General features: G+C 55.7%; 1 protein-coding gene and 2 long non-coding RNA genes across 53 annotated transcripts; 2 read left to right on the forward strand and 1 right to left on the reverse strand.

The window, feature by feature from the left end:
- The first annotated feature begins 19,596 nt into the window (after positions 1–19,596).
- TTC34 (tetratricopeptide repeat domain 34) lies at positions 19,597–56,325 on the forward strand. Of its 2 annotated transcripts, XM_054557146.2 has the most exons (8): positions 19,597–20,380; positions 29,011–29,842; positions 31,586–31,811; positions 33,146–33,350; positions 35,354–35,520; positions 51,867–52,137; positions 52,950–53,164; positions 55,556–56,325. In XM_054557146.2, the coding sequence occupies exons 1-8, from the start codon at positions 19,597–19,599 to the stop codon at positions 56,081–56,083; spliced, it is 3,228 nt and encodes a 1,075-aa protein (XP_054413121.1). In that variant the 3' UTR covers positions 56,084–56,325. The 2 variants fall into 2 exon arrangements, 1 of the variants encoding a protein (XP_054413121.1); XR_008525933.2 differs by lacking the exons at positions 19,597–20,380; positions 29,011–29,842; positions 31,586–31,811; ... (2 more) ...; positions 51,867–52,137; positions 52,950–53,164 and adding an exon at positions 54,139–54,850.
- LOC129059862 (uncharacterized) lies at positions 34,398–54,142 on the reverse strand. 50 transcript variants are annotated; one of them, XR_008526031.1, is made up of 22 exons: positions 52,107–54,142; positions 50,503–50,563; positions 49,785–49,971; positions 47,613–48,295; positions 46,475–47,531; positions 46,353–46,393; positions 46,231–46,271; positions 45,828–46,150; positions 45,705–45,745; positions 45,538–45,622; positions 45,336–45,414; positions 44,848–45,214; positions 44,685–44,771; positions 43,833–44,603; positions 43,506–43,750; positions 43,268–43,409; positions 42,773–42,853; positions 42,368–42,650; positions 42,207–42,247; positions 42,008–42,087; positions 41,722–41,923; positions 40,361–41,598 (listed from the first exon to the last, which is right to left on the reverse strand). It is a non-coding gene; the product is annotated as an uncharacterized LOC129059862 (long non-coding RNA). The 50 variants fall into 50 exon arrangements; XR_008526026.1 differs by having other exon boundaries at positions 45,828–45,990; positions 46,113–46,150; positions 46,353–47,531; XR_008525975.1 differs by lacking the exon at positions 49,785–49,971 and having other exon boundaries at positions 45,828–47,173; positions 47,328–47,409; positions 47,491–47,531; positions 47,613–47,776; positions 47,909–48,156.
- A 745-nt stretch (positions 56,326–57,070) lies between the features above and the next one.
- On the forward strand, positions 57,071–59,266 carry LOC134760184 (uncharacterized). The gene is made up of 2 exons (XR_010137107.1): positions 57,071–57,394; positions 57,660–59,266. It is a non-coding gene; the product is annotated as an uncharacterized LOC134760184 (long non-coding RNA).
- The last annotated feature ends 1,429 nt before the right edge of the window (positions 59,267–60,695 follow it).

Consider the following 60,695-nt stretch of genomic DNA (forward strand, 5'->3'; position numbering starts at 1 on the left):
GAGCAGCAGTGATTCCAGCTTCAGTCCAAAGGCCTTCTTCCAAAACAGTGAAATGTGTGCCTGATGGTAGAGGGACTGATACAGTCATAAACGCATCGGAACCTCTGTGCAGATGGAAGAAGCCTCAGGACGAAGACAACAGGAGATGCCTCTGAACAGTGATAGCTTGCTGTCAAGAGGAAAAGAGCAGGACCTTCAAGAAGATTTAATTTTCCTGTTTAGAAAAAAGAAAGTGCAGCTTGCTAGCAGCATTTATTTAATTTTACATCAACACGCTCTTTGAGGCTGAAACAAATCTGACTGATTTTCAACATGGAAATAAAATATAAAAACTGTTCTTGGAGTTATTCTAAACAGAACTGACATCAGAATTGTCTGAATTATCAGAAACGTCTATTTCAGAAAAATCGGATTCATCAAACGAATCTTCGGCCAACAAGTGTTTGAGAACAATGTCACCATCACGCTCAGGAATGGCATGGTTTTTTGCAGCGATCGAAAATTACTATATTTTGTAAATGGAAATACCATGACTAAAAACAGAATAATACAAATAGAATGATGGCTTTTGTTTCCAAAGTCGATATTCCAGAGCGATGGGAAAATAATAATAAAAGCGAGATATTTTGGGGCAAATCTATCTCAATAAATGCTGCAGCCGCAGGCACTGCTGGTGAGTATTCTCAGAGCAAACGGGAAAAGGGTTAAAAGAATGTCTCAGAGTCCAAAGAACAGTGGCACCGTGCAGCGGCTGACTCTCCATCCTTCCCGTCGTGGCATCGTTGGCAAGGTGGGGTGGCTACTTTTCCCACAGGAGATGCAGACTGACCCCACCTGCTTTGAATCCAGGCTGACCTCTGGGGTACGTGAATGTGGCAGCAGACAAGTTCACAGTGGCCCTGGGGCTTCCTCAATCCATCTCTTCCCCACCCCCAAAAAAACCTGCTTCTGCCGTGAGGACAAGCTCAAGCTAGTTATTGGTGGATGACAGGCCACACAGAGGAGACTTGAGGTGCCTCAGCCCACAGCCAGCCCAGCCCTCAACCATGGAGAGAGCCAGCCTGGACCTGCAGGGTCACCCTACCCCATCCTCTGCTGACCAAAAACACAAGAACAATGATTGATGTGGATTGTTCCAAGCCACTGACTGTTGGGGTGATTTGTTAAGCAGCGATCAACGAGCCATATCTACCGCCCAGCCTGGCATGCAGGGGCATCATCATGGCTCCCTGCAGCTTTGACCTCCTCTTGGGCTCAAGCAGTCCTCCATATTAGCCTCCTGATTCGCTGGGACTACAGGTGCAAGCCACCACTCCCAAATAATTTTTGTATTTTTTGTAGAGACAAGGTTTCTCCATATTGCCCAGGCTGGTCTTGAACTCCTGGGCTCAAGCAATCTGCCCACCTCAACCTCCCACAGTGCTGGGATTACAGGTATGAGCCACCACATCCAGCCCCTCCAGCTTTTCCTTTATTACATGATGTTTGATTTTTTATAACGTACTTTGCTTTAATTCATTTATCTGCTAAAACCTTCTTTTAAAATAATAGTAAATGTTTGATGTCTATAGTTTTATAAACATATATTTTTGCTTGATGTTGTAATATACTTAAGAACTTTTACATCTCAAACATAGCAAATATTTAGTTTATTTGATTTTTTAAATGAGATTTGAATACTTTAAAAATAATATGCTTTTTCAATATCATGAGGATAAACAGCAGAAGAACAGAACCATGTTCGGCTCTACAACCACCACTGCCAAAGCCTGGGCAACACTCAAGAATGCAAACAAATCCCAGGTCGGCACTGCCTGATCCAGACCCTGGGGTCCTCAATCTCCTTTCCAGCATGGGGTGCTGGCTGTGCTGAGGCTGCAGCCAGGACTACAGGGACTGAACTGTGTGATTAGGTGTGTTCCCAGATGACCTCTGGGCACAGGCTGCAGCTCCAAACAGGAGGGCCAGGGAGAGGCCAGCCTCACCCTTCAGACCAGAGAGCCAGGGAGCAACCTGGCCTCAGGTGGAGACGCCTGCCTCCTTCCCCCAGGGTCCTCGCCCAGCCTGGCCCTCCTGCTCCCTTCCCCCAAGCCCTGGCTGCCACCCCATAGGGGTCTTAAAAAGTTAAAAACCCAATTCTTCCTGAGCTCCTGAGTTGCAAACAGAAATCTTACTATTCTTTTTTTAATTTTAAAATTGCAATCATCATTTGCAGGCCAGGTGCAGTGGCTCATGCCTGTGATCCCAGCACTTTGGGAGGCCAAGGCAGGTGGATTACTTGAGCCCAGGAGTTTCAGATCGGCCTGGGCAACATAGTGAAACCCCATCTCCACAAAAAAGACAAGAATTAGCCAGGTGTGGTGGTGTGTGCCTGTGATCCCAGCTACTTAGGAGGCTGAGGTGGGAGAATCACTTGAGCCCAGGAGGCAGATTGCAGGGAGCCGAGATTGCACCACTTTGCCCATTACCCTGGGCGACAGAGTAAGACCCTATCTCAAAAAATAAAAAATTAATTTAATTATATTAAATTAAATCATTTTTAATGGGGGAATAGCTAAAATTAAAAATGCCATTTTAGAAGGATCTAAGTTTAAATTGAATACCGTTCAATTTTTTTAAGTACTTCCATCATCTCATAAACAAACCTTCTCGGGTACTTATTAAATACCTCTTGGAATTTTAGTAAATTAAATCGATACACATAAAAGAATCTTTAAATTCCCTTAAAATTCCAAAACTATTTACAAACTTAGTAAAGTTATTCTATACCATTCAACTTAAAATTACAAACCTGAGTCAATTACTCTATTACAAATCTTAGAATCCGAAGGCCAACCTATTGGATAACATAACATGCCACATTCTCTTAAACATGGCAAGTGCTAAAATACCAAATAGACATTGTTTCTAAATTTATCCACAAGATCTGAACACGATCGTTTGGCCTCCCTGTGCCAGTTCTGTGCTTGCACCTATTCTCCAAGGGAGAGAGGTGGTGGCTCACCAGTCAGATGATGACTTGGGTCCAAGCTGCCTTTCTCACAATCCACACGGTGAGGCTTTTCAAAACCACTGTGAAATGGCTCCAGAACTAAACAGGGTTGGTCTCACAGCCCAAGCCTGTGGGGGTTTAAATCCGGTCATCACCCAGTGCCCCAGGGGAGTCTGCCACCCTCGCACGGGGCTGGCCTCGTTCCCTGGCACCAAACTGATTTGAATCAAGACTAGATGAGCCCCGCAGAGCCTGGCAGGCTGCAGTCAACCAGCAGTCCTCATAGAATGCAATCCATAAACAGTCATCGTAAGGCACCAAGATAGAGTATATTAGTCCATTCTCACACTGCTAGGAAGAAATACCTGAGACTGGGTAATTTATGAAGGAAAGAGGTTTAATTGACTCACAGTTCCACATGGCTGGGGAGGCCTCAGGAAACTTACAGTCATGGCTGAAGGGGAAGCAAACCTGTCCTTCTTCACACGGCGGCAGGAAGGAGAAGTGCAGAGCAAGTGGGGGGAAACCCCTTATAAAACCGTCAGATCTTGTGAGAACTCACTCACTATCATGAGAACAGCATAGGAGAACTGCCCCCATGATCTAATCGCTTCCCACAATCTTCCTCCCCCAACATGTGGGGATTACAATTCAGATTATAATTCAAGATGAGACTTCAGTGGGGACACAGAGCCAGACCATATCACAAAGCTTGTTTGTTACTGCAGCAAAAGCTGACAGATGTACTTTTGTTGCTTCTCTTAAAACATAAAAATGTCTTCTCAGCTGGCTTTGCAGACACTTGAATGCCACCTGCCACATCCTTCAGCCCCTCTGTAACTCCTACTGAACTCCACTGAACTTGGATTATTTTCCTCTGCCCTTGTAGAGTAGGACAACTCCCTTGGGTGACCAAATGGCTTCCAATCGAATTCTGCCTGTCTCTTTCTGCTTGAAATCATGCCACACACAGCTGTCCAAAATATGTAGGTATAATCCTGTTAGTCACTAAGCACGCAATTCCAAAAATCCCACACCTCCCCACCTGGGTGTGAGAACAGCACCTCCCCACCTGGCACTGTAACATGTGTGTGGGTTCTCTGGGGCAGGGGAGTGCCTCCTGAGTAAAGGCATTTGGTCGAGGTTGTGTGTTAGAGTCCCATTCAGGGACATCACAACACACTAGCCTATTAAAGGCTCTGAGAAGTCCTGCTGTGGGGAAACACATTTCATTGCATTTGACCCTGTGTTTCTCCAAACACGTCACATGGCAGAGCTGATTTCCCAGGCCCTGGTGAAGGGTATGTTATTTGCTCACTGTGGTCTGTTTCCTCCCCCACCTTGCCAAGCCTCCCTGTGGGCAGAGCTTTCCTCTGCTGACCCTGCTTGGCCGCCTCCCTTGCTTCAGCAGATGGTGTGGGAGTGAGCATGCTGTCTGTCAGACCCGCTGTGGCTTGGCTCTGCCCTTCTTGCCCCTGCCCTCACTATCAGCAGTCCCCATGGAAGAAGACCAAGGAGTGAACTCTTGCAAGCCACCAAGACACTGGGCCCATTTGTTACTGCAGCAAAAGCTGACCAGTACAGGAAAAACCGTATCACAACCAGAAGCAGGGGTCAGCCACAGCATCAGCAGCACCTGTGTGCCACCGGCTTCAGTGGCAAAAAAAACCTGCAGGAGGATGAAAGCACCACCAAGTGGCCGTGAAGTTCAGGCAGCAGCTGCCCAGGGGAACCGGGAAGGCAGACTCTGCGCCTGATGACCTGTGGCTGTGCAGCTTCTGAGACAGGTCCAGGCAGGACGCATTGGCTTTCTTTAGCTGCCTTCAATAGGAGGCTCTGCAAGGAGGGGGCCTTCCAGAATCGCTGGTCTACTTACAAGCGGGGATGAAAAGGGGGAAGGTGCCCAGAGATGCTGGGACTGCACAGTCAAGAGAGGCAACTCATTCTCAGGGATAGCAGCAAGATGTCCCAAGTAAGACACAGCCTGAGACAGAGGCCAAATCAGGGCCAGGGCTCTGTGTCCTCTGTAAGGCCCCTGGTGGGGCTAGGGCAGCTCCTCCTAGGCACCTGTGATGAAGAAGTCAAACAGAGAAGTAGGTCTGGAAAGAACTGTGAGAGTGGCTTTGGAACATGGAGCTGGATGGAATCAAATACCTTAATTCTAAAAAGATCTCCAGAAAATCATACTGACCAGAGAGCATCCAGCCTGGCTTAACACAGACGACGACCGCTCAAGGTGAAACGCAGCCCTTGGCCCCAGCTTCCCATGGGCAGGGAGCCAGCCGAGCCCCTCACAGGTGTTCCCCAAGGCTCTGCAGATGCGGCCCAGGAGAATGCAGGAAAAGGAGGACAGCCCAGTGTCTGGGGCCCCTAGCAGGGTGAAGAACCGGCATTCCTACCCCAGCACATACTGACGCTGCAGCCAGTCCTGGGGGCATTTTAGAATCCCCAGGGACCGGTGACTGCTTTGGGTCCCATGATTCTCCTTCTAGTTGGGCATGTTTACTGAGACGAGACTGTCCCCGGCTCAGTGCTGTGTGGGGCCCCGCAGGGCCGGTCACTCGTCATCTTAGTGCACAAGGCTCCAGGTTGAGAGGAGCCACGGGAGTCAGCACCAGAAGCCGGCTGCCGTGCTCGACGCCATGACTGGCTGAGGCTTTCGGGGGTTAGGTGTTTTGTATGCATCAGTGAAGAGGCATTTGTGACCCACTATTGGGGCAGGTGGTTTCACTTTCTCACCACTGTGTCCGGAACTGGTGGGGTCTTGGTCTCACTGACTTCACAAATGAAGCCGTGGACCCTCATGGTGAGTGTTACAGTTCTTAAAGATAGTGTGTCTGGAGTTTGTTCCTTTTAATGTTCAGATGTGTTCAGAGTTTCTTCCTTCTGGTGGGTTCGTGGTCTTGCTGGCTTCAGGAGTGAAGCTGCACAGCTTGGCGGTTGAGTGTTACAGCTCTTAAGGCGGCACATCTGGAGTTCTTCGTTCCTGCCATCCAGAGTTGTACCATTCCTCCCAGTGGGTTCGTGCTCTCACTGGCCTCGGAAGTGAAGCTGCAGACCTTTGTGGTGAGTGTTACAGCTCATAAAAGCAGTGCGGACCCAAACAGTGAGCAGCAACAAGATTTACTACAAACAGCAAAAGAACAAAGCTTCTACAGCATGGAAAGGGACCTGAGCAGGTTGCCGCTGCTGGCTCCAGCAGCCTGCTTTTATTCCTTTATCTGACCCCACCCACATCCTGCTGATTGGTCCATTTTACAGAGAGTTGATTGGTCCATTTTGACAGGGTGCTGATTGGTGCATTTACAAACCTTGAGCTAGACACAGAGTGCTGATTGGTGCATTTACAATCCTCCAGCTAGATATAAAAGTTTTCCAAGTCCCCACCAGATTAGCTAGACACAGAGCACTGATTGGTGTGTTTACAAACATTTAGCTAGACACAGAGTGCTAATTGGTGTATTTACAATCCTCTAGCTAGACCTAAAAGTTCTCCAAGTCCCCACCCAAATCAGGAGCCCAGCTGGCTTTACCTAGTGGATCCACCTCTGGGGCCAGGAGGGCAGCCCGCCAGTCCCGCGCCACGCACCCACACCCCTCAGCCCTTGGGCGGTCGATGGGACTGGGCACGGCGGAGCAGAGGGCGGCGCCTGTCTGGGAGGCTCGGGCCCCACAGGAGCCCACAGTGGGAGGGAGGCTCGGGCATGGCAGGCTGCAGGTCCCGAGCCCTGCCCCGCAGGGAGGCAGCTGAGGCCTGGTGAGAATTCGAGTGTGGCGCAGGCAGGCCGGCAGTGCTGGGGGACCTGGTGCACCCTCTGCAGCTGCTGGCTGGCGTGCTAAGCCCCTCACTGCCCAGGGCCAGTGGTGCCGGCTGACCGACCGCTCCGAGTGCAGGGCCCACCAAGCCCACGCCCACCCGGAACTCACGCTGGCCTGTGAGCACCACGTGCAGCCCCTGTTGCCGCCCGTGCCTCTCCCTCCACACCTCCCTGCAAGCAGAGAGAGCTGGCTCTGGCCTCGGCCAACCCAGAGAGGGGCTCCCACAGTGCAGCAGCAGGCTGAAGGGCTCCTCAAGCGTGGCCAGAGTGGGCGCCAAGGCCGAGGAGGCTCCGAGAGTGAGCGAGGGCTGCCAGCACGCTCTCACCTCTCACCATCACTGGTTCCCCTGCCGCCTCCCTGGAGGAGGGTGTGTTCCTGGTGCCATTGGCTTTGTGCCTGGCCATGTGACACATCTTGACTCATGGAACGTGGGCACAGGTGAGGTGCGGCCCTGTCAGATCCACGGAAAATGCACTTGCAGGGGTTGGCCGAACCCCTCTTGCTCCTTCCCCCTTCTGTTAGTTTCCTATCAAAGCTACAACAAAAACAACAGAAATTTACTACCGTTCTGGAGGTCAGACACCTCCAATGGGTCCCACTGGGCTAAAATCAAGGTGTGAGCAGGGCTGCCTTCCTCCTAGAGGCTCCACAGAAGAATCCGTTTCTCACCTTCTCAGCCTCTAGATGCTGTGGAATCCCTGACTCACGGCTCCTTCCTCCACTGTCGCAGTTGGCAGCACAGCTGACCCCAGCCTCCACCCTCACTGTCACTCTGCTCTTTGGCTCCCACGCTCCTGCCACCCCTTGTGAATATTCAGGTGCCAGGGCCCTCTCCATCTCAGCATCTCTACTCACCCTGCAAAGCCCCTTCAGCCACAGGAGGTCACACATCCACAGATTCCGGGGACTAGGGTGTGGACATTTTGGGGGGGCCATGATGCTGCCTCCCACACCTCCATACGAACATATCACAGCCCAGACAGATTCTCCTGCAGCCTGCAGCCTGGAATGCAAAGGCCAGTGGGGCCAAATCAGCTGAGCTGAGCTGAGCCAGCAGAGCCGCATGCAGCAGCCGCCCGGTGAGCAGCTGGGAACCGCTGAGAAATGGAGATGTTTGTCACAGCAGCAGCAGCTGGCAGATACTTGCCATCCACATACCCTGGGCACACATGGGCACCAAGGCTGGGGGAAACAGGAGGGTTTTCTTTTCTTTGTAGAAATGGAGGCTGCCTATGTTGCCCAGGCTGGTCTCCACCTTCTGACCTCAAGCTATCCTCCTGCCTTGGCCTCCCAAAATGCTGAGATTACAGGCATGAGCCACTGTGCCCGGCCATTATTTTTAAATATATTTAAACTATTTTAAAATAATCAAAAAAGCTGCTTTTTTTTTTTTTCATCTGAAACCTAAAATATTTTTCTCACTTCACTTCCTAGAACTTTACACCCTGGGGTTCTCTCCTGACAGCCAAGAAGGGGGTTTTCCCTTCTACCACCAAGAACATCCCCCAAGGCCTCCCCACATCTAATAATCAGGAAAATAACGTGGTCATCAACAATGAAAGCTGCCCAGGCAGGCGCCTGCACACGCCTCAGACCAGAAGGTCATTCAGGCACAGCAAATGGACCGGCCCTCCCCAGGGACGACAGCTTCCCCAGGGCTGTGGAGCCACAGCAAAGCCCCCAGGCCCACAAGGCAATCGCAGGAGACCGAAGCCCCCGCTCCGCCCTGTCCCCAAGGCACTGCCGGCCAGGCTGCCTTCAGCAGCCACACAGCCAAACCTGTCTCTTCTCAGTTCCTATTTCAGCCCGAGCCTGAAACTGCCACCACACAGGCCCCTCTGTGGATGGCCCTCCACACACCTCACACCCCTCCACACACCTCACACCCCACTACACACCTCACACCCCTCCACACACCTCACGCCCCACTACACACCTCACACCCCTCCACACACCTCACGCCCCACTACACACCTCACGCCCCTCTACACACCTCACACCCCTCCACACACCTCACACCCCTCCACACACCTCACGCCCCACTATGGCTTCAGCCCCCGGGGATCCCCTGTGCCGCTCTCAGGGGGCTCCTCCTCTCTCTTCCTTGGCCTTAGAGCTGGAGTCGGCCCCGTGCTAGCTGCTGGGGCTGGCCTGGAGGCCCCTGTGACAGAGACCTTAATGCCCTGCAGGGCCAGCGACGCTCAGCCAGAGCTGCCCCCATGGCTGTTCCCCACTGGCCTGTGACCCCTGGGGCCCACCCCCACCCTGCCTGCCTAGAACCAACAAACCAGGTCATTCTGCCCTGCAGAGCCCACTGGGCTGGGTGCTAAGGAAGGCAGGGAGAATGCAGCTCTTGGGCCCGAGGAATTCATGGCCCACTGGGCCAATCGAGGCCACATCCTTACAGGACAGGGGTCACTCTGCTCGCAGTAGGAAAAGGGTGAAATGTTCAACGGAGAGAAGAAGACTGAGGTGCTGCAGATTCGGAGCTAGGGCCTGGGCAGTCCAGGAGGGCTGCCTGGAGGTGGCTGCCCAGAGGTGGCGGCCTGGTATCCTGACCTGGGCCCCAGGGAATCCCATGAGTGGGAGGAAAGAGGGAGCTGAGGGTCCAGACGTCTGGACAGCATCCCTGAGTCCCCGTGATTTCCTCACAGGGAGAGTCTTACTCTGCCTCCTCTCAGAGCATAAGCCAGGCCCCCATGTCCAGTCAAGCCCCACGGGGTTGCTGGGAGGAACAGGAAGGACCTGTGCAGTGCTGAGTCCAGGGCCCAACACCAAGGAAGTGGTCAGCAAATGTGCCGTGTCCTAAACACACTGCTGTGCAGCCGTTGTCTCCCCAGGGTCCCCCACCACAGTGGCACCTCCAGGAATTGTGCAGACCCCACCCAGTCCCCAGCAGTCCCTGGTGTGAGGGAATGAGGGGCAGGTCCCCAGGCCCTGCACAGGGGCGCAGGGAGAGGGTGACCCTGGCGCTGGGAGGGTGGCACTGGGTGACTCTGATGTTCACACCTAGCAACGCCTGCAGCTCATCCCATGCTGAGAGGGCTTTGGGGTCCCCGGTCCCGCTGCTGTCCTCACCACAAGAAGCCTGGCCGAGCTAGCAGGGGCACCGAGAGTGATGGAGAAGAGTGCGGCTTCCCCAGGAGGACTGTTCCTCAGTCAGGGGGCGATGGGGACGGCTAGCAAGTCCCTGCAGCTGGCAGGAGGGAGTTCAGCTGAGCTCGGGGAACCGACAACCCTCAGTCGTGTGCACAGCAGGGACTGGACACGTGGTCCTCGCCTCGAGGGTGCTGATGAAGTTACAGTAGCAGCGTTCAGTCCAGGGGCACGTGCACCCCCTCAGCTGGTCTCAGGCCTGGAACTGCATGGGCACGGCTAGGGGAGGGCGGGGGCTGCAGGCTGCCAGACCAAGGGGCACATGGAGCAGGGGCCAGGGCTCAGGAGGGCTCAGGGGGTCCTGGGAGGGCCAAGTGTCTGAGCAGAGTCCAGGGAACCAGGAAGAAGGTTCTAGAAAAGGAAACTGACCAGGCAGAGGCTGGTGCCAGGAAGGACACAGTATGTCCCGTAATGCTGCACTGTGGCCTGCTGGGCCTTCTGTGACCAAGGAGCAGTGGGAGGTGAAGGTGGTGGAACCCAGGCCATCTGCTCAGCTGGGGCCACGGCCTCGCCAGGGAGTCCACACGCTTCTCAGAGCGAATCCTCCACGTGCTGCTCTGGACTTCCAGGAGGCTCTCGCTCAGGCAGATCCAGGCCGGATCTAAGGAATCGGACTCACTTGCCATGGGGCCGGGCAACTACATCACTCGAGGCCTCTCAGGGTGAGGCCCTAGGCCCAAGAGGGCGAGAACCACCCCACCCTACCTGCCGGCGGAGCCTTGGGCCAGGCCCACACATGACTGTGCTCAGCAGGCCCACACTCCCTTCCCATGTGGCACTTCCCAGGCCAAGGCCACAGGTCCCTTGAGGCACAGGGCAGGTGGCTTTGCCCCATGTCCCCTCCCTTCTCTGGGTTTGTGTCCTCACTCTTAATAAGGCCGCCTCCCCCTGTGCCAGGAGTGGCCTGTGCCAGTTGCTGGTGCTTGCCCACCCCCAGGGCCATCAGGTGTGTTTCTGCTTCCCCATGGGAGACCCGAGGGCAGGGATGGTGGCAGTCTCAGCCGGGGCTGCACTGTCACTCCCCAGGTTGCCCCAGGATGGGAAGGCATGAGCAGCCGGCCACAGGCACCTGAGTCCAGGCTGAGCTGGCCAGGTCCAGCCCTGGGAACCCAAGCAGGACATGGTCAGTGGCCGAGCTGGGCGCTGTTTGCTGCTGCTGGTTCTAGTGCAGGGAGGGCGGGGCACCGCCCCGTGTCCCCTAATTCTGCTGCAAGGCATATGTCCCATGCCCAGGGACACTGCCAGGTCCTTTCCCAGGAGGACCAGCCCCCCCTCAATAAGTGGGTGCAGGGAACTAAGGGAAGAGCTGCAGCTCCCATGATAGTGCGGACACGGCCTCTGCCGCCAAGCTCGCCTTTCCTGTGTGGGTGGCGACACGCGGCGCCAGCTGCCACCTGCACAGAGCCCTGGAGCCAGGCCCACAGCAGCCCCGCCCACCCCAACCACACCTGCGAGGCCGGCAGCCCCAGCTCCTCCACAGCCCCAGACCTTCCTCCTTGCATCCCCACCAAGCTCCTCCTGTCACCGTGGCCCAGTGAGGCCAGGGCACCATAAGGCTGCCTGGCAGGGTCCTCACCGCCCCCCCTTCCCACCAGCACCAGGGCCCTGTGGCCCTCAGGCCAGTGAGTGACCCAGCTCCAAAATCCCACGCTAAGGGTCTGCTTTCCAAGACCACCTTGACCTGGGCTCCCCAGAAAGCACAGCCTAATGGGGGTTGAGGGGGGGCCTTGGGGCCATTATCCTAACAGGAAGAACAATCCCCGGACCGGTGGTACCAATAGGAGAGGGAAGCCATAGGAGGTGGCCCCGAGGAAGACAAGTCCCTAGGTGTCCCCCGCACCTGGCCCGGGGGACCCCACGCAGCAACCTGCGCCCAGGGCCTTCTTTTGTGCAGCAGAAAAGGAGAGGCGCTCACACTCCCCGCTCCTCCAGGCCCCCGGGTGTTGACTGCGCTGCAGGCTCTGGGCACGGCCCTGTGGCTGCGTCCTCAGGAACCCGGGCAGGAGGCAAGAGTCAGCCCTACTGTGTTGGGTGGTGCCTGTCTGAAATCACTCAGAGCCCACATCAAACGGAGAGGAGGCCAGCGAGGCCCAGAGGGTCTGAAATGGAGCGTGGTGGGTGTCTGAGGCGGCAGGTAGCCGGCCAGGTATCTGGTTTGAGGATGCCAACGTCGGATGCTGCGGGCGCAGGGCTGGCCCGTGTGTCTGCATGCTGTCCACGGCTGCTTTTGTGCTGCCACGGTTGAGTGGAATGTAAACTTTGCTATCGGAACCCTTTCCAAAAAACATTTTCAGCCCCCACTCTGGAGTGATTCACGGCCAGACGAGTCCCCCTCCACAGTGCTGGGAAGCCTGCTGCAGGTCGAGCTGATCTAGGCACTGGGGAGCGTGGCATCAATGGGAGGTGTCCTGCCCCCGCAAGCCGGCACTCTTGCCAGGGACACAGACAGGAAAACGCCGACACTAGGCAAGCGCCTGAGCAAGAATACCATGGGAAAGAAGGACGGGATGGAGGCTGAATGGCGCAGTCAGTGTGGACGCCAGCATGCGCAGGGCTCTTTGTGATGAAAAGACCGTGGAGCAGGAACTGCCCGGCGTGTCCAGGGGCAGCAGCGAGGCTGCGGCGTCAGGGCCTGGTGCTCACCAGCTGCTGGGACTGCAGGCCTGGGGCAGGTTCCCGTCTCTCTGTGCCTGGGCTTCCTGCTTGCTGAAACAGGGTGATAACCTCACCCCCACAGGGCTGTTCTGCAGGTGGGGGAGGGTGGGGCACACACGTCTGGTTGGTTAAATGGTGTCTCTTGGGAGGAGCAAAGCCCCTAGTTGGTCGAGAGGCTCAGGGTCCGGGAGAGGGGCCAGGCACAAAAGCAGAGGACCTGGACTTTGGGATGGGAAAGTCCGGATGGGCTGCTGAGTGCTCTTCTCAGCTCAGCGTCACCTGGGCCCTGCTTCAGCCTGTGGGGTCCAGCTGTTGCAAGAATCAGGCTAAGGCAGTTTCGAGCCAATCCCCGCCCTGGATATGGGATCACTCCGCCTTGAGCAAGAATCGATGAAGTGGGTTTGCAAGAATCCCTCTGCCCTAGGGTCCCCGCTTTGTAATCTCCCATCCACCAAGCCCCTACCCTGCTCCTGGGCTGTGAACCCCGACTTGTCCTGGCATCCAGGGTCGAACCCTGTCTCTCTTCCGCAACAGTCTTGAATGAAGTCTTCCTTACGAAGGGTCCGGATAATTTCCCTTTACCAGGGCCCCCCCTTTCCTGGTCTCATCCAGCCCAAGCCGCGAGGAGAAGAGGGAAGCCCAAGCCCCCGCCATTCAGGGGCCGCCTGAGGCCACCCAGGCCACCGCACTGAGGCCACCCCACCCCCACCCCGCAGGAGGGGCGGCCTCGCCTGACTTCATTAATCTCACACTGGTTCACGTGTCAAAGTGCGCGCGATCTCTTGTAAAAATGATCTGGCTGCTAATTAGGCTGTTTATAACTTGTTTCCCTGGTCGCTAATGATAATTAACATGCAAATTAGCTCAGGGAGGGGAGGCTCTGGGGCCCCCGGTTCATTACCACGTTAATTACTGTTTGCATACTTAAGTATCACAGATATAAATGGCGGCATTTAGTGTAACGGGCAAGACGATAATTATACCAATGGCATTTTGAAAAGTCATTTTGCTGTGTTATTTTTCTGCATGATTAATGATTCTGGGTTGCCTGGTTAATAAACTTCGTTAGTTCAAACCCATACAGGCTGTGTACACAACCTGGCTCCCAGCTCCCGCACCACGTTCATCAATCTCTCCCCAGTGCCCGTTGGTTGGGAAGTTTCAGGGAAAGGAAAAGACAAAGGGGGACGTGGAGCAGCACCGGGCCGAGGAGCTTCTCAAAATTCTCAGTTTGACAGGAACAGAACCCTGCCCTGCCCGGCTAAGTCCAGGGAGACCTGTGGCTCGTGGCTGACCTCCTCCCTGGGAAGCTGGGCTCTCCCCTGCCCAGTGTAACACAGAGGTGGGAGAAGACATCTCCGCACGTCCTCCCTCCCTTTCCTTCCTTCACACCTTCCTTTGCTTCTCTTCTACCTGCCAGGCCCTGTCCCTGCCCTGCTCACCTACACACCAAGGCGGAAACACCACCAATACAAACAAGAGCACATGTCAGTGTTGGGTGGCGAAGGGGTGGGGGCAGGGAGGAGCAGCAGTGGGGCTGCGTGAGATGAGGAGGTCGGCCAAGGTCTGTTGAAGGAAGAAGGATTGAGCCCAGACCTGCCGGCTGTGGGGGTAACAGCCGGCAGTGCAAAGGCCCTGGGGCAAGAACAGACTGTAGGGAACAGGGTGGGGTCCAGCCCAGGAAGGGGCCGGCGTGGCTGGGCTGAGTGGCCAGGCACTGGGAGATGAGGGTACAGATCCCGAGGGTGAGAGCGGACAGGACCGCGGTGGGCAGCCTTGGGTGGGGCGGCCTCGCAGTGGTGGGAGATAAGAAGCCATCACGCCCAGGATATGCCTTGGCCGGGAAGCTGGGGACCTGCAGATGGGCCAAGTGTGGGTGTGAGGACAGACGAGGTCTTGGAGGGGCCGCTGGCTTGTGGCCCCTTCCTTGCCCTGCCCTGTCTCCTGGGGCTGGGTGGTCAGACTCCCTGCAGGCCAGGCAGGATGCTGCGGGGTTGAGTATCCCCTGCAGGCCTCAGAAACCAGTCACACGGGGCTCGGCAAAGCTCCTCCCCACCTGGAGTGCTAGCCCCCGAGAGCCTCCTCCCCCAGCGTCCCCCAAAGGCAATAAGAAGTCCATGGCTGAACTGTGGGTCCAAGGGAACCCCCGAACCTCCGTGGTGCCAGGACACAAATATGGCAAACCTGCTCCTCCCTAAACAGGCATCTGACCTTCGGCCTTACCCACAGTAGCCCCCAGAATGCAAAGGGGCCCTCAGAAACCACCCCTGCAACTGAGATCGCAACACAGCGGGAGCAGCTGGCGGGTGGGGGCCGGGAGGGGTGGGGGCTCCTCCCCCCACTGCATTATTGATCAAGGATGGAACAGGATCCCGGGGAACAAGAGGAGCTCGGGGGCAGGGGTGGGCCCTGCCCCGCCTGCCCCGCCTGCCCCGCCTGCCGGCTGCCAGGCCTGCGAGAAGTTTAGCTGGGGGAGGGAGGGCGTGGAGTGGAGAGGCCTGGCGGACCCCAGGCTCCACTAGGGAGGGCTGTGCGCTTCTCTGCTTGGCTGTCCACCTGCAGGTCCTGCCTGTGTGGCTCAGGGTCAAGAGGCGAAAATTTCATCTGGTGATGGCTGGGCCCCCCGGCCCCACCCTGGTCCTGTGAAGCTGCCCAGGTCTCCTGAACGATACCCCAGGTAAACCCCAGGGCCCAAGGGGCTCCCCTGAGCTGAGGTGCTCCGAGTCTTGGGGGAGTGTCCTAAGCTTTGGCAGCCGGGGCTCTGAGGGGCTCACATACCCTGGGAAGGCACTCAGGGACACATGGGATGGAGGCGCCCCTTGGGTGGGGTGGACACCGAGGCCAGAGAAATGGCCAGAGCTGCACCTGTTCCCGGGTCAGGAGGGCGGCGGAGCACCCCTGAGAGAGCCCAGGGCCACCCTTTTGAGGTTTGGGGCGCAGCCTCGAGCTGTTGCTAAGGCTTCCTCTCTCTAACTGGGGCTGGCTTAGCCCACAGTAATCTGCTTCCCCAGGTGAGCACCTGCCGGGGGAAGAGGGGCAGGCAGGTGGGGAGGCTGTGGCCCTGGGGAAGCTGTAGGGAGGCAGCATCACTGCCAAAGGCAGTGCAGGCCTGGGCCCCAGGCCTAGGCTGTGGGGATCCCTCCCTTTGTGCTGTGATGGTAGGGGACAAGGACACGCGCCCACCACCCCGAGGTCACCAAGGGCCCCAAATTGTTGCCACACTGGCAGCCCCCATTGGCAGGAGGGTGCAGACCTCCCTCCCAGCTGGGGAGGAACAGCCTCAGGGCTGCTGGTGCTGGTGGGGCCTCGGCGGGGCCTGCAGGCAGGTGCTTGGCGGCAGCAGCAGTTCACGGCCAGGCCCCGCCTCCCAGTTGCATGCCTGTCCTTTGAGGGCACTCAAGTGTCTGGAGGGCAGGGGGTTCCACTGACTAGGGTGAAGGAAGCGCGCCTGTTTGTATAAAGACAACGTGCACCCTGGATTCCTCCTGCCCATTCCTCTCGAGGAGGCTCTGAAGAGGCCCTGGGAAGGGTTCCTAAAGATTCCCTTGCCCAATAGGCACAGCCATGTCCACTCTGGGGGAGCAGAGAAGGAGCTCCAAACGGGCTGGAGAGCCTGGTCCCAGGGCAGGCACCTCGCTGCTCTGTGCCACCTGCAGAAAGGGCAGAGTGAGCCCCGCCTGCAGCCATGCCTGCTGCAGCAGCCCATGCACGGCCCTGTGAGCCACGAGCACATGAGGCCAGCCTCAAGGCTGTCCCCGGCTCCCACCAAGTCAACTGCTTTCACTGCCGGCTTCAAGAACATTCTGGTGACAGGGCTCAGAGCTCTTCCCAGAGGGTGGTGTCTTTATCCCAGGCCTTCGATGTGACTGGGACGGGTCCTGCCAGCTGTGGGCTCTCCTGAGGGCATCTCTGGTGGGGACCATGTGCTCCTGCTCGGCCCCGGCGTGGGAACCAGGCCCTTTTATTTCTGCAAGTCTGAGTGCGGGGAGTGAGGGGGTCCTTGCTGGGGGCTGACATGGAGTCCTGCCCCTCTCTCCACCCAGCCAGGTCTGACCATGTAAACGGGGGCAGCCAAGCAGGCTCAGAGCAGGAGGAGCGGCTCCCAGGGCGTCGGAAGCAGCTCCTGGGCCCTTCGCAGGGGTCTGTAAGGACAAGTGGTTGTTGTGAGTCCAGTCAGGGCTGAATGCTTCCGTCACCCTCAAACCCTGTTTCCCCCTGAAGCGTCGGATGAGCCGGCTCCCTCCACTGTCAGTGCGTTAATGGTCTTGAATGGGAAAGTGTGCAGAGAGCAAATGAGCAGTGTCCCCCGCCCCCGGCTAGCCTCGAGTTGGAAATGTTGGAAATCCTTTTGACTCACAAACTAAAGCAGCACAAACCCGAACACGAGACCCTGAAACTACCAGGCACCGGCCTTGGCCTCCCTGTCCGGCTCAGCTGCCCGCTTTTGTCTGCGAGAATCAGAGACAAGAGTGCGGAGTGGGAGTTGGCATGGAGGCGGCCCTGGGGTTACCTGCATCCAGGCGCACTGCTCTCAGGCAGGGGCTGTGATCATAGCTCGGGACCCTCTGAGACTTCCAGGCTCATCTGGCCAGTGCCTGTGGGCCCCAGGCAGGGCACCGTGCACAGGGCAGAGATGCAGGGGGCCTATCGGCGCTGCTGTGATGGCAACTGTCACGCAGACCTGCCACCTCTGTGCCCTGGGCTCTTCTACAGCCCTGGTGACAGCCCCACTCCATTACAGCTCTCACCTAATTAGGGCAATTAAAATGAAAGTAATCAACACTGAGTAATGGGAAATCTCTTAATAAACTGCCCCCACTGCATTACCCGCACAAGCCTTGGGCCCTGGTGAATGTCATGGAGCTGAAGAACTGGGCCAGGCAGCCCCAGCCCTGCTGACCCCCCCTGCCCTGCACCCACAGACTGACCCTGACTGCTCTGCCCACGCTGCAGGGGCTCCACACCCTCCCCAAAGGGCCTGCGGGGCACATCTCAGGAGACCCAGCCATCGAGGGGATCAGGGATGACACCCCGACTCCCAAGGCCCCCTCCCCCAAAGGGCACCCCCAAACCCGCTTCCCTGAGCCCCACAGAGGAGCCAGCATTGGCCTGGTGTCTGGGCACCTTGGCATCCTGAATTGGGAGGGACCTCTCTCAGGGACGCACCACCCCCATTCCCCCCACTCATGCCTGCCCTCCAGGGCAGCTGCTGGTGCTGCAGTCTCAGCTTCAGGGGTGTGAGCCTGCCTCCAGCCACCCCACTCAGTCTTTCTGCTCCTGCGGCATGGGCTGGGGGTGGCCACGGGCTGGGGGTGGCCACGGGCTGAGGGTGGCCACGGGCTGAGGGTGATGTTTCCTAAAATAGTCCCTATGCTGCCACCCCTTCCCCAGCAACAATCAGGGTGTCCCTGGGCAGTAGGCTCAGGTCATGGCTCCCAGAACTGCCTCTGGGCCTCAACCCGGTGATGGGGGAGGGGTGTGCCCTCGGCTAATGTGCCCTGCCCTCCCCAGGGCACAGCTGGCTCAGCTGGCGCAGGCGGGACAGGGCTGCCTAGGCCTCTCAGAGGGAGGAAGGCCAACGGAAACGGGCTGGCTGTGCACGGAAGGTCCAGTCCCAGCTGCCGGCACAGGGAACAGCCTGTGGGGAGGGGCCCCAGGACCGGGTGACAGGGCCCTGCCAGAAAAGGAGTGAGGCTGGGCGGTGAGGGACCCGCATAGCAGCCCAGGCGGAGTTCTGGGGGACAAACCCAGAGCCTGAGTGCACTGGGTGGGCAGGCGGCCCCCACCTGCCTCCAGGAAGCGCCCTCCTCATCTATGGGGAGAGGAGGCTGGGGGCACACTGGCAGAGCAGGCAGGGTGGAGGCTGGCCCCGGGCGTGGGGGGCTCTACCCCACAGGCCCCTTCTCCCCCAACACCCCCGTGAACTCAGGGTTCTCTGCTCTGAGGCAGCCCATTGGAGCCTGGCTGGGGCAGTGCGGGTGGGACCTCAGCCTGATCGTCTCTGGCCACAGCGGGGCGCTGCGGGACAGCCAGGAGACCCAAGGGTGTTGACGCTCTCCCGGGAAACCGCGGGCTGTGCCTTCCCCAACCCACACGGGGCGGTCACAGGAGCCCCACCCAGGCCTGGGCCCTCCAGCCGGCCACATCCCTCCGTCCCCCACCACCCACGAGGGAATCTGGGTCCCCAGGGCACAGCCGGCTCAGCCTCCAAGCTGCAGGCGAGTGAGTGTGTCTGTGTGTGTCTGAGAGGGGATGCTGGGGGCTCCCTGTTTGATGAGGGAAGAAAGGGCTGTGCGGAGCTAGTTCGTCAGGTCAAGTAGCTTGGGGACCAGGAAGAAGGGAGTACCAGGGGCTGTCCCTGGAACCTCAACCTCAAAACTGAACCCCCCGACCCATGGTCTAGGGTGGCTCCCCTGACCCAAGGGCCTGGCAGGTGCTCTTGGCGCCCCCCTCGAATGGCCCAGGTGGGAGGGGGTGGGCAAGGGTGTGGTCCTACGTCCCACTGAGAGGGCTGCCTGGACTGACGGGGGGTGTGCCTTACTGAGGGGCTCAGGGGGGTTGGGAGGGACAGAGGGTGGGTCTGGGGGTCCTATCGCTGGGCCCTGACCCCTCAGGCCGCCGTAACCCTCCCGACATGGGCACTCAGGGGTCAGATGTTTTTAGAGGGAACTGAGCTGGGTGAGGTCACTGTCCCATTCTGCAGAGGAGGAAGCTGAAGCCCCAGAGGTGAACAGTGGGCTGGAAGTCGGCCTGGGACACCTGGTAGGCCCCATGCCACCAGCCCAGGATCCCCCCAGTTTTCACCCAGTGGGGTCTGCACTGACCCTGGGGTCAATGGGAAGGGGTGGAGGTGGCTTGAGGCTGCCCACGGGTGGCCACAGGGCAGGTGAACTGGCCGCCCTCTGTGCACTCACCACACTCCCCCACCCCCAGGTACTCTGAGGACCAGACATGGGCCCGTCGGGGTCCCAGACATGATGTCGGCCCAGGAGCTCGTGGCCTGCCTCTGCCGGGAGGGGGAGAAGCACTTGGCGCTGGGGGAGCCGCCCCTGGCCACCGCCTTCTACCTGGCTGCATTTAGCTGCCACGCCCCCTCGGCCCTGCAGAGCGTGCGCACTGCCCTGGCCCAGGCTCGAGGGACGGTGGTGGTGGCCACCCTGGAGTCCTGGTGCCGCGGGGACAGCCAGATCCCCGCCATCCACTGGGACGGCATGGCAGTGGTCTCCCTGACAGGGTCTCTGGCCTCTGCCTTCCTCGGCGCCCTCTGCCCGGACCACCCCGCCGCCATCCTGCACCTGCTGGCAGGTCTGCTGGCCCGCGGGCGCCACGAGGAAGTGGTGCAACGCTGCAGTGCCCTGCTGGACTCTCACACACAGCAAGTCCTGGAGCTGCAGCTGACCCGCGCCCTGGCCTGGGTCCTGTCCGGGGTGCAGGCAGCGGATGGTGTGGCCGCCTATCTCCAGGCCTTCGCCTCCAGCGCCGACCGGACTGTAGCTTTCATTCGCACCCACCAGCAGCCCTACCTCCCCACGCTGCTCAGCGCCCTCCAGGACTACCTCTCGGGGCACCCGAAGGCTGAGCACAGTGCCGGCCAGCAGGAGACCGGTGGCCAGCGACTCCTGGCGGCTCTGGACCCCAGGGGCACCCGGAGTGACACCCTGTCACCTGAAGCTCTGCTCCACAGCGGCAGGTATGAGGACTGCCTGGCAGCATGCAGCCGGGCCCTCGAGGCCCATCCCACCGGCAGCGGACCCCAAGGTAGGAGGATGGCATGGCCCCTGCAGAGCCAGCGTGAAAGCTGCCCCCGCCACTCCCTCCCCACATGGTTATGTCCTGCCGTGATGGGGTGAGGCTGTGCTGGGGCTGGGGTGCCTCAGTGACAAGAAAGTCAAGCCCTGCCCCTTTGGAGCACCCAAAGACACAAACAAAATGCATGCTTTAAGAAATGGGACGGGCAAGGTACTGCTCCAGCCGGTAATCAGGGAAAGCTTCTCAGGAGAGGGGTCATTTAGGCTGAGACTGAGGGTTCCAGGCAGCAGAAGCGAATGTGCCAAGTCCTTAGGGGAGCAAGAGCTTGGGCTGCCCCTGCCACTGAGGGGGCCGGGGCGACTGTTGGAGGGAAGAGGAAAAGGGATGGGAGACTGAAGATGGCAGTTGTGGGGCTAGATCCTGCTGGCCTCCCAAGGCCCTTGGATGTTACCCTCAGTGCGTGAGGCTGAGCTGTGGAGTGAGGTGCTCTGAGCTGCATTTTTTTTTTTTTTTTTTTGAGACGGAGTTTCATTCTTGTTGCCCAGGCTGGAGTGCAGTGGCACGATCTCGGCTCACTGCAACCTCCACCCACTGGGTTCAAGAGATTCTCTTGCTTCAGCCTCTTGTGTAGCTGGGATTACAGGCACCCACCACCATGCATGGCTAATTTTTGTATTTTTAGTAGAGACGGAGTTTCACCATGTTGGCCAGGCTGGTCTTGAATTCCTAACCTCAGGTGATCCACCCGCCTCAGCCTCCCAAAGTGCTGGAATTACAGGCATGAACCACCGTGCCCGGCGTCTGATCTGCATTTTTAAACTTTCCTCTGGCTGCTGTGTGCAGAATGTGCCAGAGGAGCCAGAATAAGGACAGGACCTGCTGGAAGGCTGGGAGGTTGGGAGGCTGGGAGGCTGGGAGGTTTGGAGGCTTGGAGGCTTGGAGGCTGAGAGGCTGGGAAGCTGAGAGGCTGGGAGGCTTGGACAATGGTTTAGGAGAGAGATGATGGAATTCAGATCAGGGAGAAAGGGTTGCAGAGAAACCATGTGTCTGAGAGTTAGAAGTGACGAGATTGTGGGGAGATTTAATGGTGGAGAGACAGGCACAGAGAAGGAGGGTCAGGAACGTTTTCTGAGTTCATCTTGAGCAATTGAACTGCGGAGGGAAGCGCGGATGGGAAAAGGGGTGTCAGAGGTTTAGAGATTCCCCGTTTGAGACACTGCTCCTGCCTGGTCCCTTCACTGCCTCTTCCTTCTGGAGGAGCACCAGGGGCCACAGCCCAGCCTACTGCCAGCACCCTGCCACCCTCGGATCCACGAGTGCCTGAGACGAGGCTGCATCCCCACCCCAAAGGCTGCTGTTTGGATTCAGTGAACATGCATAGCAAACCCTCAGAATAATGTCACCTACTTAGTGCTTTACACACTGTCCTTTGAGCCCATCAAGCCTCATGTCATTAGGCAGCCGGACAGGTGAGCCCTGAGGTGAGAGGAGCTCAGTTTGAAAGGGAGATTTAGAGTCAGCACGAATAAGAGATTGAAAGTCAAGGCTCCTGATAGAGGCAGGAAGTGGGGCCACGAGGCGTCCTGGAGCAGACAGGACCTCCCTGGCTTGAGTGTCCTGCAAGGCCCTGCCCTTTCCTTGTGCCCCACGCCCCCAGCCCCCATCCCAGGCCAGCAGACATCTGGAGGTGAGGATGGCAGTATTAGCTGCCATTTACTGAACAGCTTGTGGGTGGGCCCCATTTGATGGGTTTGATATGCATAATCATGGAACCTGCAGAGCAGCCACCATCCCCACGTGACACGGGGCTGCCAAGGGCACACGGAGTGGAGGCGGCTGGGACTTGGCCCCTGGGGTGCTCCTAAGCGCCCTCCATACTGTGCTTCCGGGGAGGAGCAGCCCAGGAAGGCAGGAAGAAGGAAGAAAATTCGGAGCCCGTGGGGTGACGGATCAGGGCCAGAAGAGGAGGGTGTTTGCAAGATAAAGACAGGTGGACAGCACTGAGAGTGGCCACAACGTCCATAAGGAGAGGACAAGGAGCATGCGTTGGGCATGTGGTGCCAAGGTTCTTGGTGACCCCAATGAGAGGGTGGGGCAGGAACCAGTTAGAGAGAGCTGCAAAGTGAGCGGGAAAATTTGTTTCTGGAAATATGCTCAAATATGTTGAGCATTACCAGAAAATGATCAACAAAGTCACACCGAATTCTGAGCTTCTGAGGAAGGAGGGGACCCTGGGTGCCCAGAGCACAAGCACTCAGGGGCCGGTGAGTGGGGATCGTGCCCACAGCAAGGGGGCCCCAGGAGGGAGGGGGCCTTCCACTTTAATGATCATGCAGGGGCAGGGCACGAATTAAGGGTGTGGGTGGGGGTCACACTAAAGCTCCCTGCAGAAATCCAGAACCCCCCAAGGGTTGCAGCCTTGGGGAATGTGAGGGAAGACCCAGCTCCTCCAGGAAGGCCACCAGAAGCTCATCTGTGTCTGCCATGGCTCTGGCATGTACAGGGAACACCTGCCCTAAGAATTGTGCATCCATTAGACCCAAGTCACTTAGGTCAAGGGACTCCCCACGTCACCACCACCAGCACAAGCATGGCTTATGATGAGAAGAGAAGAAATGAATTTTCCTATAACAGACTTTTTACAAATGTAGTTTCCTGCAACAAATGACCTTCCATCTGGAGGTTACTTTCCAAAGTCCTTGGAAACATTGCACAAACCAGTCGCTCCATTTGTACTGCTGTGACAGAATGCCATGGGCTGGGTGATCCATAATGAGTAGAAATGAATGAGCTCCAGTTCTGGATGCTGGAAACCCAAGACCAAGGCCCCAAGAGGCTTGGGGATTCGGATTCCAAGATGGCGCCTTGAATGCTGCATCCTCACTTGGCACAAGACAGAAGAGCAAAGAGGCGAAAGGGGCTGAACTTGCATTAATCCCACCCAGAAGAGCAGAGCCCTCCTGGCCTAATCATCTTCAAAGATCTGACCTGTCAATACCATTACAATGACAGTTAAGTTTCAGCATGAGTTTTGGAGGGGACAAACATTCAAACTGTAGCAAAACCCTTCTATAATCTGGGAACTTTCTTTGCCCTCTTTAGTAAGTAGACATGCAGGGACACACTATGTATGAGGACAAGATACAGAATAAATACCACTTTCACTCAAGGTAGCTGCTAAGTAAGCATCCAGGTACCATAGCTCCCTACATGCTTGTCTTCCCAAAGGACTGGGACGACCACTTTTGACTTGTTCAAGGTTCTTCATTAAGAGCTGCTAGGAAAGGTGACAAAGCATAGCTGTGATTCCTGCATTCCTCCCAGCAAGACGCAGGGTCTGTTCTCCACACAGAATCTGACATGGCCTTTGCCTTGCTGGGACCAGTAGAATATGGTGGAACTGATGGCTTGTGCTTCTGGAGCCCAAGCCTCAGAGGCCCCACAGCTTCCACCTTCACCTTGGAATGCTCCCAGGGCCATGTAAGGAAGCTGGAATCATGACCAGTGAGAGAACACACAGACAGAGGCTCAGCTGACATCCATCACCAAGGCCCCGGACACATGAGTGAGGCCACCTTAGATTCTCTTGTCCGGTAAAGCCACTAAATGGCTGCAGCCACCTGAGTGACCCCTGGTAAGACCAACAGAAGAACTGTCCAGCTTAGCCCAGCCCAAACTGAGGAATAATTATGGGCAAATATAAATGGTTGGATTTTCCTTTTTGAGACAGGGTCTCGCTCTGTCTCCCAGGCTGAAGTGCAGTGGTGCAATCATGGCTCACTGCACTCAATCTCCCAGGCTCAAGCAGTCCTCCTGCCTCAGCCTCCCAAGTAGCTGGGACTATAGGTACATACCACCACAACTGGCTAATTTTTTTTTTTTTTGTAGAGATGGGGTCTCGCTATGTTGCCCAGGCTTGACTGTTGTTTTAAGCCACTAAGTTTTACAGTGGATGGTTATGCAGCAATAGTTAGCTGAAATAACTGCTGACTAGGTCAAAACATCAGTTTTGATGCATTTTAGGCAACATTTGGTCAAATATTATAATATAGAATTTAAAATTTTATGTTTCCAGAATTAGATAATTCACTACATTAATAATTAATGGAATAAAGAAGAACATATTATCATTGCAGTAGATTCAGAAAAACTGTTTTATAATATTTAACATTCCCAGAATTTTAACAATCAAGAAACAGAAGAAAACTTACTTAATTGAAAAAGATAATATCTATCCTAAACCCACCATAAATATCATACTCGATGGTGACAATTCAGAAGCCTTCCATTTAAAATCAATTATGAGGAGGCTGTGCACTCTCCCAGTTACTCATCATTGTGCTAGAGATCCTAGCCAATGCAATAAGGTAAGAAAACAAGACAGAACATGTAAGACCAGAAAGGAAGTCACAAAGTTATCATTATTCCAGGCAATATGATTAGCTATGTATATAGAAATTCCAAAAGAAGCAACAAAAAGGTATTAGACATAGTAGCAAAATTTAACAAAATATGCAAAACATTATTTATATTTATAAATACCAGCAACAAATAGATGCTCTGTGGTTTTAAAATATACCATTTACCACAGGGACAGAAAATGATTAAGTTCTAAGAGTCACATGACTTTATGGAAAAAGTATAAAACTTTATTAAAAGATAATAAAGAATACCTATAGCCATGCCTCAGTGGCTCATTCCTGTAATCCCAGCACTTTTGGAGGCTGAAACAGGAGGATCCCTTAAGCTCAGAAGTCTGACACCAGCCTGGGCAACATAGTGGGAACTGGTCTCTACAAAAAATTTTAAAAATACAAAAAAACTTATCCGGGCAAGTGGTGCAAACCTGTGATCCCAGCTACTTAGCAGACTGACATGGGAGGATCTCTTAAGCTTGGGAGATGAAGGCTGCAGTGAGCTATAATCACACCACTGCATGCCAGCCTGGGCAACAGCAAGACATTGTATCAGAAAAGAAAGAATATCTATATAAATGGAGAGATATTCACTGTCCACAGAAGAAGAAGGAGGAGGAGGAGGGGAAGGGAGAGGTAGGGGAGTGGGAAGGTGGGAAGGGGGAGAAGAGGAGAAGGAGAAGCAGAAGATGGAGAAAGAAGAGGTGGCAGTAGGAGGATTTGCTCTACCAGTTAATACGAAGCTATACTAATCAATATGGAAGTTTATTGACTTCAGGGATAGATAGAAAGACCAATAAAATGAATTAGAGAGCTCAGAAGTGGACCCACATCGATCTAAAACTTAACAGGTGACAGATGAGTGTTGCAAATCTATAGGGAAAGAAAAGGAGCATTATTCAATGGAGGGTACTGATTTCCTACCTCTCACCTTGCAAAAAAGTGAATCCCAGGTGGAAACTGCTGCATTTTACAGTTTCTAAAAGAAAATATCTGAGAATGTCATTAAGATTTCTATGTACAGGTGGGCTTCTTAAGATACAAAACAGGGAATCAATAAAGAAAAATTTAATACATCCGATTAAACTAAAATTTAAAACCTCTATTTTGCCCATAACTATAGAAAATAAAAAGACGATCCACAAAAGGAGAAAAATGCTTGCAAAATATACAATGAGCAAATAAATTAGTATGCAGAGTATTTGAAGAACTCCTACATATCAATAAGAAAAAAAAATTCAATACAAGACTTGGCAAAAGCATTCCCCAAAAGAGGAAACACAGATGGCTAATAAAACATGTGAACAATATTCAGCATCATAGTAATGAGACAAATGCAAAATTAAAACAATGAGAAACCATTTTCCACCCACCAGATTGGGGAAAAAAATTAATAAGTAAACCTCACTAGTCATCAGGAAAATAGAAATTAAAACAATAATGTGATAGCATTTACATTCCTCTCAGCCAGTCAAAAATTGTCTATCTAACAATAGAAGATCTGGCTGCAAGTTGGCTTCGAGTCGCTGTGGAATAGCTTGCCTACATGTCCCACAGATAACGATTATAAAAGCTGGACAAAATATAAAAAGTGACTATTTGAAGGCATGGATTAGTAACCACATGCAGGCAGAAACTAGTAGTTGACCCTTGAACAATGGTATTGTGTGAGGTGAGATGTGCACCCTGCAGCTCTTCACCTAAGGGGGCTCCTCAATCTATGAGTCATTGTTCAGCAGATGCTGAAGTTCTCCTGGCTTGAGGTAGCATAGGACAGTTCCGGGCTGAGAAAAATGGATGGAAAGTTAGATGAAGAATCTTGAAAAGGAGGGAGCCACAGAGGGGGTGCAGCCCCAAATCTGTGTATTAAATCTACTGAAATCTCCAGCCTACAGAACTGCACATACAGAGGTAAAGGCTAGCTGGGCTGAAAGAACAGGCACTGGAAGCTGCATAAGCTAAATGGAGACTTCAGCTCTGTCCACCAAAAAGCAATAGAATTTGGAGTTTAAACCCAGCCAATTTCACTGCTACTAAAACAAAACTCAGCTCTCTTTAGAGGAATGTAACTGAATCCAGAGTCTCCACAAAGTGTCCATCATGCCTGGTGTGTGGGAAGAAACTACTATTCATGCAAAGAGACAGGAAAATAAAATATGAGCTACAGTCAGGAGAAAAAGAAATCCCTAAAAACTGACTTCAGGAAAATGTGGACGTAATGATGGAACTGATGTGGAATCTTCATAGATAAATGGAAATTATATAAAGGAACCAGGCTGGGCGTGGTTCCTTATAAAAAGTAATACCAGTACTTTGGGAGGCTGAGGCGGGAGGATCACCCGGGCCCAGGAGTTCAAGACCACCCTGGGTGACAAAGTGAGACCCCAACTCTACAAAACATCCAAAAGTTAGCTGGGTATGGTGGTGCATGCCTGTAGTCCCAACTACACAGGAGGCTGAACCCAGGAGGTGAAGGTTACAGTGAGCCGTGTTTACACCACTGCACTCCAGCCTGGGTGATGGAGCAAGACCCTGTCTCAAAAAAAAAAAAAAAAAAAAAAAAAAGCATATGGCAAGTCTAGAGTTGAACAGTGCAATAACTGAAATGAAAATATTAGAGACAGCAGAAGGGTCGGTGAACTTGAAGACAGAACAGAAATTACTCCATATGAAGAACAGAGGAAAAATGAACAGAGGCTGGGTGACCTACAGACAATATCAAAGTCTCGTGTGTGTAATTGGAATCTCGGAGAGAGGAGAGACCACCCTTTCACGTGGGAACATAAATAACAGCCCCCCATCACCCCCAGGCCCCAAGGGTTCTCCCCTGGCTGCAGCTCCCTCGGATCCATGAACTAGCACAAAAATCAGGGGTAATGTTGTGTTCAAGGGTCAGTAGCTGACAGGAAAGGCTCAAAGTGTCTTTTACTTTGGCCACCAGAACTAGACAGTGTGACCTTGTGGCTGCTTGCGTGGCTAGTCTCAGGGCGCGAGACACCTTCTGTGCTGGACTCGGCGCTTACCACAAGGGCAGCAGGGCAGTGACCTCAGCGGCTTTGCTTGTGCGCCCTATGTGGTATTTTGCCCTCTCCAGAGTCCTGTTTGAATGCAACAGATTGTTGCTGTTGTTGCTATTGAATGGGGTTATAAGGAAAAGCTGTTTGAAAATTCTGAAGGAGTCAGTGCAAAAAGCACTGAAGCAGAGGTTCAGAGGTCTGGGATGGACCCTGAGAACGTCCCTCCCCTGCAGCATCTTCATAACCTGTAAAAATAAGGGCCATGACCTGAAGCCCGCCCAGCACGGAGTGTTCCCCGCCTCTCTCAGTGGCATGTGCACTCTGCCTGGGGCCTTTTTTGGGATGGGGTGGCTACACTTCCCTTACCAGTCAGAAAGCCCCATTCACGTTTGCTCAGACACACTGGGGTGGGGGGCAGGTGCGCGGGGAGGGTGCTGGGGGAGTGGGGGTGGGGATGCTGCCCCTGACCTCACTGACTCACACGGTGCACCAGGCCCCTTCCAGGCACTGGATGTAGGTAGATCCGTTTAATCCTCACACCCTGCGAGCGTGGATCATTATAACCCATTATAGTGCAGACCGGGGAACAGACGCAGGAGACTCCGTAAATGCCCAGGTCCACCCTCAGTAAGCGGCAGGGCGTGCACCTCCGGTCCTAGACCTGAGGGAAGAGCTCTGCTTCACAGAGGGAAGGGCTGGGTCCCCACTTGGCCCAAAGAAGGCAAGAAACAAAGGCGCCCAGGAATAAATGGCCGCTGCAAAGCTCATAGAGTTGGAGCCTCAGCTCTGCCCTGGGAGTGGAGGGGCAGTGATTCCCAGAGGAGGAAACTCAATCCTAAAACCCATTATTTAAATGTCAGGCAAGGGAAAGGCGTTGTCACTGAATTTGGTTTGCACTGAGCGGTGGGAGTGACTCTGAACCCACCCTGAGAGCACAGTGTCGCTGGCAGGCAGGGCGGCTGCCCCCTCGCCGCTTGCCCAGCACGGTTCTCAACCTGCCCCGTCACTCATGGGCCTCGGGCCTCCTGCCAGCTGGTGTCCCGGCGGTGCCATACCCAGGGCCACCTGGAGACTGGAGGGAGATGCCCCGGGCAGGAGGACTCACAGTCTCCTGAGTCCAAGCCCTGGACCTGGTGGGGACTTGCAGGTGGCACCCCCGGGGAGTCGGCCCCCCAGGCAGGACCCACGCCTCTGTTTCTCTCCGCAGGTGAGCGCCGGGCCGCCCTGCTGGTCACCCGCGCGGCCTCGGCCTTCTTCCTGGACGGCCGGGCCCAGGACGTGTTTTGGAACCTGCAGGAGGCCTTCCGCGAGAGCCCCTCTGGGGCGCGGAGGCAGTTCCAGGCCGTGTTCTCTGTCCAGGACCAGGAGCGCGTCCGGGCTCAGGCGCAGGAGGCCGCGGACGTGGGCTTCGCTCGCTTCCAGGAAGCCGTGCGGCACCATCCTGAGCTCCGCGAGGATGCGGGCCGCGAGCTGCTGCCCCCGGTAACCCGCGCGCTCCGCGTCCTGCTTCGCCTGGCGCCTCCAGGGGCGCGACCCGCGCTGGGAGCCCGCCTCGCCGAGTGCCTGCTGCTGGCGGGGGACGCGGCGGGCGCCCGGGCCATGTGCGAGCGCCTGCTGCGGCCCGCGCGCCCTGAGGACCCTGCCGGGGACCGTGCGCCTCTCCTGGCTCTGCGCGGCTTCTGCGCGCTGCACGCCGGGGACTCGCGGCGCGCCCTGGAGGACTTCCAGACGGTAGTGGAGCAGGGGGCGCCGCACCCGGGGGGCTGTGTGCGCGCGCTGTGCGGCCGGGGGCTGCTGCGGGTGCTGGCGGGCAGCGCGTTCCTGGGCACGCTGGACTATGTCACCGCCTGCAGGCTGCGGCCCGAGGAGGCGCTGCTGGCCGCCAAGGCCTACGTGCCCTGGAACCAGCGGGGGCTGCTGCTGGCGGTGCTGCGGGAGGAGGCCCGTGGGATGCTGCAGCGATCGCCACGCGCCCGGCAGTCCAGAGCGCAGGACCGGAGGGAGGCCGCGGAGACGGGCGGCCCCACCACGCAGGAGGGGTGAGGACCCGCCCGGGCGCGCTGGGGCTGCTGCTTCTCGTGGGTCTCCTTCGAGGTAGCGAGGGATGTGTTTCCTCCTATTTTACAAAGGAATGAACGGAGGCAGTGGCGGGTGACCTCCCAAATCACCCGAGGCAGGTCTAGCTCCGCTGCTTCCATCGTCAGGGCCGCAGTCCCGAAATGGAAAGGGAAAATTAAAAGCCGCGGCTCACATTTCCTTCCAGGCCTTTCGTTTGGTGCATATAAAATAGCTCACCAAACCCAGTCTGTGCTGGACATGCGATTCATATGCTAATTTTCTTACTCAGTAGGTCATGACAATTCCCACTGTGGCTAAATGTGTTTCCGGCAGCACCGCCCCGACCTGCGCCCCTGCCGCTACTCCTTCCAGCAGTCCTGGGGTTGGTTGGTTTTGTTTCGTTTTGTTTTTTGTTCTTTGAGATGGAGTCTTACTCTGCCGCCCAGGCTGGAGTGCAATGGCGCGATCTTGGCTTGCTGCAACCTCCGCCTCCTGGGTTCAAGCCGTTCTTCTGCCTCAGCGTCCCAAGTAGCTGGGATCACCACGCCCAGCTAATTTTTATATTTTTAGTGGGATGGGGTTTCACCATGTTGGCCAGGCTGGTCTCGAACTCCTGACCTCAAGTGATCCTCCCACCTGGGCCTCCCAAAGTGCTGGGATTCCAGGTGAGCCACCGTGCCTGGCCTTTGTTCTTAGCTGTAATCCCTCGTAGGTAATGTCCTGTCTCCAGGATGTTCTCTCCGTAAGATGGAGATAGGCATGCAGTTCCTGGGTCAGGGAGCGCGGCCACTTGTAGGATCCTTGACTTCAGGAGCTGCCCTCCTCCCACCACAATCTGGCCACCGCCCATCCCCCACTCACCCTTGATGCTCATTTTGCAAATTCTTTGCCAGCCCAAAGCCCAGTGGGTGAATCCCTAGCTGCTTTGACTTCCCTCGTTTATTGCTGGTAGGTGGCAGGAAGGGGTTTCAGCAGAGTTAAGGCACTGAGTCCGGGGGGTGGGGGCAGTTCTTGGAGGGCACCCTTGATGTCAGCCTCCACCCCAAGGCACACACACAACACACACAAGAAACACACAAACACATACGTAACACACACACAACACACCACACACACACCATACACAACACACACACACAACACACAACACGTACATAACACACACACACAACACACAGAGTTCCTCTGCCTTCCGGGTGTTTAATTTGCACGGCTTTGATTTGCTGGTGGTGAGAAACTTTCATTATGTGATGGCATTTATATTTGTTCTCTGGGAATTGTCAAATTTGAGGCTCTGGCCCCATTTCCCAGTGAGCACTCAGTAACATTCCCACGTGGACACAGGAACATGCCACATGCAGCCGTGTGTTTTCTTGTTCTGCCTACACGCACACCCCTGAGCCCAGCAAGGCCAAATTGTTCATCTGTGTTTTTGCAGAAAAGGAAACTGAGGCAGGGTCCACACAGGGTCAGCCCTGCCACTGCCTGTCTATACCATCTCAATCCCACCACCCACGGGGTGGGGGAAGGGCGAGGGAGAGCATGAGGGCCGCGTGCTGGGAATGGTACCTTTGGCTTCTGGAGATGGTGTGGCATGAGGGTCCCTCCAGAGGGAGCTGCCCAGGCCAGGTGCATGGAGACGAGATTTCCCCACTGCCCAATCACCTGGGCAGGTGGAGGGGTTGTCAAAAGGGGCAGGCCCCCCTGAGCTGATCTCCACACAGGGATGCCTGCGGCGTGCACCAGCTGGCCACGCTGCTGATGGAGCTGGATTCGGAGGATGAGGCCTCTCGCCTCCTGGCGGCTGATGCCCTGTACCGCCTGGGCCGCCTGGAGGAGACCCACAAGGCCCTGCTGGTGGCCCTCTCCCGGAGGCCCCAGGCAGCCCCCGTGCTGGCGCGACTGGCCCTGCTGCAGCTGAGGAGGGGCTTCTTCTATGACGCCAACCAGGTGAGGAGGCTTGGGGGGTGACAGAGGGCAGATGGAAACAGGCCCAGCTGGGAAAAGGGCACAGGCCTCCCGTGGCCCTGGCGCTGGACCCCGCAGTCTGGGCTTTGGACCAGGCGACTGCATTCAGCCCCAGCTCTGCACCTGCTGCAGGCCCTCACCTATCTGACCCTCAGTCTCCTTATCTGGGTCCCGGTCCCACGGGTTGTCATGGAAATCGGCTGGGGCAGGTCCCCGGGGCTGGCAGTTTCCCTGCATGCATAGCTGCTTTGTCATACTTGCTTCCACGGTGGTTACGAAGCAGAAGGGCCAGGAACCGACTGCAGGCCGAGCTTCTCTCCAAGTCTCTCACATAAACCAGGCTTGGATGCAACCCTGCCTCGGGGTGGGTCGCCTCCTGCCTCCAAGACTCCCTGCTCCCAGGAAAGGCAGACCCTCCCCTACCTCAGGTGCTATCCCGGGTTCCTGTTTGAACCAGGGTCTAAAGGTTACGCTCTGGTGGGATTCAGGTCTTGGGGCCTGGGGTGAGGGCCTTGTCGTGTCTTCCTCCCCCTGGGGCCCGGTTTGGGTCCTGATCTCCTTGCCCTGCCCAGGTTCGGATGCCCTGAACCTGCCTCCTCTTGCTCAGCTTGGGGAACCCGTGTGCCCACCAGCAGCCAGCAGGGGGCAGCATTGGGCCTCCTTCGGATGGAGCGGCGGAGAGGGGAGGTTGTGGGGTGGAGGTCTCCCCTCGCCCGGGGACCTGGTCCTACTTGGCCGTGCTGGGCTTTTGCTCCGCGTTGTCTGAAGGACTCCCTGGCGCCTGCTGACCCTTCATGATCTAGAAGCCCCTTCCTCTGCTTCTCATTTGGACCTTGCTCCAGCGCCCACTGGGGCAGATTCCCCATCTCCATCGGATGGAGAAGTCCTAGGGGACCCTGAGAGTCCCAGCCCACCAATGCCATCAGCAGACAGATGCAGCTCAGACTGCAGCCCAGAGCGGGCTCGTGGCTCCCCTCCCTGCCTACTCCTCTGCACCAAGCTGGGGACACACAGTCCCTGCCCGCTGTGGGACCCTCACCTATGGGAAGACAGACTGCCCCCAAAGGCTCAAACGGCCACACCACAACACACGGCCAACCTCCTAGTGCTCAGACAGGCAGAAGCCCCCAGGCTCATGGACACAGCCAGGGGCTGGTGGAGGCAGCGAGGCAGCAGTAGGGGAGGATCAGGGTGATGGCACAGGTGGACCCTGGGGCAGAGAGGGTGGGGTGAGGAATCGCCAGGGGCGTCAGTACAGGGTGGGCTCCAGGGCATCGGTCCCAAGGGCATGGGCAGTGACTGTGGCACCCTTGCAGTTGGTGAAGAAGCTGGTCCAGTCCGGTGACACCACCTGCCTCCAGCCCACCCTGGACGTCTTCTGCCACGAGGACCGGCAGCTGCTTCAAGACCACTGCCACGCCAGGGCCCTGGCCATCCTGCGGGCATGGCCAGGCGGGGCCGACGGCAGAGTTCACACCAAGGAGGCCATTGCCTACCTATCTCTGGCCATCTTTGCCGCAGGTAGGAGCTGCCCACCTGCCCCAGGGCCCAGTCTTGTGCCAGGCACAGGGGACATGGGGAGTCTCTGCCATGCTGGTTGGTGGGGACACGCATGCTCCTCAGGTGCAGGGGCCTCAGGAACACCCACGGGGTGGACAGGGCAAGGGCCACTTGCTGAGGGCATCTCACCATCAAGGTGGGTGCACACCAAGGCCTGAGATCGGTCTCTGAGACCTGGGGCCTGAGCTGGGACCTGAGCTGTGCCCTGCCTGGTGCCTGAGCTGCCCTCCCAGCACCCCCAGCCCTGAGGGAAGAAGGGCCCCTTTCCTAGCTAATGACAAGGAGGCGAGGTCCCTGCTCCCCTCAGCCCTTCCTAGAAATAGTGACTGAGGCTCCTCCTGTGCACGCCTGGCCTCCCCACCCTGGGACACCCAGCATGGGAGTGCTGCCTGCTTCCTGGCGTCAGTGCTGTTTCTGGGGTTGGTGGGCCAGGTGTCTAGAGGGAAGGCGATGTTTCCCAGGACTCGCAGGGATCTCCTGGGGTACAGGGAGTGTGAGAGCCTGGACCTAGATCAGGCTGCCACATGGAATCTGGCCATGCACTTAGTGAGCACCCCTCACCCTCCTCTCTCAAAGGGGGATGGCAGAGTAGCCCATGTCGGGTGGAAGTGGGGATTCAGAGGGCTCATTCTGGGACAGTACCTGGCACAGAGAGCATGCCCTGCACGCGTCGGCGGGAAGGCACGCAGCTCAGAGCAGCCCAGAGCGGCCCGGAGTGGCCCAGAGCAGCCCAGAGAGGCCCAGAGCAGCCCAGAGCAGCCCAGAGCGGCCTGGCATGTTGTCCCATGTCCGTCACCGGACGACACCCAGAAAGGGTGCAGTAATGACAGCCTCTTTGGCAAGGGGTTGTGGGCTAAAGATTACCTAGGTGCCGAGGCAAGAGACTGAAGGCACAAACTGTTTCAGTATAATAAAGAAAATAGAATAAGAATAGTCATAATACAAATTAGATATAGAGATGATCACGAACAATTATCATTATTATAAACATTATTAATCATTAGCTTTTAATATTACTCTTTGTTGCATTACTAACATAATCTAGTAATAACCGGCGGGTATAGGGTCAGGTGCTGAAGGGACATTGTGAGAAGTGAATAGAAGGCAAGAGGTGAGCCTTCTGTCACGCCCGCGTAAGGGACACTTGAGGGCTCCCTGGTCAAGCGGTAACCCCAGTGCCTGGGAAGGCACCCGTTACTTAGCAGACCGTGAAAGGGAGTCTCCTTTCCTTGGAGGAGTCAGGGAACACTCTGCTCCACCAGCTTCTTGTGGGAGGCTGGATATCATCCAGGCCTGCCCGCAGTCATCCGGAGGCCTAAACCCCTCCCTGTGGTGCTTCAATGGTCACGCTCCTTGTCCACTTTCATGCTCCTCCCGTACTCCTGGTTCCTCTTTGAAGTTCGTAGTAGATAGCGATAGAAGACACAGTGAAAGTCTTAAAGTCTTTGATCTTATAAGTTCATAGAAGAAAACCCTGACGTATGCCGTCTTCTATCTCTGCTTCAGCTGCCTAAGAGGGAAGGGCCCCCTGTCCTGTGATCACGTGACTTGCTTCACCTTGTCCATCACTTAGAAGATTCACTCTCCTTACCCTGCCCCGCTCGTCTTGTATGCAGTAAATATCAGTGCGCTCAGCCGCTCGGGGCCACTACCGGTCTCCACGTCTTGATGGTAGTGGTACCCTCATCCCCCTGCCCTCGCCTAGCCTCAGAGGCAGCTGCAGTGCCCCCTCCTCTCGGCAGCCCCCCAGCTGTCCCCAGTCCTGGCTGGGCTCTTGCCCTGCAGCCAATGCCCCCAAGTCCACCCTGACTGTCTCTGTGCGTCTTGGTGCCCAGTGGCCTGTGAGCTCCCCAAAGTAGGCCCTGAAGCTCATGCACCCTCTGCCCTTCCTGGGCTGGGCAGGAGGGATGTTGGGGGAGGGACCCAGCATAGGCTCATCCTGACCCCATGCCGTCTTCCTACAGGAAGCCAGGCAAGTGAGTCCCTCCTTGCCCGAGCCCGTTGCTACGGGTTCCTGGGCCAGAAGAAGACAGCCATGTTCGACTTCAACGCAGTGCTGCGGGCTGAGCCGGGGAACGTGCAGGCACTGTGTGGACGGGCGTTGGTGCACTTGGCCCTAGACCAGCTGCAGGTGCCGCCCCACTCCTGACCTGGGCCTGGGCAAGCAGGGGTGGGGGACCCAGGGAGCTGCCTTCCTCCACCCCAAGGAGAGAGGGAGCCGGGTAGGCCGTCCTGAGCAGTGAGATGCGCATCAAAACCCATGTTCCCATCCCCACCCGCACGGCAGCTCATGGGAGCCTGGTCCCCACAAACCCAGTTTCTGGGAGTCCTGCCCTTTCATCCTCCCAGCCTCAGTCTGTGTGGCTAGATGTGCAAGCCTTCAGAGGTACTAGGGGTCCTCCCCAGCTTAAATAATGCTCAGTGCATGAAGGGGTCCCTCTGGGGCTGTTGGCCAGGAGGTGTCCCCTCGGCTGCATTGGTGAGGCTGCCTGGCCCCCGGTGTTGAGAGGGGTTTAGAGGACATGTGCAGAGGGAGTAAGTGCTGGCCTCGGCCAGCCATGTCTGCCACAGACAGGTGTGGGGATGCAGCCCCCGGACCCTGATCTGAGCTTCATTTACCTGCTCTTTAAGTTCGGTATCTATGCATTTAAGACTTTCTTCTGCAGAAACTGCTCCAATTTAAAATAAAAGTTGGGAGAGGGGCAATGGCAAGAAGACAGATCCCAATCAGCTGGGGGAGGCCTGGGTGCTGGAAGATGGTTTCTGTTCTGTTTGTTTATGAGCATTCCTTGCTTGCAGCTGCACTGCATTCTATGTGGTCTGACTCTGAGGGACTCACACTGGACCTGTGTGCTCAGCCCAGGCCTGCTGCCCTGAGCACTGTCCCTGGAGCCCAGAAGAGTTGGGTCCAGCTAAGCAACCTCAGCCAAATCACTTCACCTCCCCAGGCCTCAGTTTCCTCCTCTGTAAAAGGAGGAGGGGGCTAAACAACCAATGGATCACAGAAGAAATCACACTTTGAGAAGTTAGACAATGATTAGAGACAAGTGAAAATGAAAACAACACACCCCAAATTATGAGACACAGGGAAAGCAATGCTGAGGGGGAAATGTATAGCTGTAAATGCTTCCATTAAAAAACAAGAAAGATCTCAAATCAACAATCTAACTTTACATCTTAAGAAACTAGAAAAAGAATACATGAACAGAAAGAAAAAGAAAGAAAGAGAGAGAGAGAAAGATAGATTACAGCAGAGATCAACAAAACATAGGATAGAGAAGAAATAGAGAAAATCAATGAAAACAAAAGTTTGTCCTTGAAAAGACAAAATTTGGCAAACTTTTTGCCAGGTGGACTAAGAAAGAGAAAATTCAAATCATGACAATCAGAAATGAAAATCGGGTTATCATTACCAATTCTACAGAAATAAAAATAATTATAAGATAGTAATAGGAACAATTGTAAACCAACAAATCAGCTAATCTAGGTGAAATGGACAAATCCGTAGAAACACAAAACCTACCAAGATTAAATCATGAAGAAATAGAAGATCTGAATAGACCTATAACTAGTAAAAAGATTGAGTCAGTAATCAAAAATCTCCCAACAAAGAAAAGGCCAGGACCTGATGGCTTCACTAGTGAATTCTACCAAATATTTAAAGAACTAACGCCAATCCTCAAACTTTTCCAAAAAATCAAAGAGGAAGGAACACTTCCTCGGACTCATTCTATGAGGCCAGCATTACCCTGATAGCATAGCCAAAGACACTATAAGAAAACTACAGACCATTATCCCATATGAATATTAAGGCAAAAATCCTCAACAAAATATTAACAAAACAAATTCAGCAATTTGTTAAAATGATGACACACATGACCAAGTGAGATTTATTGCTAGAATGCAAGGATGGTTCAACATACAAATGTCAATTAATGTAATGTACCACATTAACACAATGAAGGGGAAAAAATGATCATCTCAACTGATGCAGAAAAGCATTCGACAAAATTCAACACCCTTTTATGATAAGAATACTCAAAAAACTAGGAATAGAAGGAAACTGCCTCAATATAAAATCCATATATGAAAAACCCACAGCAAACATCATACTCAATGATGAAAAAGAAAAGCTTTTCCTCTAAGATCAGGAACAAGGCAAGGATGATTGCTTTTGCACTTCTACTCAACATTGCACTGGAAGTTATAGCCAGAATAACTAGGCAAGAAAAAAATTACCAAGCATCCAAATTTGAAAGGAAGAAGCAAAATTATCTCTGTTCACAGATCTTATATGTAGAAATCCCTAAAGATTACACACACACACAAAAATGGTTAGAACTAATAAATGAATTCAGCAAAGTAGCAGGATACAAAGGCAACACAAAAATCAGTTGCATTTTTATACATTAATAATGAACAATCTAAAAAGGGAATTAAGAAAATACAGTCACCCCTGGTATCCACATGGGATTGGTTCCAGGACAACCCTCAGATACTGAAATCCCCACATACTGAAGTCCTACAGTCAGCCCTGTGGAACCCCCAACCCCTAGATATGAAAAGTTGGCCCTCCATATATGCGGGTTTCACATCCCAAGAACTGATCTGCATTTGGCTGTGGATTCGGAACCCACCAATATGAAAGGCTGACTGTATTTATTGAAAAAAATTCACATATAAGTGGACCCACATAGTTTTAACCTGTGTTCAAGAGTCAACTGTAATTCCATCTACAATAGCATTAAAAAGAATAAAATACTTAGGAATTAACCAAAGAGGTGAAAGATTTGTACAATGAAAACTATAAAACATTGCTGAAATAAATTAAATAAGACATAAACAAATGGAAACACATTCCATGTTCATGTATTGGAAGACTTCATGTTGGTAAGACATCAGTATTACCCAAAGTGATCTACAGATTCAATGCAATCTCTGTCAAAATCTCAATAATGTTTTTTACAGAAATAGAAAGGCTAAATTCTAAAATTCCTATGGAATCTCAGGGGACCCCAAACAGCCAAAACAACCCTGAAAAAGAACCAACAAGCTGGAGGACTCACATTTCCTGATTTCAAAACTTACTACAAAGCTACAGTGATCAAAATAGTGTGGTATGGCACAAAAACAGACACAGAGACCAATGGAACAGAATAGAGTCCAGAAATGAACCATCCCATAGACGGTCAAATGATTTGACCAAGACCATTCAATGGGGAAGGAACAGTCTTTTCAACAAATGTTGCAGGGAAAACTATGCAAAAGAATGAAGTTGGACTCTTTCCTAACACCACATACAAAAATTAATTCAAAATGGATCAAAGACCTAAAACTATAAAATTCTTAGAAGTAAGCACAGGGGAGAAGCTTCATGACTTTGGATTTGGCAATGACCTCTGGGCTGCAACACCAAAGGCACAGGCAGCAAAAGAAAAAATAAAGTTGGATTTCATGAAAATTAGATTTTTTGTGCACCAAAAGACACTATTATAATAGAGTAACAGGATGGAAGAAAACCACAATATTTGCAAGTCACATATCTGATAAGGAATTATTACCCAGAATACACAGAGAAGTCCTAAAACTCAACAACAACAAAGCCAAAAACCCAATTCAATTTTTGGATCTGGAGTCTCGCTCTGTAGCCCAGGCCAGAGTGCAGTGGTGGAATCTCAGCTCACTGCAAATTCCGCCTCCCGGGTTCAAGCGATTCTCCTGCCTCAGCCTCCCGAGTAGCTGGGATTACAGGCGGGCGACCCCAGGCCTGGCTAATTTTTTGTATTTTTAGTGGAGACGAGGTTTCACCGTGTCACTCAAAAACAAATGAGCAAAGGACTTAAACAGACATTTCTCAAAAAAAGATATGCAAATGGACAATAAGCACATGAAAAGATGCTGGACATCACCAATCATCAGGGAAGCACAAATCAAAACAACGAGATATGCCTCACACCTGTCAGGATGGCTACTATGAAGTTTTTAAAAAGAAAATAACAAGCACTGGTGAGGACGTGAAGAAACTGGAACCTTCTGCACTGTTGGTGGGAAGGTAAAATGGTGCAGCAGCACCTATGGAAAACAGGATGGCCATTTCCCAAAAAGCTAAAAATAGAACTACCAGCTGGGTGTGGTGGCTCACGCCTGTAATCCCAGCACTTTGAGAGGCCAAGGAGGGTGGATCACGAGGTCAGGAGATCAAGACCATCCTGGCTAACACAGTGAAACCTCATCTCTACTAAAAATACAAAAAGTTAGCCAGGTGTGGTAGCACGTGCCTGTAATCCCAGCTACTCGGGAGGCTGAGGCAGGAGAATCGCTTGAACCCAGGAAGTGGAAGTTGCAGTGAGCTGAGATCCCACCACTGCACTCCAGCCTGGGCGACAGAGCAAGACTCCAGCTCCAAAAAAAAGAAAAAAAAAAAAAATAGAACTACCATATAATCAAGCACATCCACATCTGGGTCTACATCCAAAAGAAATGGAAGCAGGGTCTTTTAGAGACATTTGTACACCATATTCACAGATAGCATCATTGTTCACAAGAGCTTGGAGGTGGAAGGCACCCAGGTGTCCACCGATGGATGGGTGGATAAGCCAAACATGGTCCATCCATACCATGGGGAATTATTCAACATTAAAGAGGAAGGGATTCCGGGTACACACTACAACATGGATGAACCTCGAGGACATTGTGCTCAGTGAAATAAGCAGCCACCACAAAAGGACAAACACTGTGTGATTTCCCTTATATGAAGTCCCTAGAATCATCGAATCACTGAGACAGAAAGCAGAATGGGGGTGCCTGGGGTTGGGGGAGAGAGTGCCCCAACGGAGAGTGAGTATTTAACGGGGACAGAGTTTAAGTTTGGGAAGATGAGCTAGCTCTGGAAAGGGATGGTGGTGACGGCCACACAAATGATGAATATATTTAATGCCACCACACTGTACACATAAAGATAATTAAGATGGTAAATTTCACGTTGTGTATATTTAACCACAATAAAAACAAACTGGAAAAAGAGGAGGGTGGGTGCTGCCCCTCCTGGGGATCAGAGGAGGCACCCTGGGGATGTGCCCAGGTGCTGCCTGGCCCCTCCCCTGCCTATCTCCCCCCACAGTGCTCCCATCAACCTCGGGGGAATGCAGGTGGGGCAGGAGAGGAGATGTGGCTGAACAGTGGTTCCTCCAGCCCAGAAACAGCCAAGACAAAAGGGACATCCCCTGTGATCTGCTGGCCACCCTCTTGGGTACTAGCCTGAGCTGTCTACTCAACAGCATGCAGGGCAGGGATGGGAGGGGTCCACTCCCAGGCCCATGACAAAAGGCTGTCACAAGGGAGACCTGCCCTGAGGCAGCCACAGCCCTGGGGCCCTGCACTTTCTCTGTGGGGGCTGCCAGAGACGAGGGCACTTCCCAGCCAAGAGCAGTGTTGAAATTGGCCATCTGCCCTGATGCTTCGCTGGGTAAAAGCACAGCACAGAGGCAATGTGCCTGCCAGGGCTTCTGATTTTCTTAAGGGCTGGAGTTCTAGGAAGCAAGGAAAAGCAATCCTAGAGGCCAGGAGGACGACAGCCTCCAGAGGCCATGCTTGCTGCTGCAGGGCAGGCTGCTGGACCAGGGCACCAAGTTTCCCCCAAGCCCACTGGCAGGCCTGACTTCCATGCCAGCCTGGGCCCCAGGGAGGGAGACATGCACTTGGGGCTGGGAGCCAGCTCTCTGCCTGCCCTTGCCTGCACTGGAAAGACATCTGTGGCTGCCAGGGACATGCCCATTTAACAGCTGGATGTGGCCACAAGGGATCCTTGGAAACTGCCTACAGGTGCCGGAACCTCCTCCAAGGGGTACCACAGGATCCTGTCCCCTCCTCCCTCTCTGTCCAGGGCCACAGGACCAGAGGCAGGGAAAGTCAGCCAGGACGTCAGAGGGCTAGCACGTGGGAGTGACAGTAGGAGCAGCAGCCCCTCGCCCCGTCATGCCTGTGAACTTGCGCATCCAGGATGTGGGCTGATGCTGCGCCTCCCCCATACCCTCTGCCTCTTCACCCTGAGAGGAGGCATGGCACGGGCTCGAGGCTGTGAGCTCTGAGTCAGTGCTGGGGCTCAGCAGCAGGCCCCTCCTCCCGGCCAACAACCCTGTCCTGTCTCTGAGCCTTGGTTTCACCACGGGTAACATGCAGGGGTGCTTCTTCCAGGCAGTCAGATGCTCACCTGGTGGAAAAGGACAGCACATATTCCAGGAATTCAAACACTAACCAGGGGGCAGGACTTGTCCACGCTGTCAGATGCTCCCCTGGAGGTGTGGGGTGCTGCTCCAGGCTGTCAGATGCTCACCTGGGGGTATGGGGTGCTGTTCCAGGCTGTCAGATGCTCATCTGCCAATAGGGGTGCTATTTTATGCTGCCAGATGCCCACCTCGGGGTGAGGGTACTGTTCTAGGTTGTCAGATGCTCCCCTGGGGGTGAGGGTGCTGTTCCGTGCTTTCAGATGCTTACTGGGAGAACTGGGGTTCTGTTCCAGGCTGTCGGATGTTCACCTGGAAGTGGGGGGGGGGCGTTTCCAGGCTGTCAGATGCTCACCTGTGGGTGGAGGGTGCTTTCCCAGGCTGTCAAATGCTCACCTGGGGGCAGTGGTCTTGTTGCATGCTGTCAGATTTTTGCCTGGGGTGTGGGGTGCTGTTCCAGGCTGTCAGATTCTCATCTGAAGGTAGAGGGTGCTGTTTCAGGCTGTCAGATGCTCACCTGAAGGGGGTTGTTTTTCCAAGCTGTCAGATGCTCATCTGGGGGCAGTGGTCTTGTTCCATGCTGTTGGAATCTTACCTGGGGTTGTGTGGTGCTGTTCCAGGCTGTCAGATGCTCACCTGGAAGAGGGGGTGCCATTCCAGGCTGTCAGATGCTCACCTGGAAGAGGGGGTGCCATTCCAGGCTGCCAGATGCTCACCCGGCAGTGGGCCTGGAGTTCCAGGCTGTGAGTTGCTCACCTGGCAGTGGGCGTGGAGTTCCAGGCTGTGAGATGCTCATCTCGGGCAGGGGCTTGTTGTAGGCTTTCAGATGCTCATCTGGGGGTGTGGGGTGCTGTTTCACACTGCCAGATGGTCACCTTGGCATTGGGAGCGCTGCTGTGTGCTGTCAGATGCTAACTGGGGGGTAGGCACTGCTCTTCCAGGCTGTCAGATCCTCACCTGAAGTTTTAGGGTGCTGTTCCAGACCGTCAGATGCTCCTCTGGGGATGTAAGCTGCTGTTCCAGGCTGTCAGATGCTCACCTGCATGTGGGGGTACCATTCCAGGCTTTTAGCTGCTCACCTGGCTGTGTGGAGTGCCTATCTAGGCTATCAGATGCTCACCTGCAGTTGTGGGGTGCTGTTCCAGGCTGTCAGATACTCACCTGAGGGCGGGGAGCTTTTTCCCACTTGTCAAATTCTTATTTGAAGTTGTGGGGTTCTGTTCCAGGCTGTCAGATGCTCACCTGGGGGTGGAGGGTGTTGTTCCGGGCTGTCATATGCTCACCTTGTGGTGGGCATGGTTTTCCATGCGTCCCCAGGTGAGCATCTGATAACCCGGAACACCACCCTTCACCTCCATGTAAACATCCAAAAGCCTACAATGGCACCTTCCATCCCCAGGTGAGGATCTGACAGCCTGGAATGGCACTCCCAACCTCAGGTAAGCATCCTCACCCAGGTGTGGGCACTACTGCTCCAGGCTGTCAGATGCTCACCTGAAGGTTCGAGTGTTGATCCAGGCTTTAAGATTCTTACCTAAGTGTGCAGGTGCCACTCTAGGCTGTCAGACGCTTACCTGGGGATGTGGGTTGTCATTCCTGGCTGTCAAATGATCACCTGGGGTTGTGGGGTGCTGTTTTATGCTGTCAGATGCTCACCTGAGGGGAAGTGCTGTTCCAGGCAGTCAGATCACTTGTGGGTGGGGGTGCTGTTCCATGCCATTGGATGCCCACCTTGGGGTGTGTGGTGCAGTTTCCGGTTGTCAGATGCTCATCTGGTGGTGGAGGGTCCTGTTTCAGGCTGGCAGATGCACACCTGGGTGTAGGGGAGCCGTTCCAGGCTGTCAGATGCTCCCCTGCGCATGTAGGGTGCTGTTTCAGGTTTACAGATGCTCACCTGGGGGTGTGGGGTGCCATTCCAGCCCGTCAGATGCTCACGTGGGGATGTGTGGTTCTGTTCCAGCCTGTCAGACGCTTACGTGGGGATGTGGGGTTCTGTTCCGGCCTGTCAGATGCTCACGTGGAGATGTGGGGTGCCATTCAATGCTGTCTGATGCCCACGTGGGGGTGTGTGCTGCCATTTCAGGGTGCCAGATGCTCACCTGGGTTTGTGGATGCTGTTCCAGGCTGTCAGATGCTCACCTGGGGGTGTAGGGTGCTGTTTTATGTTGTCAGATCCTCACCTGGAAGAGTGGGGTTCTGTTCCAGGTTGTCAGATACTCACCTGGGGTTGGAGAATGCTGTTCCAGGCTGTCGGATGCTCATCTGGAGGTGAGGATGCCATTCCATGTGGTCAGATGCTCACCTGGGGCTGTGGGTGCTGTTCCAGACCATCAGATGCTCACTCAGAGGTGGAAGGTGCTGCTTCAGGCTTTCAGATGCTCCCCTGAGTGCAGGGTGCCGACTTAGGTTCTCAGCTGCTCACCTGAAGGTGTGATTGTTGTTTGAGTCCGTCAGAGGCTCATCAAAGTGGTGGTACCATTCCAGGCTGTCCGAAGATCACCTGGTGGTGGAGGGTGTTTTCCCGGCTGTGAGATGCTCATCTGGGGGTGGAGGGTGCTGCTCTAGGCTGTCAGATAATCATCTGAAGGTTGGTGGGGGGGTGGTGCTATAGGGTTTCAGATGCTCACCTGGGTGTTGGGGTGCCTTCCCAGGCTGTCAGATGCTCTCCTGGGGTGCAGGGTGATGTTCCAAGCTGTCAGATACTCACCTGGGGGTGTGGGGTACTGTTCCAGGCTCTCAGACACTCACCTGAAGGTTGAAGTGCTGATCCAGGCTGTCAGATTCTCACCTAAGTGTGGTGGTGCCATTCTAGGCTGTCAGATGCTCACCTGGGTGTGTGGGGTGCCGTCCTTGGTGATCAGATGCTCATCTGGGTGTGTGGGGTGCCGTCCTTGGCTGTCAGATGCTCACCGGGGTGTGTGGGGTTCTGTTTCGGATTGTCACAAGTTCACCTGGGGCTGGAGAATGCTGCTCCAGTCTGTCCCACACTCACCTGTGGGTGTGGGTGTCATTCAATGCTGTCAGATGCTCACCTGCGGGTGTGGAGTTCTAGTCCAGGTTGTCAGATCCTCACCTGGGACTGGAGAATGCTGTTTCAGGCTGTCACACATTCACCTGGGGGTGTGAGTGCCGTTCCAGGCAGTCAGATGCTCACCTTGGCCTGTAAGGTGCAGTTTTAGGCTGTGAAGTGCTCACCTGGTGGTGGACGGTACTGTCCCAGGCTGCAAGATGCTCACCTGGGGGTTTGGGGTGCTGTTCCAGGCCTTCTGATGGTTACCTGGGGGTGTGGGGTACCGTTCTAGGCTGTCAGATGCCCTCCTGAAGGTGTGGAGTGCTGTTTCAGGCTAGCAGATGCTTATTTGGGGGTTCGGGGTGCCATTTTGGACTGTGTGATGCTCACATGGGGGTTTGGGGTGCCATTCCAGGCTGTCTGATGCTCGCTTGATGGTGTGGGGTGCTGTTCTAGTCTGTCAGCTGCTCACCTGTGGTGTGGGTCCGGTTTCAGGCTGTCAGAGGCTCACCTGGGGGTGTGAAGTGCTGTTCCTGACTGTCAGATGCTCACCTTGCATGGGGGAGTGCTGATCCAGGGTTTCAGATGCTCACCTGGGGGTCAGGGTGACATTCTATGTTGTCAGAGTCTCATCTGTGGGTGTGAGGTGCTGTTCCAGGCTGTCAGATGCTCAGCCGGCAGTTACGATGCTGTTCCAGGCTGTCAGATGCTCACCTGAAGGTCGAAGCGCTGATCCAGGCTGTCAGATTCTCACCTCAGGGTAGTGGTGCCATTCTTGGCTATCAGATGACCCCTGGGGATGGAATGTGCTGTTTTCGGCTGTCACATGCTCACCTGGGGTTGTGGGGTCCTGTTCCAGCTTGTCACAAGTTCACCTGGGGTTGGAGAATGCTGTTCCAGGCTGTCACACACTCACCTGTGGGTGTGGATGCCATTCCAGGCTGTACGGTTCTCCCCTGAACGTGTGGTGGGTCTGCTGTTCCAGCCTGTCAGATGCTCACCTAGGGGTGTGGGGTACCATTTGAAACTGTCAGATACTCACCTGAACATGAACGGTGCTGTTCCAGGCTGTCAGATGCTCACCTGCGGGTGTGAAGCTCTATTCCAGGTTGTCAGATCCTCACCTGGGGTTTGAGAATGCTGTTTCAGTCTAGCAGATGCTAATTTGGGGGTTTGGGGTGACATTTCGTGCTGTGTGATGCTCACCTGGGGGTTTGGGGTGCCATTCCAGGCTGTCTGATGCTCGTTTGACTGTATGAGGTGCTGTTCGAGTTTGTCAGCTGCTCACCTGTGGGTGTGGGTCCCATTTCAGGCTGTCAGAGGTTCATCCAGGGGTGTGAATTGCTGCTCCAGGTTGTCAGATATTCACCTGTGGTCAGAAAATGCTATTTCAGGCTATCACATACTCACCTGGTATTGTGGGTGCTGTTCCAGGCTGTCAGGTGCTCACTTGGGGGTGTGGGGTGCTACTCCAGGCTGTCAAATGCTCACCTGAGGGGATGTGCTGTTCCATGTTGTCAGATGCTCACCTGGGGGTGGGGGTGCTGGTCTATGTTGTCAGATACTCACCTGGGGGTGGGGGTGCTAATCCATGCTGTCGGATGCTCACCTGGGGGTGCGCAATGCAGTTTCCGATTTTCAGATTCTCACCTGTGGGTGGGGGTGCTGTTTCAGGCTGACAGATGCTCACCTGGGGGTGTAGGGTGCTGTTTTACGCTGTCAGATCCTCACCTGGAAGTGTGGGGTCCTGTTTCCGGTTGTCACATACTCACCTGGGGTTGGAGAATGCCGTTCTAGGCTGTCACATACTCATCTGGGGGTATGGGTATTGTTCCAGGCTGTCAGATGCTCACCTTGCATGGGGGAGTGCTGATCCAGGGTTTCAGATGCTCACCTGGGGGTCGGGGTGTCAATCTAGGCTGTCAGATTCTCACCTGTGGGTGTGAGGCGCTGTTCCAGGCTGTCAGAAGCTCACCTGGGAATGTAGAGTGCAATTCCAGGCTGTCAGATACTCACCTGAGGGTGTGAGTTGCCATTTAAAACTGTCGGATGATCGGCCAGGTGCGGTGACTCGTGCTTGTAATCCCAGCACTTTGGGAGGCCGAGGTGGGTGGATCACCTGAGGCCAGGAGTTCAAGACCAGCCTGGTCAACATGGTGAAACCCCGTCTCTACTAAAAATACAAAAATCAGCCTGTAGTCGCAGCTACTCAGGAGGCTGAGGCAGGAGAATCAATTAAACCTGGGAGGCGGTGGTTGCGGTGAGCCAAGATCACACCACTGCCCTCTACCCTGGGCGACAGAGCGAGACTCCATCTCAAAACAAAACAAAACAATCAGATGCTCACCTGAACATGAAGGGTGCTGTTCCAGGCTCTCAAATGCTCACCTTGGGGTGGTGAGTGCTGCTGGAGGGTTTCAGATGCTCACCTGGGTGTGGGCACTGCTGTTCCAGGCTGTCAGATGCTCACCTTGGGGTGGTGAGTGCTGCTGGAGGGTTTCAGATGCTCACCTGGCTGTGGGCACTGCTGTTCCAGGCTGTCAGATGCTCACCTGAAGGTTTGAGCGTAGATCCAGGCATTCAGATTCTCACCTAAGTGTGGGGGTGCCGTTCTAGGCTGTCAGATGCTTATGTGGATTGTCATTCCTGGCTGTCAAATGATAACCTGAGGGTGGAGGGTGCTGTTTTAGGCTGTCAGATGCTCACCTGGGGTTGTGGGGTCCTGTTCCAGATTGTCACAAGCTCACCTGGAGTTGGAGAATGCTGTTCTAGGCTGTCACACACTCACCTGTGGGTGTGGATACCATTCCAGGCTGTAAGACACTCACCTGGGGGTGTGGGGTGCTGTTTCAGGCTGGAAGATGCTCACCTGGGGATGGAGGGTGCTGTTCCAGGCTGTAAGATTTTCACCTGTTGGTGGGAGGTGGTGCTATAGGGTTTCAGATGCTCAACTGGGTGTGGGGGTACATTCCTAGGCTGTCAGATACTCACCTGGGGGTGTCGGGTGCTGTTCCAGGCTGTAAGACGCTCCCCTAGGTGTGTGGGGTGCCATCCTTGGCTGTCAGATGCTCACCTGGGTGTGTGGGGTTCTGTTTTGGATTGTCACAAGTTCACCTGGGGCTGGAGAATGCTGCTCCAGTCTGTCCCACACTCACCTGTGGGTGTGGGTGCCATTCCAGGCTGTCAGATGCTCACTTGGGTTTGTGGGATGCCCTTCCAGGCTGTCAGATGCTCACCTGTGCTCACCGGGGATTGTGTGGTGCTGTTCCAGGCTGTCAGATGCTTACCTGTGGGTGTGGGCTTCTATTCCAGGTTGTCAGATCCTCATCTGGGGTTGGAGAATGCTGTTTCAGGCTGTCACACATTCACCTGTGGGTATGGATGCCATTCCAGGCTGTACGATGCTCCCCTGAAGGTGTGGGGTTCTGTTCCAGGCTGTAAGATGCTCCCCTGGGGTGTGGGGTGCTGTTCCCGGCTGTCAGATGCTCACCTGGGGATGTGGGGTGCCATTCCAGGCTCTTGACAGCTGTATAAACTGGATATAATGCATGAGCAAATGTTTCCAGACACCAAACAACAGGCAGCAAAGAGCTGCGACCTGAGAGACCGGAGGCCACAGAGAGGCTTTTCTGAACATCTTGGGCATTCAGTTGAGACCCCAGAAAGGCCACACCCTAAAATTAAGATTATACTTTAGGACTAAGTTCAAAAACGAACCCTCCCCTAACAAAGTACAAGATAAAGCCTGGCAGGGCCAAAATGATCCACCAGTAATCTACCTGCCCACCAGCGCAAAATCAGCCCCCTTGCAGGACAGCACCACAGCCCTGTCTATCACATGCCAGACACAGAGCCCAGCACAAAACCAAGAACTGCTAGGCACGCAGAGCACCAGGGAAATGGGACCCGTAATAAGAGAAGTAGTACTTCATAGAAACAGACCCTGAGATGGCTTAGAGGTTTGGAATTTACACACAGGGGCTTTTAAAAGCAGTGACATAAACATGTAAAAGACATGTTTGCTAGAATGAGTGAGCTGATGGAGAATCCTAGCAGAGGAATGCAAAAAAAAAAAAAAAAAAAACCTGTAATAATCAAGTGGAGATCCTAGAGCTGAAACGCAGAATATCTGGAATTAAAAACTTACTAGGCAGGCAGAACAGCAGACTGGAAACTGCCAAAGCAGGATTAGTGAACTCAAGGATAGACCAAAGAAAATTATCAAATCTAAGGAAATTATCCAATCTAAGGAACAGCAGGGAAAAAAAAACAAAAAACAAAAAACAAAACTCTGTTTCAAACGATGAGAGCTGAGCTGAGCATCATGGCTCACACCTGTAATTCCGGTACTTTGGGAGGGCGAAGTGGCAGCATCACTTGAGCCCAGGAGTTTGAGACCAGCCTGGGCGACAGAGTGAGACTCCCTCTCAAAATAAAAAAAAAGAAAGAAAAAAGAATTTTTTTAGAAGAGATGGAGTCTCACTCTGTCTGTCACCTAGGCTGGAGTGCAGTGGCACAATCTCAGCTCACCACAACCTCCACCTCCTGGGATCAACCAATTATCCTGCCTCAGCCTCCTGAGTAGCTGGGACTACAGGCACCCGCCACCACGCCTGGCTAAGTTTTGTATTTTTATTGTATTTTTAGTAGAGACGGGGTTTCACCATGTTGGCCAGGATGGTCTTGATCTCCTGACCTCTGGATCTGCCCACTTTAGCCTCCCAACATGCTGGGATTACAGGCGTGAGCCACTGCACCTGGCCTCTAAAAAAACTTTTTAAAAATTTAAAAAATAAATGAAGAAACCTTCAGTGACCAGTGGGACAATTTCAGGCCATCTAGCATACATGTGATTGGACTCCCAGAGAATACGGAGAAGGAATGGGGCAAATATACACAGGTATTCGAAGAAATGACAGCAGAAAAATTCCCAAGAAGCTCAACAAATCCCGAGAGGAAAAATACAAAGAGAAACACCCCTAAGAAGGCACATCTTGGTCAAGTTCCTGAAAAAAAAGACAAAGAGAACATCTTAAAAGCAACCAGAGGGGTGAACAAATGACGTACAACAACGTGAATGACAACAGATTTGTCCCAGAAACAATGGAACCCAGAAGACAGTAGAACAGCACCTTTAAGGCACTAAAAGAAAAAAGTACCAACCCAAAATTATCCATCTTGTTCAAACATCCTTCAGAAACGAGGGCGACATTAAAGACCCGTTAGACAAATGGAAGCTGAGAGATTTGTCATCAGTGAACGGTACCACAGCAGATCCTGAGGGAAGGTGGTGAAATGGAAAAGAACTGATGCCTGATAGAAATTCTCTGCTGGAAGAAATGAAAAGCATCTGCAAATACAAAATGATGTATTTATTTTTTCTTTTCATTTCTTTGAACAAAGCTATCTAAATTAAAAATAGGCCAGGTGTGGTGGCTCACACCTGTAATCCCAGTAGTTTGGGAAGCCAAGGTGGGAGGGTCGCTTGAGACCAGAAGTTCCATACCAGCCTGGGCAATATATCAAGACCCCATTTCTACAAAAAGTTTTTAAAATTAGCTGGGTGTGGTGGCATGTGCCTGTGGTCCCAGCTACTCAGGAGGCAGAAGTGGGAGGATCACTTAAGCCCAGGAGTTCAAGGTTGCAGTGAACCAAGATCATGCCACTGCACTCCAGCCTGGGCAACAGAGACCCTGTCTCAAAATATATATATATAATTAATTAACTTGAAATAATGCACTATGTGAGGAAATGTATTGCTCAGTGTATGACAACAATAACACAAAGTATGGGAATAATGGAATTTACTGCTGTGGGGATCTCACATTTTAGGTAAAGTGGCCCCATATTAACTGTACATAGACTGTGGTAGGGTGCTCACCTGGGACCTGGGGGCTTGTTCATAGCTGTAAGGCTACGTGTTGTAATCCGAAAGGCAATTGCTAGAAAGATAATATAAAGAGGCATAGTTAGGGCCAGGCGCGGTGGCTTGCACCTCTAATCCCAGCACTTTGGAGGCCAAGGTAGGTGGATCACTTGAGATCAGGAGTTCGAGACCAGCCTGACCAACATGGAGAAACCCCATCTCTACTAATACAAAATTAGCCAGGTGTGGTGGGTGCCTGTAATCCCCCCTACTCGGGAGGCTGAGGCAGGAGAATCACCTGAACCTGGGAGGTGGAGGTTGCAGTGAGCTGAGATTGCACCACCGCACTCCAGCCTGGGTGACACAGCAAGACTCCATCTCAAAATAAAAAATAAAAAAAACAAGAAAGAAACAAGCAAACAAGCAAATAGGACACCTGGAGAACCAATAGAAGGAGGACAGCCTTGAAGAGGTTCTAGTGGTCCCCTGCTGTTGGCCAGGTCAAAGGTCAGATGCAAATGACTTATCCTGATCAAGCCACTGATCACCAGCGCTCCCTTGAACAGGCCCAGCCTCTGCCCTGGCTTCCCGTGTGTGGTCAGGGCCCCTGCAAACCTCTTCTCCCTCCCCGCCTCCAGATGGCAATGCCCAGTGCTCGGCTCTCCTACCCATGTACCCACCGGCCTCAGGCACCAGCCCAAGTCCACTTGTGCACCCTGCAGGCTCTCCCTCAGGGTGCACGTTGGCCAGCTCCACCCTGCTCTCTCCCTTGGCAGACCACTGACCTCTGCCCCCACTGGCTGCCACCCGGTGTCCTGCCTTGGATCGTGCACCAGATGGGCTGGGCACCCTCCTTCCACTGCTTCTGGGAGTTGTGGGAGGGCAGTAACTGGGCTTTCTACCCTTCCGGCGTCCCCAAGGCCACAGGCACTGGGAGGAGCACCCGGATACCCACAGAGCTCCAGCGTCTCCCACCGTGAGGTGACAGATGCCCCTGTAGGGAGGGACAGGTGTGGAGGGAGCCAGCTACAAGCTGGGAGAGCGAGGGACCCAGGGAGAGCTCGCAGACCGCAGGCAGCCTCAGGAGATGGAAATTAGCAGCGTTTGGCCTCAGAAAAGGGGTTCTGAGCCTGACAACTTTCAGGGTCAAGGTCAGTGAGCTGAGTCCCCTCAAATGCTAACCAGAATCAGGAGGGATGGTAGGAGGCTGCAGCCATAGGGAAGCGGGAAGGGGCAGGAAACTGGGTGTTCAGACCCTCTAGGACCCCAAGGAGAAGATCAGGGAATAAGAAAGACAGAGCCAGCACTCCTACTCCGACCCTCTGCCCAGTCTCTCTACCTAGGACAACTCTGCACCCGCCCTCCCTCCCTCCTTGCAGGAAGCCGTGGACGACATGGTCTCTGCTCTGAAGCTCGGCCCCGGGACCGTGGTCCCTGAGCTCCGCTCTCTGAAGCCGGAAGCCCAGGCCCTCATCACACGGGGCCTCTACTCCCGCTGCCGGGCCCTTCTGAGCCAGCTGCTGGACACCGGGGCACCTCTCGAGGACAAGGACACCCAGGGCCTCCTTGCTGTGGGGGAGGCGCTGATCAAAATCGACGCAGGGCAACCGCACTGGCACCTCCTCCTGGCAGACATTCTCATGGCACGGGGTATGCGGCTGCCCCAAGGTGGGAAACACAGGGTCTGGGCTTCTGTCCCTGCTCCTCTGACCTCTGTATCCTTTTCTGTAAAAATGGAAGAAAGAGACCTGGACCACAACAGCTTCCAAGGTCCCTTCCACCCCAAATCCCATACCTCTGGCCTTGCTCCCTGTGTGAGGCCTGGCGTTCAAAAGGCTCTCCTCTGCTTTACCCGACTGGCTCTTTGCTTGCAATGGAGGAGAAACTAAGGGGTGACCTTGGTCTTTAACAGGTCTTGGACCCTTGGCCCCCTCATTCGTCCATGCACCTCCAGCCGTTGTTTCTCAGGCACCCACGGGATGCCAGGTCCTGTTCCAGGAGGAACTGTCATAAGCTCCACGGCCGACATGCAGGCCTTTCCCGTGGATTTCCACATCCCCCTGGTGATGTGGAAACCATTTCACCACTAATTCCAAAGGGGAGCTCTCTCTGCAGTCTGCATTTGCCCACCAAGGGCTTCAGGGGCCCCAGGGCTGCTCCCCACATGCCACTCTGCTCCAGCAGGCCCAGAGTTTGCCTCTAGTTGCCCGGGAGAGAAAGCAGCCCCTTGTAGTGCCCACGGTGAGGTAGCTCAGCATCATGGAGTGGGGTCAGAGGTGAGTCCCTGTGACCTGCCTGGAATCACAGTGCACCTCTGCTCCCGGCTCCTTCTTCCTGAGCTGAGCCATCATCAGCTCCCCACAAGCCAGCACAGGGCAGGGAAGGAGCAGCCAGCGAGTCTCAGCTCTCTTGCACCTCTGCCCCACCCCACACACTGACTGTCCCTCCTGAATCCCTGACAGGCAGCTACGAGGAGGCTGGCACCAACCTGGAAAAAGCCCTGCACCCTGCCCCAACGTCAGAGGCAGCCCGGGCCCGGCTGGGCCTGCTCCGGCTCAAGAAGGGAGACGTGCCAGGGGCTGCACGGGACCTGCAGGGCCTGGCCGAGGTGGATGCCCCAGATCTCAGCTGCCTGCTCCATCTCCTGGAGGCCTCGGAGCGGCAGAGCCTTGCCCAGGTGCCCAAAGAACCCCACAGATCTCCCACCCCAACTTCCCCAGCACACAGGCATGAGACTCCTGGGCCCACCACGGGAGCAGCCTTTCTTCACTCTCTGCGGTTGGATTGATTTCAGTTGGGTTTGGGGTGGGGTGGGAGGCACCCACTTCTGGCCCAGGAAGACGGTCTCTGGCAACCTTAGCCCTACAACCCCACCGACCTCTCAGCCTCTTTGTATGGGAAGTATAAGCCACAGGTGACTTGGGTGCAAGAGAGGGAAGGGGACCTTGCCCTCAGGGCCAGACTGAGCCAGCCAGGGGCACCTTGCCCGGCAGGAAGCCCACCCCAAGCCCATGGCAGGCCGGGAGAAGGCACGTGGGGACAAGGCAGGCTGGGAGGCCAAGAGCACAGCAGGCTTTGGGGTCCCAGAGACAGAACCACACCCCAGTGGGGCCTGGGCAGGATTTCACCTCCTTAATGCTTCTTGACACCAGCGGGTTCTAGCACTCGGGGGCCACTAGGAAAACCGAAACCACACTAGGAAGAACAGAGGGATCTCATGGCGGAGTCGGGGCTACAGCAGTGTAAGGGGCAGTTCGGTGCTGCGGAGGGGGCGCCGCGGCCCCGAGCTGAAGAGCAACGCTGAGATTGGGTTATCGGGACCTAGAGGAGGCAGCCGGGCTGGGGGGGGTCTCAGAGCTCCCAGAGGGACTGGGTGTTTCCGAGCCAGGAGGAGCGGGCTGTGCTGGGGTCTTCGAGCTGGGAGGAGGGCCTGGCAGGGGGCGGGAAGCCTGGTTGGGGCCATGGTCCCGGAGCCCAGAGGAGGCGGCTAGATGGGGTCTCCTGAGCTGGGGTCACCGAGCCCGGAGGCGGGGCTGGGCGCGGGTCTCCGAGGCTGCAGAATGGGGCTGGGCTGCGGCGCCAGGAGGCGGCTCCCGGCAGAGACAAGAATCTGCAGGACGCGAAATGGTTGGCTGGGGACGGGGACCCACCCGGAAATGAGCCAACAGTGGTTTCGCCCCGCTTCCTGCGCCCCCGCCCCTCGGCAGGCGGCCCCCTCCGGGTGGCACTGCGCCTGCGCGGCCCGAGCCGCGGGATCAGGGGAGTCTGGGGTGGGATTGAGTGCCCCTCCCCACTGGGGCGGCCCGGGGACCCCCGGGGTCCGACAGCTGCTCGGGGCCGCGCCCTCCTGCTGCCAGGGACCCGGCCCAAATGTGCGGGGCCTGCGCGGGCCGAGGCTTCACTACCACCCCGGGCCGTGAGCTGCGCGTCGGGGTCAGTTGCTTCCGCCCGGAGAGGGGCGGTTCCGCGGGTCGCACCGCAGGCGAGGGACGGGGGTTCGAGCCCCTGCCCTGCTCAGCGCCGCTCACAGCTGGCAGAAGAGGCCACACTGTGCCCCGCGGGAGCCCAGCAGCAAAGCTGGGGCCGTGGGACCCCCTCGCTCCCCGCACGGACCCCGGGCGTGGGCCTGGGCTTCGCCCCCTGCGGCCAAGCCTGGCGGGGTCCTGGGTGCGCTGCGCCCCCCGGGGGAGGTAGCGTGGAGGACCGCCGGGCTGCTGGAAGAGAGGCAGGGGCAGCGAGAAAGGCGGGGCCTGCACCGTGGCGTGTTCCTCAGGCAGCGGGGAGCCCTTGCAGGTTCTTGAGCAGAGGAGGAGCCCAGTGAGGCAAGCGGATTTCTGGTCGTGGTTGACTCTGAAAAAACCGGGTCAGAGATGAGGCGATTGGGTCTGGGTGGGCTCAGGAAAGTGCCTGGGAGGAGCGGGGGGGGCAGGCAGGCCTGGCCAGCAGCAGCTCACAGCAGAGGCTGTGCCCTCCGTCCAGCGGCCTCAGGGAGAGGGGCTAGGGTGCAGTGCTCGTAGACCAGGCAAGGGCCATGTCTGCCTCTGTCCTGAGGCCTGGAGCAGCCTTCAGAAGATGGGCAGAGTGGAAGGGCTGGGCAGCAGCCCCCTCAGAGGGCCTGATGGAGAGGTGACTTGGCCCAGAGGGACAGAGGGAGGAGGCCGCTGTGGTCACCCAGGCAAGGGAACCTGGGCCCAGCCGGTGGGGCGGTGGGGCTGCCAGGAGGGGACCATGAGAAGGTAAATCCAGGTCCCTGATCTGAGGCCCAGAGAGAAGAGCAGTGGGCAAGGATGCCAGGCCTTCGGCCAAGGGTCAGAACAGCACTTTGGCAGGTTCCAGGGCAGTGGGAATTGCAGGGAGGGGTCCTCTACCCTGGGTCCCCCTTCGTGCCCTTGCCCATGGTCAGCCAGCCCCTCCAGAAGCAGCGGGCAGCTCCTGTGCAGCCCAGGGCCCCACCATCCCCAGGGAGCCAGCAGAAGCTGGCTGTGCAGAGGAACTCTGCAGGACAGGGGCGGCTGGGCTTTTGGGGCTGACCCCACTCTCCCTGCCTCTTTCTGTGTCCTCTGTGCAGGCCGCAGCCCAGGAAGCTGGCACCCTTCTGGACGCAGGGCAACCCAGGCGGGCACTGGGCTACTGTTCACTGTCTGTCCTGGCCGGTGGCAGCAGTGCCTGTCACCTTCGTCTGCGGGCCACCTGCCTGGCCGAGCTGCAGGAGTTTGGCCGGGCCCTCAGGGACCTGGACCACGTGCTCCAGGAGGCGCTGGGGGATGGTGACTTCCCAAGGCGGGCAGAGGACTTCTGCTGTCAGGGTCGCCTGCTGCTGAGCCTGGGGGATGAGGCAGCGGCCGCAGGGGCCTTTGCCCAGGCCCTGAAGCTGGCGCCCACCTTGGCCCAGAACAGCCTGCGCAAGCAGCCAGGACGCGCCCCCACCGCACGCATGTTCCTCCTTCGCGGTCAGTGCTGCCTGGAGGAGCGGCATCACGCAGAGGCCTGGACGGCGGCTGAGAACGGCCTCCTGGTGGACCCTGATCACCGTGGCCTCAAGAGACTGAAGGCCAGAATCCGGAGGGAGGCATCCTCGGGCTGCTGGCTCCAGTGACTGGGCCCGACCCTCTCCCAGCCCTAATCACCGGGCCACCCTAGCACCTGCACCTGATGTCCAGGCCCAGGAGTGTACCCAGCTCCCCAAATCGGGGAGGTACCTACCCTGCCCTCCCCACACCCCCCTTCCCTGCCCTCCCCACCCCCCCTTCCCACCCTCCCCTTCCCAGCCCCCCCACACCCCCCTTCCCACCCTCCCCTTCCCAGCCCTCCCCACAACCCCCTTCCTAGCCCTCCCCACACCCCCCTTCCCAGCCCCCCCCACACCCCCCTTCCCAGCCCCCCCCACACTCCCCTTCCCAGCCCCCCCCACACTCCCCTTCCCAGCCCCCCCCACACCCCCTTCCCAGCCCCCCCCACACCCCCCTTCCCAGCCCCCCCCACACCCCCCTTCCAAGCCCCCCCACACCCCCCTTCCCAGCCCTCCCCACACCCCCCTTCCCAGCCCTCCCCACACCCCCCTTCCCAGCCCCCCCCACACTCCCCTTCCCAGACCCCCCACACCGCCTTCCCAGACCCCCACACCCCCCTTCCCAGCCCCCCCACACCCCCCTTCCCAGCCCCCCCACACCCCCCTTCCCAGCCCTCCCCACACCCCCCTTCCCAGCCCCCCCCACACCGCCCTTCCCAGCCCCCCCCACACCGCCCTTCCCAGCCCCCCCCACACCCCCTTCCCAGCCCACCCCACACCCCCCTTCCCAGCCCACCCCACACCCCCCTTCCCAGCCCACCCCACACCCCCCTTCCCAGCCCACCCCACACCCCCCTTCCCAGCCCACCCCCACACCCCCCTTCCCAGCCCACCCCCACACCCCCTTCCCAGCCCTCCCCACACCCCCCTTCCCAGCCCTCCCCACACCCCCCTTCCCAGCCCTCCCCACACCCCCCTTCCCAGCCCTCCCCACACCCCCTTCCCAGCCCCCCCCACATCCCCCTTCCCAGCCCCCCCCACATCCCCCTTCCCAGCCCCCCCCACACTCCCCTTCCCAGCCCTCCCCACATCCCCCTTCCCAGCCCCCCCCACACTCCCCTTCCCAGCCCTCCCCACACTCCCCTTCCCAGCCCTCCCCACATCCCGCTTCCCTGCCCCAGCATGAGTCAGTGTTGGACAGCCAGCCTCACACCTCTTTGCCTTGGGAAGGAAAGGAGACAGCTTCCTACTTGCATGAAGGGACCATCCTAGAAGTTTCACGGTCCCTTCTACCACCAGCAACCTGGTCCCCGAAGCTGGGGCCCACTTGGCCCACACCTGAGGCTCAGACCTTGAAGAAGCAGCCCCAGGTCTCGTCCCTGGCCTGGGATCCTGCAGGTTGGGCAAGATTGAGGCCAGACCCCTGGGGCCCTTGGGGATATGGTACCAGCCCCAGATGCCCCTCCTTGGGTGTGAAGCTGCGTTTTGTTTGGACCCTGAGCCTTGGGCCAGCCTCCAGTAGAGCCTGGGCCCTCTCCAGAGACAGAGCTCCCAGATGGGCCCAGCCAGCCCATACCCCAAGCTGACCTTTCAGGGTGCTTTCATGGGGGCCCTTCATCGAGAACCCAGGGTGCTGGGGGTAAACTTCCTCCCTCCTCCACAGGCCCCTCCCTTCCAAGCAGAGGGACCACCGAGGGGCCCTGATGAGCACAGTCCCCAGGCTCCCACCAGACCCGTCTCCCAAAGCTGCTGGAAGGTATCGGTGCTTCCACAGAGCGAGAGAACAGCTTGTTCCTATATGTGGGTTAAATGTTCCGGGGCCTTGCGGCTGCCAGTGAGCTTGGGGACTTCTGGGTGGGGCAGAGGCAGCCAGCCTTTGCCCATCACTGTGAGTGTCACAGACTGAGTCCTCAGCCCGGGGCTTTCTGTCATGGCCATGGGCGAGAGACATGCTGGGTGGGCTGACTCAGGGCAAAACATGCCCCCAAGCCCTGCCTGACTTCACCCTGGGGAGACAGGGCCACCACCCCTCCTCCTGGCTTCTCCCTCCTCCTGGGCACTTGCATTTGTCCCATTTCTGTCCCCTTCTCTGCTGCTTCCTTCCATGGTCTTGAACCAACAGACAGACCCCCTGCCTCTCCACCCACTTGGCTTCTGGGATCATCTGACGAACCCCAGTCCAGGGGGTCAGGCAGGAAGGGGCCCTCTTCCTTGCCCTGCATGGAAGTGTGGCCCCCAGGCGGCAGGTGCAGGGCTGGGTTAGCCCCCCTCCTCCTCAGGCCTCACCCACTCCTCAACCCCCATGCGCCTTCATCAGCTGGCACCGCCTATGGGTCTTTGGCCACAGGGGGCTGGGTAAAGGGTCAGTGCCTCCCACCTTGAGCACCTCAGGGGTGGGCAGCCCACAGTGGGAGAGGGCCCTGACAGGGACCTTCAGCCCCGCTCCTCGCCTTCCCTTTTCGGAATCTTCACGCAGTCCCCCTCTTCCAAGGTTCCCCAGCACAGGCACCAATTCAATCCATATTCCGCCTGCCAGCTCCCCATCCGCCCTTCCGTCTCTGTCTTCACCTGTGTGCTCAAGGACTCAACAAACACCTGTCAGCAGCCCAAGAGCTAAGTTCAGGGACACGCGAGTTCCTTGGGTCAGGTGGGCGAGTTTGCATGGAGGCAGAGGAGGCAAGGGCTGGTCCAGAGAGCCTGGTCACAGCAGAAGGGCCTGTTCCAGTGTCGGGGCTGGGTGGAGGCAGTGGGGAGGCATCCCCCAGGGGTGCCCTCCCCCACCACGTTCCCTGCTCCTACCGCCCTCGCCTGGGATGTCCTGCCCCATCCATCCATGCAAGGCTGAGTGTAGATGCCAGCCCCGCTGAGGCTCCTCCAGGGCTTTGGGACTGCTGTGTTTCTTCCCCACCAGGGGGCTGCCCCCCTCCGCCACCAGCTCACCCAGCAAGTACCTCTCATCAGCCTTTGCCTGGCCTGGCTCCTTGCTGGGCTCTGAATGTCTGCATCCCCCCAAACTTTGTGTTGCAATCCTAACCCCCAAGGTGATGGTATCAGAAGTGGGGCCTTTGGGAGGTGACCAGGGGTGGAACCTCATGAGTGGGATTAGTGTCCTTATAAAAGAGGCCCAGAGTTCTCCCAAGCCCCTCCACCATGTGGAGACCCAGCGAGAAGCTGTCAGCCAGGAAGGGACCCTCACCAGAGAGCGAGCTGGCGCCTTCATCTTGGGCTTCCAGCCTCCAGAACTGTGAGAAATAAATGTCTGTTGATGAACCACCTGTGTCTGCTATTCTGTTGGGGCAGTCCAGATAGACAAAAGACATGCCCATTCCTGCAGCCCACCACCTCCGCCCTGAGCACAGTGAGTGAGTCTCGGTTCCCCTTATCCCATCCCTGCTGGGGTCCAGCCCTGGCGTTTCCTGAGGTTAGTTCCTCCAGGACCGAGCAGACACCCACAACCAGCAGCCCTTAAGGTGTGGACGCACTCGTCCCCGAGGCCTGGGTGTCCCTCCTGGAGGGGCATGTCCACAGCTGCTCTGGGTCCTGACTTTCCAGGAGCTCACGCTCTCTGCAGATCCACCACTTCCCTGGGCAGCCCCCGGCCTGCGTCTTCCTCAGTGCTCAGCTGGAGGCAGAGAGAAATCAGGCTGGGACGGAGGGTGGCCCTTGTTTTGCACGATTCCTGCCTCGACATTACACTAGGAACATTCCAGCATCTCCCCTTCATTAACTGTAGACTGCCAGCAAATCCAGATTTCATTCAACCAAGTAAACTGGTAGAGTCATTTCCAGCAGCTAATGTGAGCTAGCGCATTAAATTCAGAATATCTAGTAAGTGTACCTGCATCAATAAAGCCAAGCCGGTCCAGCTGCATTGATACCCTACCCTCCATTCCCACACGGTTCCCAGGTCTCCGTGTGTGAATTTGTAACATCTTACAAGCATTTTGGTGTGAAAGTGGTTCCTTCCTGAGTCAGGCTTTGTACTTGACCCTTCCCCTCCCTGGGAGCACACTGAGGTTCTAGAGGCAACAGGGTGGCTATGGTGGTTAAATGGAATGAGCATCATTTCTAGGCACCTGGCCAGGTAAGCTTATCACAGGGTTTTCAAGCAGAACAAAAAATAAATAAATAAAGGCTACTCTCAGATCCTGGAGGACAAGCTGCTTCCCCTGGAAGGAGAGGCTCAGAGAACCAGGGAGTTCACAATTCTCAGCTTCATCTGAGCCCAATCAGACATCCCCATTCCAAGCTTCAGCATCCAGTTCCTTCCCACAGTGCCCACGTTTCAGTGGTGAGGCTGTGAATGCGAGCCACACAGCAGCCACACAACTCAGAGTTAAACTGTGCATCCGAGTTTCAGCAGCATCTGAGTTTTAGAAGCAGCAGCTCCGAGGCTCTAAGGAACAAGGGACTCTTTTCCATGGTCATGGCAGTCCTGATTCTCTGTCTATGACTTAAACTGAGTTTAGAGACCTGAACGTGTGGTTCCTTCCTGTTAGTGCTGCTGGACACTCAGGGGACCCCCACAGCCCTCGTGGTTGTGGTCATCCTCGTGGCCGTGACAGCCTCACGCAGCGGCACCTGGGCTCCCTCAATTCTGCTGGAGGCCCTCAATTCTGCTGGTGCCTCACAGCCAGCATGGGGGATGGCTTGGTTAACTGTGAAGCTCCCCCCAACACTGTGGGCCAACAGCCTCCCC

This window comes from Pongo abelii, chromosome 1 (genome assembly GCF_028885655.2).
Source record: "Pongo abelii isolate AG06213 chromosome 1, NHGRI_mPonAbe1-v2.0_pri, whole genome shotgun sequence".
NCBI classification, from domain to species: domain Eukaryota; kingdom Metazoa; phylum Chordata; class Mammalia; order Primates; family Hominidae; genus Pongo; species Pongo abelii.

What these genes read in the sequence shown, in the direction of transcription:
- TTC34 (XM_054557146.2), top strand. Translation starts at nt 19,597, where the DNA reads ATGATGTCGGCCCAGGAGCTCGTGGCCTGCCTCTGCCGGGAGGGGGAG. An exon ending in TCTGGCCATCTTTGCCGCAG is followed by an intron (nt 33,351 to 35,353) that starts GTAGGAGCTGCC and finishes GTCTTCCTACAG; the next exon opens with GAAGCCAGGCAAGTGAGTCC. An exon ending in AGACATTCTCATGGCACGGG is followed by an intron (nt 52,138 to 52,949) that starts GTATGCGGCTGC and finishes AATCCCTGACAG; the next exon opens with GCAGCTACGAGGAGGCTGGC.